Here is a 60948-nt window from a genome sequence, read left to right on the forward strand (position 1 = left end):
TGCTTTGTCACTGGGGGGAAAAAAATAGAAGAGGAAGAGGAAGAGGAGGAGGAAGAGGAGGAGGAAGAAAAGGGGAGAAAGGGATACTCATCTTTCTGCTTTTAGCTGGCTGGGCTTGCATTATTAGAGAAAACATCTGACTGTCGAAAAGTGGGTAATGCTGACAGCAATGGACTTTTAATATGTTCAGCTAACGCACTTTAGTACTAAATTTGTATTTCATAAAATTAGCAATTTCCTGTCTATTAAGCATTCTGAAGTCACCAGTCTGAAAAATATGAATCTGTCAGGATGACACTGAAATTTCTGGCCTTTGGCTGCACGATGTTCAAGCAGCCATGAGTGACTGAAATGCCCTGACAAAGTCAGGGCACAAATATGCACAGTTCAGTAAGCTGCTGGTTTCTTTCTCTGCTCCCATTTTTTTTTAAACGTTTCTGGGGTTGTGTGTGTGCTAAGATGCTAGGGAACTATAAGAAAGTTCTAGATCAGATGTGGATTTAGATTCCTAACCATATTTATTTTTTTAGAGCTTCTAGTCCCTTATGATTATGCTACAGTTGAAAAATGGTTAACAACTGAATCAGAATTCCAAGAGTCAGAGGACAGTAAAAAAAGAAAAAAGATAAAGGCTCCCTCGAGCCACGTTCAGGTGACTGCATACATGCAGTATATTCCATTTAATTTTCTTAGCAACAATAGGGAAATGATTTCCTATTGCCTTCCCAGTCTGGTTTACAGCCTGGAATTTTCTGGGGGCTCTCCCATAAATACTAATCCAGGCTAATCCACAGCTTTTTTTCATATCAGCAGAGGTCAGCTAAGCACTGCTGCCTGCTGGGAGTAAGTAAGAGAAGCAGAATAAATTATGCTAAATAAAGAAGATTGCAGAACAAATGATGCAGAAGCAGGTGAACTAGCAGAAATATGTTTGATTTGCATAATGATACAGAGGCTGAAAAATGCAGTTCTTGGCCCAGAATTTGTCTCCTGTGTCCTCTCAAGCCGCCCCATACACCCTGCCTCTATTTTTAAGCTTCTTACAACTGTGAACAGCCATTCAGAATATGCCTGGAAATAACCATAACCCATAAATTTGGGGAGACAGATCCCTGTAGCCATATGAATGGATCTCTATGGGACCAAAGGGTTCAGTTTCCAGGGGTGTGTCTGCAGATGCATTTTTTTTTCTTGCAGGGTTTGGGAGAGAAGGGTTTATCATTCTTGAGACCCCATTTTCTTATAGCTGCATCTCCATGCATACAAATTACACCTCTTTCAAGAAGTATTCAATCAGTTATTTAGATCCAGATTGGCCTTCCTTCCTTAGGAGCATTACAGAATTGCCCTAAGTCTCAAACACTGGCGACAGGGGACAGAGGGCTGTGTGCTACCAATGCTTTAGGTGGCTATATTAGAGCTGAACAGATACATCTCAACAATTTTCAAGGAAGGCAATAAAACCAGTAAAATCCCAAGCATTATTTCAGTTTTTTTGAGTTTCCCTGTTTAGTGAACAAACAAACAAAACACAGAAACTATGCAGTAACTTGGTAATGAATTAACCTATTTTCAGGATTTGCTCAAACTAACATTTACACCAAATTAACCCAAAGAGTTCCTTTTGTCCAGCAGGCTAAGCCACAAAAACTTAGCAAAGTTAAAACTAACCAAGGTTGGTCTGATTTGATGTGGAAATGCACTGTAAAGTTTTGAACTGACCCAGTGAAGCATGCTGTGTGAATGCAGCTGGGGTTTTTAAAAGGGTTGATCTAGGCCAGTATTTCTCAACCTCAGCAACTTGAAGATGTGTGGACTTCCAACTCCCAGAATTTCCCAGCCAGAATACTGGGAAAACACTGATCTAGGCCATTTTTAATGACAGTCTAGTCTGCCATAAATATAAATGGGGAAACTTACTAGCCCATCCTGCTGTTGAACAAGCAAGTTGGCAGTATGGGCAAGGTGGCTTACCCATGTTAGTTAGTTCCACCAAAACTGGCTTTCATTATATTTAATAAGTCTAGACATTCATTTCACCCAAACCCCAAATGAACCCAAGGTTTTCAGGAGACTCATTTCTTTCATATTTCTACAAGACCATTAACATTTTTATAATTAGAGAAAAAGGACTGAAAGGTGCTCACACTGGGCTCAGCTGCAAGGGCTCCCTCTCCTATTATAATTGGGATCTAGCAAAAGCTCATCAGTTACCAAAGACTTCTGCTTGGCTCCTCCTACGCGTATCTGACCTCCTGCTCTGTGATTTCTCTCATTCCTAACATCCTGATGAAGCAAAAACATGTAATTAATTTTTTCCTTGCCGAGATTATTTTAAGCTGGAAGGAGGGAAATGAAGGACCTGTTATCTTTGTCAGCATGTGCTGCAAAGAGACAACTGCATTCAGGGCTATCTCTGGGCATCTAGTAGAAGCCACAAGGTTGCAGATGGCATGATGTTATCATGCAAATTATATCATTTGCATCCTTTGAGCAATGGCATCATGCTATGCTTGATGCCAGTCACACACCCCTTCCCTCCTCCACCCAGACATCTCTGATGGTTTCTGATTCTGTTTGTTTAGTCTTTTTAACAAGGCTGCATCTCTACTAACCCAAGAATAAGCCTCATTCAATACACATCTGAATGTAAGTTTATTCAGTACACGGTACAAACAAAAATCCAACTAAATGTTCAGTAGAGAGCCAGTTTGGTGTCATGGTTAAGGCATCACAGGAAGACCATGAGTTCTAGTCCTGCCTCAGGCACAAAGCCAGCTGGGTTACCTTGGGCCAGTCATGCTCTCTCAGCCCCAGGAAGGAGGCAATGGCAAACCCCTTCTGAAAAACCTTGCCAAGAAAACTGCAGGGACTTGTCCAGGCAGTCTCCGAGAATCGGACACGATTGAATGGGAAAAAAAAAGTTAATTGAGGAAGAAGTACTTTTTGCTGCATTTCATGTGAATATATAGCCCACGTGGTCCTATTGCCGCTCTCCCTTAAAAGCAAAGATGTCCTCCAGTTAAATGCTCAACCAATCACGCAGTTACTTTGTCCTCTTCTGGGATAGATGTTTTCAGTTTCTCGGTCTTGACCCTGTCAGCACTGGAATGTACCCCTTGAAAACTTTCTCAGAACTGGGCAGTGAAAAGTTCTCTACCTTTTGCGTAAATCTAGAAAAGTAAAGATAAAGAAATCCTTAATCAGATGCTTTCGTTGGTTGGGTCTCTGTGGAGACGATCCCTTTAGGGCTTGAAATACAGGATATGTGCCTCTCCAATGTTGTTGGAAAGCTGATGATCTCCACATCTGCTGCCACTGATCTTGTGGCACAAATAAATCGGCATCACTTTACCTGTATTGTCTGCAACGCTGCCGCAAACATATCACTATAGAGATGGTGCCACGAGCTGAATGGCAATTTAAAGCATGACCAAGGATCTGCAGTGTTGGGGATGATTTTTAGGAAGAAGAAGAAGAACCCTCTCCTTCCCCCATTCAAGTAACAAGTCCCTGGTTGCCATGCGACATCTGAATCTGGGAAAGATGCTGAAGGGACACAAATCTAAAGGCAGACTAGAAAATGTTCTTAGTAGCGCCAGTCCTAATGGGGACTGCCTACTCGGGTCATATAATGTTAAGATGGGCAGCCCCTAGACAGTCTGTGGCCTCTGAGCTCCATTTTCTGGCAACGAACCACCCACCAATGGTAGTGCGATTTCCTAAAATAAGTATGCAAATAATTGCATTACAACTTTAAGCCTTGCTATAACCTCAAAGCAAAACTGCCCTAAGGCCAAAATCGCTACTTCCCCTTTGGTAGCATCGTTAGCATTGAGATCCTGCCTGCTGCAGCCCTTGAGTGCAATAAATGAGAGAAAGGAGGAGAGAGGTGCAGGTCCGGGTCCAAAAAAGATTGCTCACTTGCCGATTAGGAGCAACCCTCTCCTGCAACTTTTGACCAACTTTTCACCAAAACTGTATAGGGAACAACCACTTCCTTGGCTCATGTTTGCAGAGGCAGATACCTTTGGGTTTCGCTGCACCTTGGGTGACCAAGGATTCATTTTTGGCAGGTACAAACTATTTCACTTTGAGTGCTTGGGGAAGCATCAGTATCCTGTTCCACATATATAAATCAATTTAATAAATAGATTGATAAGGATTTCTAGATCTGAATTGTGCATTCAAATAATAGCTACAGCAATAGCTGCCTTACTAACTTAGCTGGCTTGTGAGCTTTTGTACATTTTTTTCTAGAGTTAGCCTCTAAGGGGGAAGGAATATGGCTGGGCTTACATACCGTATCTACAGTAAGATGACTTGCTGGCCTGCAAATAAATGATTTGCCCTTCACTGATGATTGCAAATCCAAGCCTTGTGATTTTGCATCTTTACTCAGAAATAGGTTCTATTGGCTTTAATGGAAATGACCACTGAGTAGCTGGGCTTCAGGTGGCAGTGTCCCTGCCCATGCTTATGGTGGATTGCAAAGGTCTTCTTGAACCACAGTGATGGTGGTGAGTGAGACCTTTCAACTTTATTTCGGGAGGTCTTCAATATTCCACTCGTTAATAGGATTCTGGGGCCATCTGGTGGCTCTCCGAAAAATCACTGTCTCGCAAATTGCTACAAGACAATTTCCTTGGTGTGGGGGGAGACTTCCAAATAGGAAATCACAAACACCCAACCTTTTTAAAGTTTGCCCAGTAGGTTGAACGGGCTTTGCCAAAATGGGCCAAGTTTGAGGAAATGTTATATCACAAAACAAAGAAGCAAACGCTTAAATCAAGTTTAAAACTAGCCAAGCTTAGGGTACCGTGTGAATGCAGGTGTTCTGAGTCTGATCTGGTTAAGTGTGTTGCAAAAACCCAGTTAGGTCAGTTACAACTGTTTATTTGTTTAAGCATTTATTTATTCCTAGAGATTTTGTGCCGCTTCGGTTATGAAGCTTTAAATGGTGTACAGCAACATCACCAGACAACATACATATTTCAGCAAGAACAGTACAGGAATGTTGTAAAGAACATCAAATCAAGATACTAAAACATATCCTAAACATAGAAGGAAACGCTTGCATAGTAAGTTAGATTTGTGTGGGTGTGATGGGGTGAGTGTACATGAGGGGTTCAATGCAGTCCATTTGGTCAGTTGATGGTTCAGTGCACTGTGCAACACCCCCCTCCCCCAAATGGGTCAATTCAGTAATGAAATCAAGCATGCTAAATCACAGGGTGGTGAAGCCTACAGTATTCAATCCATCTTTATGCTAATTTAGTCTTTGGGCAAGTCTAGCATTTGTGGGAATGCAACCATGGAGTATTTGCACAATGCCAAAACCCAGACCACAGTTTAAACTACAGAATGCCTAACTGCAATCTGAATCTACAGTTACCTTTACCTTCACTTACTGGAACCATGGCTTGATCTGCCATTCTGGCTCCTGCCCGGAACACACAGCTTGGAAGTAGGAGTGACTTGAAAAATGGAGATGCTGCAGCCACAACATCTCCACTCCACAGCTCGTTACGTTTTCATGCACAGCCTCTGGGTGCGCAAGGGTGAAATGGGGACACAAATGGCTGAGGGGAGGCTCAACCTTCCCCAGCCTCAAAGGGTGATGTGGAACTGCCCCAGATAATTTGGAGTTCTGCTTGTTATATTTTTGAATTATCCTTCGACAAGGAGGCTACTTGAATCCGTTGTTAGCTTTATACATCACAGAAAATAGAAACAGAGGGGATTTCTGCCAAAGATAAATCAGCTTCTCCAATAGGGGAAGGGATAAACTAAGGAAAGAAAGTTATTTTGAGGTTTCCCTCTTAACTTTAGATAAGGTAAGACTATTAATATAATTAATAGGGTGGGTGGATGGATGGATGGACGGATGGAATTCTAGTAATTTAGCAGACTGGTGGGGGGAAGGAGTGTCTGTTAAAGCAGAATGTGTATTAAATCTAAATGGGATTTCACACATACATATTCTATGTATTTTATGAATTTTACACATGCATAGAATGGAATGGAGTATCACACGAGTGTTTTATGTATTTTGTGCAGATGCAGAATGGCAGGTGCGATTTTGCCCATGCACAGAAGCATAAAGCATACAGATTTTGTCCATGCATCCGAAGTCTGCTAAACCAGGGTTCTTTAAACCAATAATTTACTGTACTTTCTAACCCCTAGAGTAATTGCTGTTCGACTCAATTATTGAGATACATTATGAATGGCCTGAAAAATGATCATGTTCCAAGTGGAGAGCACACTAGTGTGTCACCAAAAAAATGCTACTATGTCATGAGGAACAACTACACATTCAAGTGCGAAGCTGTAGCCCATGGTGGAACCTGCCTGTTCTATCTCCACACGATTTATTGCAGAGCCACTCAGTTGCAGGTAGCACTTTCTCAGTTAAGAATCACAGGGTGTCAGGGTTTGAGGCAAAGAAGCAGCGCTGAGCCAGGAGTGAGGCTCTAGTTCTTTATTGTTTCTACCATACACAGAACCTTGCCAAGCTAGGCAAGGCCAAAAGGGGCTAGGGAGAAATACTCCGGGGAATCTAAGGCGGGCCCTGTCTCAGCTTCTTGGCCGGCTGCCCAAGGTCCTCCAAACTGTAAAATCGTTTCTCCCCCTGGAATGCACCCCCTCCTTCTTCTCCTGCTACCTCCATAGCATCACCTCCCTCCTCAGAGACACATTCCGTCACACATGGCCTTGGACTGAGTTGGCTCATCCAAACTGGTTACTGGATCTTTCTGGATGGGAAGGAACATAAAGATGTAAGCTTTACTCTGATATCTTCCTATACTCATGATCCTGCCTTCTGACTGAGCTTCTTTTTCTGATGTCATTTAGTACTTTCCCACAGCTTTCAGCTCAGTTTAAATTTCCACGTCTGGCTAAGTCAGTGACTTAGAAGATGTGGCCAGAGGTGATCTAATATTAGCTCAGAGACCAGATCGGGCGGGTGAGAGTTGGAAGGCTCAAAGTAGAAGGCTTGGCCAAAGTTGAACTGATGGTTGGAGGTGAAGTAAACACTAGATTAGGACTAATTTATCAAAATGACTCAGTTGAAAATTATCCGTACACACACATTTACCCTCTAAGTCATATTCATTTCCAAATATCAAAGGGACATTGCTGCCAAATTGCTGCCACTTTGGTTTCAGATGTCAAAACAATTTAATTCTTCAATCTGTGTGAATCCAAAAGGAGGGAGAATGTTCTAATCTAAGACGCAGGAAGCATTGCTGTCAGACCATCTTTCAGGCCCATCTTGAAAAGGACAGCTGTATGGGGACTGCTGACGCCTCCCCATCTTCCCTTTGAAATGATTTATTAATAGATGTTTATGAAGAATGACAATCTGTCAAAGGGAAGAGTCACGCACGGGTTGCAAATCACATAGAATCGTTTGATTGTTGGCGCAGGATTCAAAGTGAAAAAAAATCTATCTTTGTTAGTGGTTTAAATGACAGAATGAGGAGCCTGCTTATCAGGCTTGCAGATGAAAAAAATGGGCTGCTACAAAACACTGAAAGATAGGGTTGGATTCAAAGCTATTTTGCTTGGTGGAAGAGCTGGACAGATGAAAAGAGTAGAAAGGATGAACATGAAGACTGCTTTTCTCTTTGGGAAACCGGCTGAAAACCAACTTCTGTGTGTTGTTATGGCCAATGATCTCATTTTTTAAGCCGTAGGAATTTTAAACCATGTATTCGTTTTGATTGATCGGATTACGTGCCATCAAGTCATTGCTGACTCTTAGTGACCGCATAGATAAGATTTTCTTCACGATATTCATTTCAGTTTTTGAGATTTAAGGTGGTTTTGAAGAGACAGGGCAAATTCATCGAAGACAGTGGTACAGTCTTGAAAGCTACTGTATATGTGACCTCCTGAATCGCAAGCTGCATTAGCCGCTGGGGAGCCACCGGGGAAGAACACTATTGCCTTCCATCAATACTTCTAAACCACCTGAATGTATTGGTTCTAATGCTGATATAAAGATTCACTGAGCAGTACCCTATATTCCAAGTCCAAATGAGACCTAGGAAGAGGAGGAGAATTTGCTAGCAAATGTTGAACTTGAAGCTACTGTATTTGATGACCAAAATTCCTGGTGCCCTTGAGATTTTCCATGGAAAACCAGATTGGCCAAACATTCACTAAGGCCCATTTTTAGCTTTGCGCCTTCTTGTAGCTGATCCTGGTTCCGCAGAGGATCCCCTTGATGTGCTTGTTTTCTGTGCTTGTAGGTCCGTTCCTCTGGAGTTCAGTTATGGGAGCAGAGTGGCTTTGGAGAGTAGTGTGGCCCAGGCAGCAATTTGCCTAAGAAGGGAGAACCGAGCTACCGCTCCTAGACGCTTGCACTCAGCTACGTGCTTTTGCTACCTAAAACCAATCTTTGTGTCGGTGTTCGAATTTTAGATTTAAAAATAAGGCATTTATGTGTAACAAGGAAAGGGCAATGTCCCTCTCTTCCATCCAAGTAAAATGCATGAGGTGGCTCATACACCATCACTATAATTTTTTTTTAAAAAAATCATACAGATATCTACAAGAAGACAAATAGGTTTCATTTTCCTGGATAAACTAGAAGGTTTTCCTTGGATTTGTAAGAGATGACTAGTCTGGTCCAGCCTCCAAAGTAGAAATAAAACAGAGATGGTGGTGTAATCAATCAGTCAACCAACCAACCAACCAGTCAATCCCAAGTACCTCAATAAAGTACTAGAGAACCATGATCCTTCTCTCGCTCTTAGTCTCACTTCTCTACAAGAGCTAGTCACACTGGAGGTTCTTGGACCATTAGACCAGCTTTATTTACAGTCAGGAACCACCATGCAATCAGCAACCAGGACGCACACAAAGACACTAGACCAGGCTGACAGAGATGATATGCGAAACAGTAAGGACCATAACGCCACAATGGATAGAATTTGGAGCCCTTGTAAAATCGTAGTTAATGTTTGACTGATTCAACTCCCCCCAGGCTGTCCCTTGCCTACTACCTATGGTGAGGAATCTTAAGCCATGTTGTCTAATGTGTAAAGACTCAGGGATAACTTGAAAAAGCACTTGAGGAAGTAGAGGTAGTGGAGAAAAGAGGGTGATACTCCTGGATAGTTTTGGTTGGAAATTATATTTTGGGATGGGAGGAAACAGGTTAAAATAGGTCAGTCTCTATCTTCAGGGCAGGCCTCCATGTTTTCCAAAGGGAGAACCCCAGAGACAGAGCCTTTGTGGTAATGGCTGAGGATCACTCCCCCTAGATCAGTGTTTCTCAACCTTGGGAACTTGAAGATGTGTGGACTTCAACTCCCAGAATTCCTTAACCGGCAAGGCTCCAGCAAGGCCCCAGCAAGGCTGGCTGGGGAATTCTGGGAGTTGAAGTCCACACATCTTCACGTTCCCAAGGTAGAGGAACAATGATCTAGATTATGCCCCACTCCTCCCGGCAATTTCCTTACCATGTTTCAGGCAGCGATGTTCTTAAATTGGTTATTTAGACAGAGCGGGGCTTTTATTCATTAATGTCTTCTAAATAAAATGAAATTAAAAATCTGAAGGAAAGATCCAGAACTCCCTTACTTTGCTTACTATCTCAACATTTTTGAGGGGCTTCTGCTTGTGTATTTAGGCCATACACCAAGGCAGACAGTTGGGCTCGAAATAAATGTGGTGCTGAAGAAACCAGGGTCTGAAGGGAGTCACCTGCATCCCGCACAAGATCCCTGGAGAAAAAGAACCCCTTTGGAACCCCTCTGTGAACTGACCGTATGGAACAAGACGAGAGTTTGTTCAGCCATGGGTTGCTTCCCACTGATGGAGCACTGCGGCTTTGATTTCTCCAGCTGTTCCCAGAATCTCAGCTTCATTGTTTTCTCTTTAACTTGCTTTTCTTGCTGGTTTTCTACAGCCCTGCAAAATAGAGGAGGGAGAAGAGACTTGAATCTTTTAAAAACAAACCACTTTACAGGTAGTCTTCACTGAACAACTATTCATTTAACAACAGTCCGAAGTTACGACAGCCTCGGAAAAAGTGCTTTACGACCTGTACTCACACTTACAACTGTCACAAAATGTTGCACCACCCCCACAGTCACATGATTGCAATTCAGGCACTTGGCAGCTGGCTCACATTTACGACCAGCTGCAGCATCCTGCAGTCACGTGATCACAATTTGCGACCTTTTTTGCCAGTTTCCGGCAAAAAAGTCCATTGGGGAAGCTGGATTTGTTTAATGTGATTCACTTAATGGCCACAGTGATTCACTTAAAAGCCATAAAATGGTTGTAAAATTGGGTCCAATCACGTGGTGACTCACTTACTGACTGCACCACTTAACAACCAGTTTTCCGGTCCCTATTGTGGTCATTAAGTGAGGACTCCCTGTATGTGTGAAAGCAATGTGTAAACTTAAACTTAAAATGTATAGGACCTTTTCATTTCATTATTTATTTATTCATTCAAATTGAATAGCCACCCCAGTCCAATGGACTTCTATTACAAATTCAAATAAATATGGTATTGATTACTGCCAAGAGCCAGCACCCTGTAATGATTGGAGCCTTGGGTTCAAACTGATGAAGAGGCCCAGACTCAAATTCCTACTGGCCATGAAGCTTTCAAGACTGCTGACTGGGTTCAGAAATCATGCTAAAGCCATGATTTGTCTAACAAAGACTTAATGATTAAACCATAACTGGCCATACTGGGGCCCGAAACATGACTTTCGAACAACAACGACTGGATTTGTGTTACGTGCAAAGGAAAATCAAACCGCAGCACAGTTCAGCACAATGAGAGACCCCAATTAGTGACAGAATTAAGGGGCTTATTCCACTTCCTTGAGTTTCTTGGAGGAAAGGAAGTACATAGCAAATCAATTATATTTCCAGCTTCTTCATGCAATACCTTGAGCGTCTGGCGTCTTTCTTTGAAGAAGAACCTGGAGGCAATTCCGAACATGCCTCTTCCTTGGTTTCTTTCTGGACTTCTCCAGAAGGCTTAGCGGCACCCTTAGTGCAGTCAGTGAGAAGGGAATTCCTTGCGTTAGACTCCAAATTTCCTGCCATCACCAAGGACTGACCCCTGCGTTTCAGACTCCGCCTTTTTCTGACATTCAGCAGATCAGTTTGGTCAGATTTCTGGAGATCTCGGCTCCTTTTGTCTGGTGCAATAGCTGGCAACTGAGACATCTTTTTTCGAAAGTTTCGGAGCTGTTGCAGCAGAAAACATTTCCCAGTGCAATTTTTGCTAGAAAAGAGAGAGAGAATGAAAGCTTTGGTTGACAGAGCATGTTGGATTGATACATCATGTAAACAACACTCCCCCCCCCAACAATGTGGTTTAGTTCACACATCATGCAGAGCTATGATATAATGGTGGCTTGCTGCATAATCTGCAACTTAGAGCAGCCCTTTAAAAGGATGGGTAAAGGATTTAATTAAGCCAGCTGCAAATGTTTCTGCTAGTTCTCCAACTGCACTCAGCTCCGTGTACTTCATCATGCTTTGTTGAACAGGCCATCTTGACCTAATTCACAAAACATACTAAGCCATAAACTATTACTACAGACCAAGGTGGCTGATTTCATACATCACACTAAGCCAAAAGCATTCTAAGCCATATTATTGGTTAGGGGAAAGTTTTGATTCAGCCAGAGTTGTTAAAAGGGTCTCTGCTGGAGGAGCTTGACTCTGTAGCTTTTCTTAAGGAGCTGTGTTGACTCTGAATGATGGGAACAACAGTCCCGTCTGTCTAGGGCCGTGTTTTTCAAACTTGGCCCCTTTGAGATGTGTAGACTTCAACTCCCAGAATTCCCCAGCCAGCATGTTGGGGAATGTGTGTGAAAAACACTGATCTAGAGCATGTTGAACAATGGGAAAGTTAGTTTGACTGGACAACTAATGCACCATAGCAGACAAAGCTGACATATATCCACATTACTTAACAGGAAATGTTAAGATGCCACCACGCTTTCTTCCGGCATTTCATAAAATATACTGGGGGCAAGCAGAACATGGCACTGGCTTTCTCCATTTCCCAGTCTTCCATTTTTCTTTTCCAACATTTCATGGCCAATGGACCAACTCAGTTTTCATTAGCCTGTCTTTATGCACGCACGTATGTTTTGATTCTCCCTCCCACTGACCATTAACACTTGCATTTGGGATTAGAGGCAGTGGCCCTGGATTGATGAGAAAATGACAACACCCCAGAAGGTCACCTTGAATGAAACTCTTAGGGACAGGAGACACATTTTACGTGAGTTCATGCTCCTAAAAAGGTAACACGGAAATGAGATAAATGGGTATACGGAGAGACAGTTCATACAGGGACCCACCAAACAGAGCTATGGTTACCCATAGCATTCAATCAAGGGTACATTTAGTAGCGAGTTGGCAGCCAGGAAAAATGTAGCAATAACTGCAGGAGGTGGGTGGGTGGTTAAATCAAGGTATTTGTCAGGTGCTGGATCAACTAGTTTCCCATATGATTGCAGAATGGATTTGTTGCTGTGAAGATAGCTCATTTGTGCCACGAGCTTGTGGACCATTGTTCATTTGTACCGTGATGGCTGGGAAAACTCATTCATCCTCCCTTCTTCGTTTTGGGCTGTCACTTCTATATCTTCCTCGTCATCAGAGGAGCTGTCACTCAAGCTGAAAGACAAGAGGGAAATCTCATTGCTCTGTTTTATTACCAACAGCTACCCACCAGAACTACAGACCTGATAAGAGCATTCATGGAAAAGCAATGCTTGACATCAAGTGCAATAAGCACTGGGAGTTTTTTAAAAAAAAAAATCTTTCCTGGAACAAATATTCAGAATGCACTATGAGTAAGCCAGTTTGCCCATAATTTACAACAGACTTTTCTTAATTCTTGATTCCTATTGTTTTACTAGAGCCTATTTTAGTTGTCTTTTGTAGGCTGATACTCAGGAGCTTCCACTCTCAAGTAGAAAACAAACAATCCATTTCTTAAGAGCTTTCATCAGAATCCAGCTCTGTGAAAAGCAGTTCTCAGAATTCAGAGGAGCGTTGTTTAGCTTTATCTCAAAGAATCTACCCCATAGTTCAGATTTTTTTTTTGATATGTTGGAGATTGCCTTACAGGGAGCCTCTGGAAGATGGGCAGAGTAGGCAAATCTGAATTTCTTTCATGTTGCTCCTTTAAGTCCCCCAAAAAGAAAACAGAAGGAAATTGTAGCCCTTACTGATCCATTAAAAAAAACACCAAATTCCACGGCTGGGATAGTATCTTTATTAGAATCAACCAAACGGACCCAAAAATGTAACTTTCAGTTAGATGGGATATTACAAAAAGCAGGGGCGGGGAAGAAGGAAAACAATTCCCAATTAGGCCAGATGTTACAGCCAAACCTTGTGCTGCTCAGACTTAAGTCGGGGTCTGTAGACTGAATACATGTTTCAGTGGTAGGCACAACCAGCTCAGTTTTCCCCAACTTTCAGGGACAAAGCAAATGTTGAATTTGATGTTCTATCTCCTTCAGTCACTAGTTGTACTACACAACTTGGTCTAAATCTCTCAACTTGTAGCCTTGATCTTGGGATATTATCTAACCTAGCACGCATGCATTCTGTATTCCTGGCCTGTGTATCTCATACTTTTAAATAGTAAGCAACTGTGGTATCCTGAACCCATGAATGTTGTCTTCTACTTTTAGGCTATTGTTTACATCTGGGGTTGGTGAAAACCACATAATGTACACTGAGCAGGGGTTTAAACTAGCTGATTTCTGAGATCCCCTCCAACCCTAAGATCCAATTATTTAATGATATGAGCAAAACAGTGGAATTCACATTTCTTTTAATCAGTTTAATTTTCACATCTTAGAAATGGGTTCATTTCCTGTGGCCTTCCCTTCTAAATCTTAACTGTATTCGCTATACAAAAACATAACTTCATATATTTTTCCTTTTAATCAAGTTTCAATTTAAAGGTAAAGGAATCAAATTTAGGTTTTTGTCCTGGCCAACTTCTTTTGGAAGCATGCGTCCTCTCTGCCCCATGCCACTCATAGCCAAATGCATCTCCGGCAACTCCTGTCTTAGATGATACAAAAACATCTTCTGGTCCCACAATTGCTGCCATGCAACACGCTGCTAATTACCTTTGTGCTTCATCAGCCAAAGGTTCAAGCTTTTGCTTTATGGTGTCCCTTAAATCAATATACACAGTTGGAGGCTCTGGAACACATAACAGTGCTGCTGGAATCTGACTCAGATCATTTCTTACGAGTGCTGGGAGAGAATCATCTCTGAAAGCATAAATGACATTCACTTTTGCAATATCTGTTCCCCTCAAAAACTGATTAGAAATATTTTACAATGATCATTCCATTGCATTCATTTAACACACAAGCCAAGACAGCATCATTTGTTCAAAACAGACACAGTATAATCTATGGTCAAACCTGGATTAACATCATAATTTCCAACCAAGAAATAGCAAAACAACAACAACAACAACAACAATCTTGAGCTGGTCAAGAAATTATAATAAGAATTTTGAGTAATATTGCAAATCCGCTTTTTTTTAATAAGAGGATACAATGGTAATTAAAGCAGTTTTACTGTACTGTATGGTTCTATTCTATTTACTTAAAAATAAACATAACTCAGATACCTGAGCATTAAGTCCAGCTAAATGTCAAAATACCACCTTTCCTTGCTAAGATAAAGTCTACAGAGATGAAGCTGGGCTGGGCTGGCCTCACTTGGAGGAGACCTGTAGAACTTAGGAGAAACCATTTCAAGACCCCTTCTTATGTTCCTGTCATCCATGTCCCCAATGGAAAGACTGAGTAAAGGACCTGTCCTGAAGGCATTAGAAACAGAGAGACCAGTATGGTTTCCCAAATCATCCCTTTCCAATTCACGTAGGCCTTTGCATTTTAAATTGTGCCCGGAAATAATCCAATTACCAATGAAGCTATTGTAAATAGAGAGGGATGTGTGTCCACCTCCAGCATTTAACAGGCTTAGGAGGAATGACTGGTCCAAGGTCACTCCCTGAGTTACAGAGCTAATAAGGGATTTGATGGGAGTGAGAGCTATTCAGTCCAACAGGATTTACTGAGGAATACTCGTCCACAGATCAGTGGTTGCTGTAACCAGATTCCTACAGTCTCCTTCTGCGAACGTGATGAACTTGTATGCATCTATGAGGCAAGAGTTTGTGTGTGAAGAAATGCTTTGTGTGTGCACAGGCAGGAAAGATCAATTAATTTACCTTATTTTACAGGTAATTTGTAATCGGTTACAATGAATTCAATGAGTCAATAATTACTTGTTTTGTCCTAGTCGTGCCAGGCTTTGGGTTTTGTTTTTTGTTTTTTGTTTTTTTTGGAGTTGGCTTCCAAAAATGTATTTTGTGACAAAAAAAGAAATATGTCCAGATTGGTGGGTGTTAACAATCCCAGAAAGAAAGTAGGGATTTTTGTGTGTTTTCGGTTTAAGATGAGATAAATCATCTTAAACGTAGGGATGTCACCCACTGAGGTGGATATGATGGCGCTGAATTTTAATTAAACTGCAATCAAATCAAATTCAATTTTTTGTCCCGGCCCTGTCTATTCCTTTGTCTTGACTTTCACCCACTACTCCAAAGCATCACTTAAGTTATGGCTCACAGCCTGGCAAAAAATATGTGCATCCCCACAGTATTGGATAACACTTCCTTTTTCGGTAGCAAGAAACTTTGGGCAGATCTAATGATGCTCCCAGCCAAGGCAGCAAAATGGGCCTACCTCGCATCCCCCCGGCATTGGTCAAGGTAGAGAAGTTTGGGAGGGCGCCTCTGGCAGTGAGGGAAAAATGTCTTCGACTGCTTACGAGACAATTCTTCTAGTTTTCCCATCAGCCTTGATTGGGACACAGCCCTGAAAGTCTCTGAAGGTGGGAAAGAAGAACTACTTAATCTTGCTGGGAAAAGGAAGGTCAATATCTTTATTTCTTAGTCTAGCTCATCAGGAAAGGAGCATGGATTACTCACGCACTTACAGGGCATTTTTATATCCTTATTTACAGGAAAGCATTATGATAATCATTTCTCATTCAAATGGAAAAAAGGTGTTTTGGAAGAAAGTCACATCCTCTATACGAGCTGAGAACCTGGGGGAAAAATCATGCAAGTGCTAATGGTTTTCAGCCAACGATTTGGCTTGTTGTATAGCCATAGATAAAATTATATTGTAGAAGCCAGGTTTCCAGAATCTTTATACCTCTGAAAGGTACATAATGCTGGGGATAACCTCCACTAAACAGTTGTATTAAAAGTGGACTTCAGCTCCCATAATCCCTACCTAGTAAAAATCAAGTTAGCTGGGATTATGGGAGCTGAAGCTAAATTTCATCTGGAGGGCAACAGATTGGGGAAGATAAAATAATCAAGAAGAATCTGAATGCATTACAGTAGGAATAACTATAAAGTACTACACAAACATCTGAACGTTGTGGATATGCAACTCCATTTCAATCAATTGTTACAGATTTAGTGTGTTCTAATGTGCTGTGAACTCACCGTGGCTCACAGAAGGAGATCCAGCTTCCCCCGGCCAGTTTGTAGTCTTACTTTGCTTCTCTAGCTTCTGGAGAACTTTGTCTAGATCCCATTTCTCAATATCCTGGAAGGAAAGTAGTTCATGAATGAATAAAAAATAAGGTTCACCAGCACTTTGGATTCAATCTCCAAAAGCTGCTTTGGAGTGCAAATTGGTACTTTTTTTGTGACATTATAGCAAATGTGCTTTTCCCAGGATCATGCTCCTATACTTTCTGAACTATCTTTTGGAAGTAAAATCCAAAGTGCTATGCAGCCATGGTAAGTAGAGGTAAAGGTTTCCCTTGACATTAAGTCCAGTCGTGCCCGACTCTAGGGGGCGGTGCTCATCTCCGTTTCAAAGCCGAAGAGCCGTCATTTGTCCGTAGACACTTCTGTGGTCATGTGGCCGGCATGACTACACAGAATGCCGTCACCTACCCGCCGAAGCGGTGCCTATTAATCGACTCACATTGGCATGTTTTTGAACTGCTAGGTTGGCAGGAGCTGGGACTGGCGATGGGACCTCACCCCGTCACGCGGATTCGAACCGCCGACCTTCCGATCGGCAAGCTCAGCAGCTCAGCAGCCATGGTAAGGACTACTTAAAACTTAAGTTTAAAAAGTTGGTGTTAAGTAGACTTCTGTGATGCAGAAGTATACTGCTTTAACACAAGATGCACAATCAGTGCTAAAAGATTTAACTTGCACAATCTCTACGTCATGTCTATCTGTAAAACATTATAACTCTTACTCATTTTTATTAAGCTTTATGACAGCTTTCCTTTGGGCCATTGCAAACTATCCTCACTGTCATGTTCACTGATTCAATGTAGTGTATACATCATAACGTTTCCCATGTCATGGTGCTGACGCGCGTTTCTGTTTGGGAGGGAGCTGCTGTGAGACCTTGTACCAAGCTCTGTGTGTGAAATCAGTACAATGGAATGTGTTTGGGTTATGTTCTCTGCTCAAGGCCTTTTCCCGCAGACCATCAGAAACCGTTAGGAGCACCTGGGATTGTGAACTTGAGGAGATTCTAATGGGGGGAGGGATCTAATTTGCACCGAGGGTTTTTAGCTTGAATTTGGCGCACTTTCATCATTCTCAGCTTTCTCTGTGATCCTGCATACTATTCTTTAATAAATCAGATATCTTTGAATTCCTGCTCGTGAGTCTGACGGTGTTTTAGAATAGGCAACCATTACACTCACATCTTAACAATCCATCCAACACTCAATTTTTTTTTCAGTACTTACAGCATTAAACTTTTGCTGTTTTTGTCATCTACTGTATCTGACACATTTTATACTAGGAACATGTCCAAAAAAACACCCCACTTTTGATTGCACTATACTGTAGAATGCACATGGCTCCATGCAAGTTACCTCGCTATTCAGTAGGGTTCTGTCTGTATTCCCAAACATTTGCTCCCAAAGTATATATTGAAAAAGATACTATAAATGCCAAGTTTCAAAATATGAACAGTTAGAAATGTGTGTTGCTGTCTCTTTCATTTTAGAGCTCCAAGCTTTGTGTTATAAACTGACAGCTTGAGGACCACAATAGCAATTGTACATCATTCTGAAGACGTAAACTGCCAATTACAGCTGAATAGCATCACAGTTGCAACAAATATGTAAATTCAAGCCTTTCATTCTGATTCAGACACTGTTGGTGATCAAAGCTAATGCTGTTTTCACTGTAAATGCTCATCTATTTGTTGCCTCTTACAAAAACAAAAACGGGTCATCATGTTGTTCTTGGCTGCTAAGCTCCTAAGAAGTGGAAGACCACCCCCCACCCACCCCAAATTAGCCCAGCTCTAAAATAGCAAAAATTTGCTCTGGGCCTTGATCAGATGCTCCAGCTTAATTTGTCACATCAGGCTGGAGCTAACTGTGACTTGGCAAGGACCCCAGAGTTCCACTGATTACAGAGTGGGGAAGAGATGAAGATGGCAAATAAATAGAAATTACATTTAAAGCATTTTTCCAAAGAAGCGTGAGAGGTATACCTAAATCCACTTCAGCTACAGGAAAATAAGGGTGATGATACACTGGAACCCTTCAACAAATTTCTTATGAAGCCCAAGAAATATTCAGTGAACGGGCTAAGTTCACGGGCTCTGAAACAGGACTATCTACAGTTCAAATCAGACACGGCTTTGCTAGAGCAAGGTCAAAGGAAAGTCCAGCTTTGGGGAATGTCTGGAACTTTGGGAGCCTGGCTTAGCCACTCACGTTTATACTCCAGTACACATGAGCACACCAACATTTTCATGTCTTGTAATTAATCTGTGGCTAGGTCATTGTGCCATCAATATCCTGACTCAAACTGCCGGAGAGCCATAACCTATACCAGTGTTTCTCAACCTCAGCGACTTTAAGACATGTGGACTCCAACTCCCAGAATTCCCCAGCCGGCATGTCTTAAAGTTGCTGAGATTAAGAAACACCGCACGAGACCATCTAGCTTGGTGCTGTTGTTCCTGATTAACGGCACTCCCCAGTGTTTCCAAGAGGACTTTTTCCAGTCCTACCTAGAGATGCTGAGGACTGGACTAGGGCCTCTTACATGCACGGAGAACAGAGGAGGCAACTTAAATAGCCAACGTGATGGGGCTGTTGTTTCCTGACATACACTCTTTACTCATTTCTTATCGTCTTCTGCTAGTATACCCGATGAAACAGAATCACTTGCAAAAGATCAAAAAAACATAAAGAAGCCACAGCAGGATAAGCTACATGGTCACCACCAGGCAAAAGACCTCTGCTATACCACCTTCATAGGGACGCGGTGGCGCTGCGGGTTAAACCGCTGAGCTGTCGATCGGAAGGTCGGCGGTTCGAAACCGCGCGGCGGGGTGAGCTCCCGTTGCTCGTCCCAGCTTCTGCACACCAAGCAGTTCGAAAACATGCAAATGTGAGTAGATTAATTGGTACCGCTTCGGCGGGAAGGTAACGGCGTTCCGTGAGTCGTGCTGGCCACATGACCCGGAAGTGTCCTATGGACAACGCTGGCTCCAAGGCTTTGAAACGGAGATGAGCACCGCCCCCTAGAGTCGGACACGACTGGACTTTACGTCAAGGGAAACCTTTACCTTTACTATACCACCTTCAACCATCTTAACCAGCAGCATTCAGCAAACAAGCTTGGTTCACCTAAGAGTGGAGAAACATAAGTTCTAGCACCGCCTCAGCCACGGAAGTTCACTACTTGTATTTGGGCCGGGCACTCCTCTCTGCCCAACCTATCTCACAGGGCTGTGATGAAGGAAAAGTAAGTCTTGCACTGCACTTAGATATAAACACACACCAAATAAACATATTGCTATACGGCAGGTCCCCGGTTTAAGAACGTCCCGTTTTACAGACGATTCCTAGTTAAGAACAGACTGCCATAAAGACTATTATATTAAAAATGTGAGTTAAGCACAATGTTTTGGGTTAAATACACAACACTACTTTGCGTATTATTATGCTTAAGACGTTTTAGCGTATTTGGAAGTGTTTCTTAAGTGTTTTATATGCATAGAAAGGTAAAATATATACTAAGACAAACTTTTGACTAACTGATGCTAAATAACCATTCCAACTTACGTACAAATTTGACTTAAGGACAGACTTAGGAATGGAACTCGTTCTTAAACCGGGGAGCTGCTGTATTAGCATCTACAAGCTTCCCACCTTTATTCATGGTAATATAATCCTCCTAATCAGCTATTATCAAATACAAAGAAAGGGAAATTCAGAAGCTTGGATGAGCAGATGATTACAGAGACAGAAAAGATCCTATTCCCATCCGTACCTTGAAGCGAAATAGCGTCAGTTCCTGGGGATGTTCAGCTAAAACAACAGTCTCCTTTTTTACCTCTGCCATTCTTTCTAAATGGTTTTTATTTTGGGGTTGTGGATGACCTAAGTCAGAAGGGAGTCTTAACGGTGCTTTGGAAAGGATTGTCGTTTCTATTAGCTTCCTTCGCTCTTTCTCACCAGTGTCTAACATCAACAAAGGTGATATGTCCATGGTTGGTAACGTATCAGATGATGAATTTGGAGCGTTCTTCTCTTTCTTCAGATCCCACACTTTTTCTGTGATGACTCGTGAGATACCCTCACCAAATTGCTGCTCATTCATAAAGAACTCTGAAGAACTAATGGCATGTTGGCTTGGCTCTTCTTCAGTTTGACATCTGGAGAGGCCTGTGTCAAGCAAGAGGTTCCCCCTAGATTCAGACAGAGGGACTCTCTCATTCTGCAAAGCTGAACTTCCCAGATATTCATTCCAGATCTCCTGAGGATGACTCATGAGGGAAAATGTTTCCTAAAATTTAGAAGAAACACCAGTTACATTGCCATAAACAGTAATACACATTTGAAAAACTTAACATGTTGAGGCAGAAGCTTTGTGCCCAGCTGTTGTGTGTGTCTATGCCACACATTGAGGCTATGTTTATACAACACACTTAATCAGGTAAGTTGAAGATCTAGCAGCTGCACTTGCTCAACATGTAATGCTTGGGTACTGTTACCCTTGGTTACTTTTGCTGTTGTTAACACATTGTGCAAAACCAGCCCCTTTGTTAGTTTAGGCCTCAAGGCACTGGGTTTATCTAGAAAACGGTTGAACACAGTAACTCAGGTAAATTGTAAAACTGCAGTCAAAGAATTTTGTTCAGAGCTTTAACAACCTTCTGGTTGGCCCAACTAAGCTTTATTAATTCTAGGTTAAATAGAACCAGATAGAATAACTAGATAAATTAATTAGATAGAATCAATGACCTGCAAGTGTGATCCTTCCAGTGAGAAATCTTCCAGTTCTTCTGTCAGGTCAGGAATCAAGTTGGACTGATCCCGTTGGTACAGGAAAAGCTCCTCATCTTCCTCCCCATCAGCCTGTCATGCAGGAGATAGAAACTGGATGACATTTGTTAAAAGGCAACCACAGAAGATGGCACTGACATCTGCTTACTGCTTCTTTGGGGGATGTCATTAATCCCAGCATAAAACTGTAAACTAAGCTCACTTACCTGGAAGAAGCGATGTCCGCATCTGTGGCATTTCACTAGAAATGATCTTTAAAAATAAAACAGGACTGAACAAATCACAGTAAGCAGTGCAGTGCTATTTAACAGCGTTAGGTTTTCTTATCTGTTTATGGCTGCCCGTGGGGAAAGGAAATTAAACCCAACCTTTACAATGCAGGGCCTCAGCTTGAATTTCTGTTGCTATCCTAGCCTGCCTTGCAGAGAAAAGCAGCTTCTTCATCCAGTCCCCCTCAATTCTGTCTCTGAACAGGCACCACAGTTTTGAAGGATGCCTCCCTAAGTATTCTGCAAATCTCCACCTCTTGGATAAATGAATGAAAGAGTAACTTTATTGATTAGTCAAACGACCATATCAAGAAGTTGGGCAACAGCTATTATAAGATATAAAATATAAAATATGGTACCATAAAACTGCTAAAATACAGTAAAATTAGCTAAAATATACTATGGTGAGATAAAATACAGTAGGGTAAAATAGAGATAAAATTGTAAGATAAAAATGCAAGATATAATAAAATGAGTAATAAAATACAGAACAATGTGAATTTAAATAAATTCATCACCTTTACATGCCACCCCAATGTGTTCTATGAATTGCGTTCTCAGTTGGACAGCCCTAACTAGAAACTTAACAGTTCTATTGACCACATATATATTTGTCCCCTGGAGGAAGTAACATAGTCTTTTGTTGCAGTCCCAGTGTGTGGTTCTATCAATTAATGTCTGGAGGTACTGAGCCCCCGGTGGGGCATACAGTTGGCCGTTAAATAGGACGTGTGCAATGACTTCTACTTCGGATGCTCCACAAACACATGTCCTCTCAAGGTAAGGCACTTGGTGGAATCGTCCGTATTTGACCATGGAATCTAGCTGCTCAAATCTGTTGGATAAATAAATTCCTCTTACTTGATACAAACACATGTCCTCTTAAGGTAAGGATCTCCGTGTAAACTGAGTGTAGGAACTGAGTGTACTCAGTGTAGGAACTTCTGTTTCCTTCAAATCACCCACCCCACCAGAACTGCTACTACTGGTTGTCAAGTTTGGTAGAAAAAGAAGGATGGAAGGTTGTTCTGATGATTGTTCTGATGAGGGTTGTAGGGGTGACAGTTAAGCCTGTCTACAATTAGTAAGTAATATAACTTTATTGATTAGTCAATTGACCATATCAAAAAGTTTGGCATCAGCCACGATAAAATATAGTACCGTAAGACAGATAAAATGCAGTAAGGTAACATAAAATATACTAAGGTGGGAGAAAATACAGTAGGGTAAAATAGAGATAGAAGAGTAAGATAAAAGTATAAGATATAATAAGACGAGTAATAAAATACAAAAACAATATGTGTTTAGGTGAATTCGTCACCTTTACAAGCCACCCCAATGCGTTCTATAAATTGTGTTCTCAATTGGACAGCCCTAACTACAAACTTAACAGTTCTCTTGACTACATATATATTTGTGAGTTCAGGTCACAAATCCATATGTGGTCAACAGAAGTCCCAATGTATGGTTCTGTCAAGTAGTGTCTGGAGGTACTGAGCCCTTGCTGGGGCATAGAGTTGGCAGTTAAATGGGACATGTGCAATGTCTTCTACTTCGGGCGCTCCACAAACACATGTCCACTCAAGGTAGACCATGTCACTTGGTGGACTCCTCCGTATTTGACCATAGAATCTAACTGCTCAAATCTGTTGGATAAATAAATTCCTCTTACTTGATACAAATAGCTGAAACTTAACAGAAAACTGAACTTGGATTACCAAGGATACATCAGAGTCCATCGAAGGAATCTGATCTCTTATTGCAGACAGGAGGGCTCCCCACCGGAAGGCAGAGCCACGAAGGTCAGGGGGACCCCCTGCTTCCTTGTTTCGGTCCCCCGATGCCATCTGAAGGGGTCCCGGGCTACTGTTGGGCTAGGAGTCAGTGCGTGGCCCTAAAGACACGGAACAAAGGCAGCAAAAAACCAGCGATATCCGTCCAAGTGGAGAAATGCTATTTTTGATGCGGGAGCCTCTACAGGGCGGGTTCTCCAGGGATCTCCCTGAGGGTCTTTGGGCAGACTTGGCCCTTGACCCTCAAGACCACACTAGCAGCAGACCAGCAATTATCAATATTTGTTTCAGTTACGTCAATTAAAACGGGGGGAAGGGGCTCGGGGGCGATGAACCAAGAGTAAGATACAGGGAGGGAGGAAAGGGAGCCTCGTAACTCTGGCAACTGTCCATCAATTAGCCCCGCCTCCTAGCAACGGGGACAGCCTTCGGCGCTTCCATAGCAACCAGAGGCGACAGCCACTCTCCGGTTGAATCCCGCTTCGTTCTTACGCCACCGGCGTAGCCCAGCCACTCACACGACCCCTTCCTCGTCGCAACGGAGCAACCACCTCCACTCCACACCACTCAACCGCCGTTACCACGAGCCGCATTTCAAACGGCGTGCGTTTCCCGACTTTGGCTCCACCCACCCCGGAGGTCCTGGTAGGATATCAACGTCAATATAGTGTGGGCAAGCCTACCGTGCTTGGAAACGACTAGCCAAGAAAAAGTAAAACGTTTGAAAGAGGTCGTGTCAACGCGAGGAAGAAAACCCCGCTATCCTCTCTTCCCTCCCCTTTTTTTTTTAAACAGCTGCTTCTCGTGTTATCTGTTAGGACCCGGCGAGACCCAGACGGAGGTTGTTCCCCCCCCCACGCTTTACTTTGCAGGGCTTTGATTGGCTGCCTGGTTCGGGAGGCGGGGAGGTAGCGCGAGCCTAGCTTTTCATTGGTGGGTTGAGCCAAGGCGATGTATGACGGACGTAATGGAAGGCGAGTGGGCGGAGGAGGCGGGAGCAGAGTGAGGTCACGTGGGCGGAGCGCGAGCGGGGCCTGCAGGCCGGGCTGACAGCCTCTGGTCGCGGTTTCTTCGCCGCTCGTTCGCTGGAGAGCCGGGTAGGTAAGGCGGGTACGGTGGCCGCGAGGGGCAAAGCCTCCTTGTCTGCGCTAGAGCCAGCCGCGTTCTCTAGAGGGTGCGGAAGACGTCGTGGCCCGGGAGCCCACGGCGCCTGGCCGGCTCTTGGCGGGGCCGCTCGAGGAACGAATGGGCGTTTGCGGCGGGTGTTATAGTGTTGGACTACAACTCCCATCGGCCCCAGCCTATGGGGGGCGGGGTTGATGAGCACCGGTGACTTTTTGTTTCCTTTATCCCAGTGTTTCTCAACCCTGGCAACTTTAAGATGTGTGGACTTCAACTCCCAGAATTCCCCAGCATGGCTGGCTAGGGAATTCTGGGAGTTGCAGTCCACACATCTTAAAGTTGCCAGGGTTGAGAAACACTGGTCCATTAGAACAACTTATAAGCACCTAGAAGAACATCAAAAAGTAATAAAAATAAGGACAATCTGGGGTCTAAAATGAATTCCGATTTGCCAGCAAGGAAGAACCTGTTTTATGATGGTTTTTATATGCCTTTGCCTTGTTTATATTGTTTTTGAATTGTTGTTTTATATTGTTTTACCTGTTGGTAAGCTGCCCAGTGTCATATATATGAGCTGGGCGGCTTTATGTGACTGGGTGGCGTACAATAAAACAATCAGGTAAGACAATTATAATGCAATAGTATAATACAACTTTAAAAAATGTAGAACAACTTATAAAAACTGTTTAAACACAGATATAACTAGGACCACAGGAGCTTGGACCAGCATCTTACACAAAGTGTAACCGTCTCACGGGCTCCCTATTTTGCTGGGATCCTGAAGCCTGTTGAAAGAACCAGGTTTTGAGGGATTTCCTAAATGCCAAAAGGGTCAGCATTTAAATATTAGTTTGTTTGTTTTGTTTTGTTTGTTTTATTGATACAGCTGTTCATCTCACATATCTGACTCTGGGTAGCTTTCTAGGTTAAAACACAAATAGTACCAAATACAACCAGGCAAGCATTAAAGTATTAAACCAAACCGTGCCATACAATCCACGGGAGAGCACAATCAATATCACGAATAATATAAACGTTTTATAGGCTCCGCACGCACCACTACCTGCTCCCAAGGCCAGATGGTAAAGATGACAAATAAAATATAAATAAAATATCAATTGGAATAATAAATAAACATGTGAGGGTCGCTTAGCCTCCTGGCCCTGACAGGCTGCAGTGCCTTGGCTAAGGCCAACAGGGTTGGGACCATCTGAGCTTGAGATCCACCCCTTGGCCAGGTAGTTTCCTATTCATGCAAGTGCATGAAACCCCCCTGGGTTGGGAATAATTTTGATTGTGCCTTTGCTTTATTTTAATGACTTCAAATTGTTTATGGCATCTTTATCCTACTCTTTCTCAGGAAATAAAGGGGGATTTCATAGGACTCTCCGTTTTACTGCTGCAGCAAAGGTAAGTTGTCTTGTTATTCCATTCCGATAGACACATAGAGATAAACCACATTTACACCCCATCTCATATCATAGCTGGCCATCTCAAACCAGTGACTCCGGGTGGCTAACCATCGTAAAAACAGTTAAACAATTAAAACAGTACCAAACAAATTAAATACAAATAACAGCCAAGAGATATTAAAATCCGTTGGTGTCAGCACCACCGGAAAACGGGGCCCTTCACATACTCGGGACCCCAGGCCCAGGCACATAGCCAGCTCTTAAAGGCAAACAGATAAACACAATGAGAGTTTTAGTAATATAGAGATAAATTATATGTTGATAACAGCGCCCCCGTCTTGTCTGGATTAATCTCAGCCCTGAGATCCTTGGTGCCCTGCTATCTCACTTCTAGTAGACCGGCGAAATTGAAGAGCTCAAGGAACTTGTTTCTTTTGGCTTCTGAGAACAGAATGTCGGAACTGAGCGATGAAGCCAGCGAGTCGGAGCTTTTGAATCGCAGCCTAACCATGTGGCACGGGGAGGGTCAGGCAGCCAGCCGCCAAGAGTTAGACGTACCTTTGGACCTTCACACAGCAGCCTCTATAGGCCAGTATGAGGTGGTGAAGGACAGCATTGAACGGTAAGAGAATATCCAATGGGAGCCTCTCACTGGAGATTCCCATTTCTCATCTTGTCTGTAATTCATCAGCAAGCAAGGCCTGATCTACAGTGCAGTAGTAGGATGGAGCAGGGTTTCTCAGCCTTGGCAACTTTGAGACGGGTGGACTTCAACTCCCAGCGTATGCTGGCTGGGGAATTCTGCGAGCTGAAGTCTACCTGTCTTAAAATTGCCAAGGCTGAGAAACAGTGGTCTGGAGATGGCGGAAGGGTGAGTCCTCATTTGAACTGCAGCTGATGGGGATGACATTTCTGAACATAAATGTATGAATTTTATGAATGCTACTTATAAAAAGTAGCACTCCCAGTAGAAAGCTATCACAGTACAGACTATCTGAGTATACATTTCTCCTGATGGTGATGATGAACATATTCCAATCAGTAATAGGGATTTTTTTTTTTACATTCCTGAGTGGTGTCTTTCATATTCAGCCTAAAGTGGGAGACTCCGTGCTGCCACCTCATTCAGCTGCATTATCTCATACTGGTAATTCAGAATGCTGTAGTTCTGTGATAATGGGTAGTTAGTAACAGCCTCAGAATGCCTTCAAGCAAACCAGAGGACATGTGAGAGCAGCATACTATTCAAACATAAGCATTTCTAGGACCATCTTGCCCAGTATTTTGTTTCCATGGCAACTGATCCAGTGTCAAAATTAAGCAGATGAGCATGGTTGGCTCCCTCTCTCATCTTCTGCAGCAAACCATGTTGAGAAGTTTGCTCCTAAAGGGCAAAATGAACACAGTGAGGTTAAAAGGATCTTGAAAACACTCATTTTAGGTCAGAGAAACAGCACCAGTGAGGAAGCGCCCTTTCTGATTTGTGAATGGCAATATCTTGTGCTGTTCCACCTCTGGGAAATCTCACATAATTTTGTGTACCTTCCAGAGGGGAGAAGGACTTGAATCAGCAGAACCGCGGTGGCTGGACTCCACTGATGTATGCCTCCTACATTGGTCACAACACCATTGTGCACATGCTGCTCGAAGCTGGAGCAAACGTGAATATGTCAACCCCAGAAGGACAGACTCCACTTATGTTGGCAGCCAGCTGTGGAAATGAATGTGTTGCTGCCTTTCTGCTTCAGGTGTGTGAGCTTATAACGGCTGTCAAAACCATTAAAGTCATGCAGTCTAAATAGGAGAAGTGCCACTTCTGGTCAGGTTTTCTTTTTGATTCAGCTAGCACAATTAAGAAACAAGGCCAAATCTGTTGTTCCATAGTGAAAAGTATGAATCAAAATAACTAACCAAATAGGATGGAATGTCTAACAAACCCTGAAAACATAGAAGAGAGAGCTGGAATATTACAGGAGGACACAGGGCCAGTACAGAAAAGATTCCTGAGTCCAGGGGATAGGGGGGAAGTATGAGAAAGAGATTCAGAGTTACACCACCTTAACTACGCTAGGTATAAGTTGACCTGGAGAATTGTTTAGGTAGACTTTCAGGATTCTGTTACGTTATTAGCAATAAAGAACTTTTCAGAAATCCAAATGGTTCTTGTTTCCTGAGTTTGCCTGCCTTGAAGAGCTTAACACCCAGTGTTGACATCAGTTGCAGTCTGAAAGGCACCTTGAATGGGCCTACTTTTCAGTGACGTAATCCTGGGGATATGTTGCCATAACAGACGTTCTGTTTCTTTGAAGCAAGGTGCTGAGTTGGAGATGAAGGACATCCATGGTTGGACTGCCCTTTTTCATTGCACCAGTGCTGGCCATCAGCAAATGGTCAAGTTCTTACTGGACAGTGGAGCCAATGCCAACCGCAGGTAGGAGAAAATGGTCAGATGCAATAGTTTTAAGGAGTGCAAGTCTGGTTATCACAGCATAATGCTGCAGTGTCTAGAAAGTATCAAGTTTGACCCCTTGATTTATAAATGACTAATCTAGAGCCTAAATGGCCATGGTGGCTGGCCTTACAGAACTCCAGCAGACCTAATCAATAAGGACTAAGTCCTACTGCAGCTTCCAAGATTTTGTGCTTCCCTCCTATTTTTATATTAAAACACTTGTGTAATCCTTGCTTCCTGGATTATGCCATGCTATGAGTGGCTGACACTTATAGGTTCTGTGGTGTGCTCTCTAAGCCTGGTTGTTTTCTTGCAGATGTTTCGTTGCCCGGCTAGGCAACATTTTAGTGCTAGAAGGGAGTGGGGTTTGCTTGCAGCTACTGTATATAAACAGAACAAACCCCACTCCCTTCTAGCGCTGAGGATGTCGCCCAGTCAGGCAATGAAACATCTGCAAGAAAACAACCAGGCTCAGAGGGCACCAAGGACTCCACAGTTCAACCCTGGGCTCCAGATATTCTCTTCTGTCAGTACCTATAGGTGCTGCTTGGATATTCTCTTCTGTCAGTACCTATAGGTGCTGCTTGGATATTCTCTTCTGTCAGTACCTATAGGTGCTGCTTGGATATTCTCTTCTGTCAGTACCTATAGGTGCTGCTTGGATATTCTCTTCTGTCAGTACCTATAGGTGCTGCTTGGATATTCTCTTCTGTCAGTACCTATAGGTGCTGCTTGCCTTCTCTGCTGTAGCTCCTGCCCTTTGGGACATCCTTCTCCCAGAGGTGAGACAAGCCCCCTCGCTCCTGGACTTCTGCAAAAGATTAAAGACCTGGTTTTGTCTGCAGGCTTGGAATGGGAGGGGGAATAATTACACCTGGGGATGGCTAGTGCCGAAGAGGGATTCTGAGGGGCCTGTTACACTCAAGGACTGATTAAGATCTTTTCGCCATGTAGATTTTATTATATTTGTATTTTTGCTGTGTTTTGTATTGTAACGGTTTTGAATTTTAATCCTGTTTTATTGTAAGCCGCCCAGAGTCCCCCTGTAGGGGAGAGATGGGCGGTGAATAAATGTATAAAAGAAATAAAGAAATAAATTACACCAAACGGGTTTACAAACTACAGAAGTGAAACCAGAAGCAAACAAACTACATGGTTTCTTTAGTATGTTGGTGAACTTGGCTGTTGCATCAAGTTATGATGCGGCGTCTTCATTTTGACGTAGCATATTGTGTGAATGCAGCTGCTTTCATTTGTTAACTGAAAGTTATGGTTAAGCGTGTTCTGCAAGTACAGCAGTGGCTGAGTTCATACAATATATGAACTGTCGTTTGTTTGGAGCAGCATCTTGAATGAGCCCTGCCATTATAGTATATTAACAATCTGTAGTTAAATAAACCTTGATTTTCAGCACCGTGATCCCCATCACAGTTTAAAACATTTGGAGTGCCGGAATAACACACCAGTAGGGGAGGATTGTGACTTCTCCATGAGGCACTTAGAGCCAGTCTGGGGTAGCGGTTAAGGAGCTGGACTGGAAATTGGGAGACCGTGAGTTCTGGGCTTCCCTTAGCCATGAAAACCATCTGGGTGACTTTGGACCAGTCATACCCTCTCACCTCAATGCACATTACAAGGAAGTTGAGGGAGAAATAGGGGGTGGGAGCATTGTTGTTGTATAAAATAGATACAAATATAATAAATAAATAAATAAATAGATTCAGTCCCTTAGCTAGCAGCCCAGAAAGACTTCATAAGCTGGGGCCGTGCCTCCTCTTTCTCACAGAGGCCGTGTGAGAATGCTCTGAGAAAGAGCCAATTGCCATGATTGCCGGCTCCCTAGCCAAGTCACTGTTCCAAAGCCATACGGTCACGCTGTCTGACTTTATGGAAGCTACTTTGGGAACTGCGTGAAATCAAGAGCAGAATGCAGATCCTTAAATAAACAGGGTGCACCTTGGAATGCAAGCTCACGTGAAATTAATCTGGATTTGTGTTAGGAGTTTTTGGATAGTTCCCTGTTCTCTCAATTCTGTGGGTCTGCAGCCAGTGTGGGGGCACTGCAGCCAGCGTGACTCTGCCTCGTTGATAATCGTACCAATTTTGACTTTAGTCTTCCATGAGTTTTATCTTTCTCTTATGCCAGGGAACCCCTTTGTGGATACTCCCCTCTGATGGAAGCAGCGGCTTCTGGTCACGAGATTATCGTCCAGTATCTTCTCAGTCATGTAAGTGACCATTGATTTCTAGGAGAGTCCAAAGCACCACTCCTGCCATCCAGCGTTTATTCAACAGTGGTAGTGCAATCTCAGCTGTAATATGCTTTTTGTTTTTGGCTGAGCACCGTGTGTGAATAAAGCTGTTACAGTTTAGGATAATTTATGTGCAAACCAGATTATTATGGTTGTTTTCAAGAACCATAAAAGGTTTTGCTTGGTGGTATGTGTTATTGAAGTCCAGGTATCTTTTCAGCATACAAAGTCTGTTATATAGCCTATGTAGACTCTAGGACTTACCTTTCTCATAGAATCATAGATTTGGAAGGACTCTTGAGACTTCAGGTAGTCCTCGACTTATGACCACAGTTGGGACCGGAACTCTCATTGCTCAGCAGTGTGTGTGTTAAGTGAGTTGTGCCCGATTTTACAACCTTTTTTTGCTATGGTCATTAAGTGAATCACCGCAGTTGTTAAGTGAATCACAGTTTCCCCATTGATTTTGCTTGTCGGGAGCCGGCTGGGAAGGTCACAGATGGCAATCACATGGCTCTGGGATGCTGCAACTGTCCTAAATACATGCCAGTTGCTGAGCACCCAAATTTTGATCACATGACTGTGGGGACACTGCAATGGTCGTAAGTGCGAGGATCTGTGGTAAGTCACTTTTTCCAGCACTGGTGTAACTTCGAGCGGTTGTTAAATGACTGATCGTAAGTCAAGGACTGCCTGTATTCATTCCACCCCGCTGTTCCAGGTAGTAATCTGAATTAAAGTATCCCCAACAGGTGGTGCCGAGCCTCTGGTTGAACATGTCCAACAAAGATAAGCCCCTACCTGTCTGAGTTGTTGGTTCTGCAATCAAACTGCCCTTGCTATCAGAAAGTCTTCCTATTTTCTAACATTCAAATTAGAATTTGCCTTTCTGTAAACTGCATCCATTATTCTGTTCTGCACTCTGGAATGAATAGAGGACATCCCTTTAGGTACTTGAGAAGTATTATAACCCTTCTCAGTTTTTTCCCCCCTTTAAGCTTCATTTTTCCTGTTCTTTCCATCTTTTCTGAACCTCAGTGATCTTTCCTGAATTTCCAAAGAGCCCACCCATTTTTAAGTTAAAGTTAGAATTTAATCCTATGAGCCTCTTGACTTAGGCTGGTTTAGTTGGTTGTTATAATTGCATTTTTCACTGTGGACTAAGGACATAATTCATGCATTGACCATTTCCAGTGGGGTATTTATAATCCACAAAGCATTGTAAAAGTTTTTTATCAAGCTTAGAAAGCTTTTCACAATAAATGCTTAATCCTCTGGTGGCTGCAATAGGAGCATGGGGACTTAAAAGCTTCACATTAGGAGCCCTCAGTTCTGGCAATTGTTTCGGTTTCTAAATGCTGCAGGTTAACTCCTACTTGTCAGATTGAATGAAGGGTGCTGTCTTCCCGCAGGGTGTGAAAGTGGACATACGGGACAGCACAGGGGCCACAGCACGGACCTTGGCCATGAAGTATGGACACATGAAGATCGTAGGGCTGATAGACTTGCACACAGCCCCTGTGCCCAAAGTCTTCCGCAGGGGCACAGGTGAGTGAAAGGCTGTAATGTAACCTGTCTTTGAAAAGAATCTTGATTCAGATGGAAGCCCAGTTTGATACAGTCGATTGATGTCTGCCCTTTGAGCCAGGCCAGGTCAGGAAACAGACTCCAGAATGACTGGAACTCTTTCTTTATTGATATAAGCTAACAGATTAACAGGATAACAAAATCTTGAAAGCCTGATTGTGTTTATTGTTTCCTCCCTCTCGCAACCCAGTCAGGCCCACGAGGTAGACAGGCCAGAACACCAACTCCACAGGACAAGTAGAACGATACTTTACCAAGATAGGCTACAATAACAGAACCTTGCAATTCTGATTGGGCTTTTTCTCCCCTCCCTCTTGTACCCTATAAGTTGTTCAGGGGGTGGGGGGGCAACCTGAGTCTCTTCTTAATACTGTCTTTGTTCCCGGGACATAGGGAATGCTTCTGTCCTTTTTGCTGACTGTTTCTGAACATTTGCTTCAAGGCCACCTCCCTGGCTCTCTACACCCAGGGAATTAAGGTGGAGCCAGTCTGAGTTGCTTTCTCAAGTTGTCTTCATTTCCCAAGCTTAAAGCATGTTTCCATAACTGACATTGCATGGTGTCTCCAAGATCATCTCTGTGGCTCTCCACACGTCTTTAGAGTATTGTGTAATTAACAGCAAACTTTAATCATGGAAAAGATCAAGAAGAGACTCCATGATGGGAATAGAGAGAGGCTGGGTGGTTCTTCTGGATCCTTTCCTCATGACAAAAATGCTTGCATATATATGTTTCGAGTCTTAAGTTCCCTGCTTGTACATTTGGACCCTCAGGAAAGTACGAAGATCTGAGCTCATCAGATGAGTCCTACTGCGCTCCCCAAAGACAAAGGCCTGTCCGTAAATCCAAAGGCCCCAGTATCCATGAAGGGCCTCACGCTCTGGCCAAGATAACGGCAGTCAGAATTGGAGGGAAGAGTCGGTTGCATTGTGGTGAGTTCAGGTTTCACCTCTGCTTCAGAACCTGCCTAGATGGGTGCTACCACTATGTTGCTTAACATCGTAAGTTAATATTGAGGGAGAAATGGAAGGAGGGAGGGCTATTATGCTGTCTTGAGTTCCTAGGGAAATAAAAAATAAAATTCTGCATAATCATTTCCCAGAGAACTTCAGAGATACCCATTTTTACTATTCTAGAGAATTTGATAACTACACCTTCTGTAAGATACTAAACCCACCAGTTGTTGTCTTGATAGTAAGTTGGGTGAAGCCAACATGCCCTAAATTTGCTCATTCTGAAAGTCTTTATTGTGAGACGTGTGAGTTATTTCAAAGGGCTAGAGGACTTGCTTGATTATCTAGGTTACCACAATTGCCCTTTTCTTCGTGTGTGCGTGTGTGTGTGGCCTTTCTTAAAAAAAAAAAAGCTTGTACGATGTTGCATGCTGCCTTTTGTTAGCTGTTTGGAGTCTTTCCAGCACAAAAGTAGAATAAAAATGATTCAGTAAATAAGGTCTCTGCTCTTTTCGCCCCCTCCCACCTACATCCATTTTCCTTCCACTGAACTCCCCAGGGAACATTTACACCGTGCAGATTGCTAAATGAAGGCTTCCCATTCATTTGTTCACCTCCCTTCCTTTCACCGTTCCTTCCTTTTACACACAGAGCAGGTCCCTCCAGAAGGCTATGTCACCTTTAAAGATGATGGAAGTGGCTTTGAGGGAGGTGACCTTCGATACCGAGATGTCATCTCTCCCATCAATGACCACGACGTGGAAAGCAGTAGCAGCCGAGGTACCCTTTGTTTTCTTTGTCTGGATAGACTGATCTCGCAGACAATCTGAGATTCCTTTCAAGGCCTTCCAGGCAGGCAGACAGACATCTTTTTAAATAAAGACTGTTTTATTGCAGTGACATTTATTTTGCTCCAGAATAAATAATCTAAAATTGACAGATTTTCCCATTGTTTTGTCAGTCAGTATCAAAGCATATAAAGGTTGCTGCTAGTAGGCCTCCACTGGGTTTGCAACTGACTCTTCTGTCACTTCTCACCATTTCAGAAGAGAATTCCTTCTTCACAAATGACTTGGGCAGTGTCCGGACCAGCAGTAGCAGTGAGGGCCTGGCCAGGACTGTGGGGATCAGCAGCGAGGGCTCTTTAGAGAGCAATGAGGTAGATACAAGAAGGGAAAACTCATGGTGGCTTGAATCTCAAGAACTGGCAACACTTTGTGGGCTCAGAAGCTAAGCAGGATTGGGCCTGTTCAGTACTTGGGTGAGGGACCACCAGAAAATACCAGGACTATAGACTAGATTGAGAAGACCACTTCTGTCTTAGTTGCCAAGGAAATGGCCTGGGTGTGTCTGTGTAGTTACCAGGAATTGAGCTTGACTTAAAGGTCTCTTAAGTGGAGGTTCCTGTTTTTAGAGCAAGCAAATACATATTCTTGGTGTGGAAGAGAAAGATGAGCTAGACCAGTTCTGGTGCTTTAAGGCAAGCTGAGGCTGAGGCTGCTCAAGAAAAAGCATGATTCTTTTTCTCCTCGGTAAGTGGGTGATTATGTAGGGCTCCTGGAGTTGTTAGGCCAATTGACCTTGTTAATGGAGGTGGTCCTCTCAATGCAGTCTAACACACCGGGGAGTTGAGGAAGACTGCTTTTCCTGGCCTTATCCCCTGTCCTTCTCTCTCAACGTGCGCAGGATTCTGACCACGCACCAAAGTCCTCCAGTCGAAAACAGGCCAAGAGTTCCATGAAGGCAAAGAATCGCTATGGCAACAGTGACACCCACTGGCCTTGGAAGTCCAGGGCATCTGCTCAGCACTGTGGCCCTGCTAACGAAGAGACCTCCTCCTGTGCTGGTCCCCAGGTAACTCCCAAGCCGTGCGAGGCTCGCAAACCCAGGAAATCCAAGAACCATCTGGATTCTGGAATGGTCTTTATTGGTAGTTGGGTATTGCAACAGAATCTTGAGAACCTGCCAGAACCATTCTCCAGGTCAAGTTATATTAAGGGGAAGTTACTCAGAGTCTTTTTCTCATGTTCCTCCCTCCCCTGGACTGACGAATCTTTTCTGTAGCAGTCCTCCTTCCTCCCCCATGTCTGTTAGACATTCCATCACAGGACACTGGTGAGGCTGTCAAGAAACTAAAAAAGTTCAGTCTCCAAGGGCCAGGCCGAGACAAAGGCAGTCCATCCCAGGGAATGGCTGCAAATGCCTTACTGCTGGCCAGCTCTCTCTGTTTGGGGTTGCTGCTCTCATGTGTTTATAACTAGATCCAGGTGCAGACTTGGCTGCCAAATCCAGTTTTTGCTAGCCAACCTCCAGTTTCCTAGAAGGAACTGTCTCTTTTCTTCTCCCTACAGCCCTGTAGAGTGAGAGACTCTGAGCAAGTGTACGATCCAAAGCCTGCTCAGGGAAGATTATATCCGAGTAGGGGGTTGCCAACATCCTGACTTCCTCAACTTTAGGACGGTTCTGCTTTAGGTGTTGCTGACTTTGTGCGGAAGCTGATAGGAATGGTGGTTTTTTTGTCAGCAGAACTGGAATAGGAAATAGCTCAGGTCCTTTTCCCCTGAGCCTCCTGAAGGTCTGTTCTGTTTGCTTCGCCTGGGCTGTAGGATCTTGCCACCTTCCTAGATCAGATTGGCTGCCTGAAGTACTTGCAAGTATTTGAGGAGCAAGATGTCGACCTCCGCATCTTCCTGACTTTAACGGAGAGTGACCTAAAAGAGATCGGCATCACGTAAGTCCCTGGGTTTCTATACTGGGGACTAGACCCAGAGCCATGCAGCTTTCCTGCTAAACAGCCTATCATTCAATGCTTCACGTGTTGCTCTTTTGGCCTTGAATGTTCATTAATGATAGTCTGGTTGCATTTGTGTCACAGCTTCTATTGCTCCGTTTGCATCTGCACAGCCAGATGGAGCGGAAGCGTTGTGCAGGACATGCAGGTAGTCCTTGCTTAACAACCACAGTTGGGCATGTCCATCCAAACAAGAGGCAGCTTTGTTCTGCCAACAGACTCCTCTCTCGGGAGCTTTCTTTCTGAATCCTGATTACCTTCCCCTGTAGGCTCTTTGGACCAAAGAGGAAGATGACCTCTGCCATTGCCCGATGGCACAGCAGTGCCCGGCCACCGAGCGATGCCCTAGAGCTGGCCTATGCTGATCGACTGGAAGCAGAAATGCAAGAACTGGCCATTCAGCTTCACAAGGTAAAGGACCCAGTCTCTCTAGCACATTGGGAAGCCTCTGCCTGGCAAAGCCCAGTTGCGATGGACAGGGATGCTCTGTTGCATCCCAGTTGAGATACGTACATGTTGATTGGGTGCCTAATTGGTTTAAGTTCCTGAAATGCTGAGAGGGTGAGGTTAAAATACTGGCACCCTTGTTCTTTTCCTCTTCAAGTCAGAGGAAGTCCAGCAGCTGTTCTTTGTTGCAGAAAAGATTGTGGGAGCGGGTTAAGTGTTCGGCGTTGAAGCTCTGCTTGCACCCAAAACACTGAACTCTGGTCCCTTTCTCCTTTCTCTCTCTTTCCTTGCAGAGGTGTGAAGAGGCAGAAGTGCTGAAAGGACAGGTGAGCCAAGAGCAGGAGCTGCGGGCTGTGGTCGAGAGCTGCCTGATGGAGCAGGACGTGGCCTGGAGCAACGCCCAGGCCAGACTCCAAGAAGCCCAGGCCGTCACCAGAAATGCTGGAAGCCTCTTGGGGCAGATGCAGTGAGTGTCTTCAGGAGGACTCAGATTTACTCCCTGTGAGATCCCTTCCTTGCACTCCCTGTTCCAAGCACTGGTGCCCACTGAGTGATCACAAGAATCAGAAAAGCAGAACGCCAGGGTGGTTTTTTTTAGGTTACTCTTCTGTTCTGGTGCTCCACATGGGCTGTTGCCTTACAAGCAAGCAAGGCTGTATATACTGTACATTAAAAAAGGGAGTGGGGAGACAAATAAGGTACAGGTATTCGGGTTAAACCGCTGAGCTGCCGATCGGAAGGTCGGCGGTTCGAATCCGCGTGACGGGGTGAGCTCCCGTTGCTAGTCCCAGCTCCTGCTCACCTAGCAGTTCGAAAACATGCCAATGTGAGTAGATCAATAGGTACCGCTTCGGCGGGAAGGTAACGGCGTTCCGTGTCGTCATGCTGGCCACATGACCCGGAAGTGTCTATGACAACGCCGGCTCCAAGGCTTAGAAACGGAGATGAGCACTGCCCCCTAGAGTCGGACACGACTGGACTTTATGTCAAGGGAAACCTTTACCTTTACTATTCCTCAACTTAAGACCACAATTGGGACCAGAACTTCTATCGCTAAGTGAGGTGGTCATTAAGTAAGTCACTCCCGATTTTATGAACTTTTTTGCCATGGTCATTAAGCAAAACATGTTGTTAAGTGAATCCAGCTTCCCCATTGACTTTGCTTGTCAGAAACCAGCTGGGAAGGTCACAAATGGTGATCACATGACCCTGTCATAAATACATGCCGGTTGCCAAGTGGCTGAATTTTGATCACGTGACCATAGGGATGCGGCAATGGTCATGAGTGTGAGGACTGGTCATAAGTCACTTTTTTCAGCACCGTTGTAACTTTGAACAGTTGCTAAATGAATGGTCGTAAGTCAAGAACTGCCTATACTAGACATACTTTCTTGAAAAGTGGTGTGTTTTTTTTTAATCTTCAAACCATTCATCCTGTCCCTCTAAATTTCTAAATTGTGATGGTACAATTGAAGCACAGTCTGGAAGCCAGAGTTGACTGAAAAAGATTTCTAGTAGTTGAAGGTGGAGACTATCTTTACCTCTATGCCACAAATATAACAGTATCAGAATAACCATGGGGCAAAATAACACATGTGACAGAATTGTGCCAAAAGTCCTACCACTTTGAATCTGGGAAGGAGGTGCTTCGGTCAGCCAAATTTCCCTTTGTTTTTAGGTCTAGCTTTACCTTCTCTGACTAGGAAAGAGCTCAGATACCACCTGCCTTTTAAGGGCTGTTTTACTAAGCCTTAGTTCTGTGCTGAATAATCCTTCCATGAGAATATTCTGGTTTCTTGTGCTCTGCTCTGCTCTCTCTCTCTCTCTCTGTTATTTCCTTCCCTAGAATCCTCCTGATGTTCTTTTGGTTTCTCTTCAGGGCCTGCCAGACAGAGCTGGCTTCCCGGATAAACCAGGAAGAGGCACCTGGCCAGAGATTGGAGATCAGAGCACAGTTAGGAGCCAGTAAGTGGGAGGCTCAATTAACGACCAAAAGCCAGATGCGTTCCCTGACATAACGCCTCTGCAGGCCGAAATAAAACAATGGGGCATGTCATGAGTACGGATGGTGAGCAGGAGGGGGCCCCTATCTAGGGGGGAAAATGCATGCGTAGTTTAGAGGCTTCGAGCTGTCATTCAAAGAAACTCAGAGCAGACCCGCCTTGAGATTTGGGGTTTATCTGTCTGGGTTTTCCCACGCTCCTTCAGTTTGGTAGGATTTTCTGTCTACTATAGCAGTTAAATAAACACTAGTGACTTTCTCCTTGTCTCGGCGTGGCCTTTGCTTAAGCCAGGACAGGGCGTGTCGTGTCTGAATGGCTATTGGAAACTCCCATTAGATATGATTTTAAACGGATGACTGGGACCAGTGATGATTTTTCCAATTAATTAATTAGAAATGGAGGGATTGGCCAGACCACTTGACCTGCCTTCTGGAGATTTGAACAAAGCCACTAATTCAGCCATGTAAATTTAGCTGGTAAGTTGCCAGCCTACAAAGATATTTTACTAGCCTGCTAGTGGCTGGTAGAGGAGGGTGGGGGTGCTCTGGCCCCCCTCCTTGCTCATTTTCTGCAGTGCCATGTCAGTTGTAGGTACCAAGCTAGTGATTAAATGCAGGGCTCCGTTCGTCTCTTCCATGAGGGCATCATTTTTGTGTGTGTGTGTAGTTTTCTTGGCAAGATTTGGTTGTTGCCTTCTTCCTAGGGCTGAGAGAGAGAGAAAGTGGCCAATCTAATCCCACTTTAGGCACAAAGCCAGCTGGGTGACCTTGGGCCAGTCCCTCTCAGCCCTGGGAAGGAGGAGGCAAGGGCCAACCACTTCTGAAAATTTTGCCAAGAAAAGTGTAGGGACCAGTCCAGGCGGGCACCAGAAGTCAAGGCTGATGAACGCTTGAAGGCACCCGCCAAAAAAGTCATGTTAGTGTTTCAGTCATTTAAGGCACCTAGAGTCAGATGAGCATGCAAATTCCTCATAAAAGATCCTTCAAGCACCAAGGGGTAGGGATGGGGAATATGCTATTATATTTGAAAGCTTGTATGAGAATTGACCTGAGCAGTGACAGTCATTTTAGAACCAGCTCTCCACCTTTCCTCTTCACCCTAATATTTTTCACAGGTGCCTACTTTTCTTACGCCGAAGCAGCCAAATTGCTTTTTTTTTCTCTTAAAAATAAAGACTACTGTGCATGGCTCTGCTTGGACTGAGATTGGGGAAGGGGCTTTTTCCACGTCCATCTCATCCTTAGAACAATGCTGGCTTGAATGAATCCTGCTGACTTCTTTCTCGGTCTTAGGCCCCGAAGGTTGGTCATCTGCCTTGAAGGCCCTTAGCCTGCCTGAGCTGTCAACTCTTCTGGAGGAGTGTGTGGGAGAAATGGGTATGGTTAACACAGGCTGTTGAGCGCTTGTCTTCTCCTCAATCTGACCAAAATGATGGCAGCAGCATGACACACCCCGGGGGTCCAAAAGGCTGCTTTCCAAGGGAAATAATGGAATGAAGGACAGCCTCCCCTAGCTTGCTTGCCATTGTGGAGGTTTTTGCCATTTCCCAACACTTGTGGTAACTGAGCCAATCTGTCTCTCTAGGGACAGCCCTTTGCTCTGTCAACCATAATCTTGAGAGGCTACAGTGTCCTGAGAAGGGCAAGGTGCTCCGCAAGCAGCCCTAGCAGTAGAGGAAGGTAAGCGAGCAAACAGCCCCCAAGACTGAGGGGTGACGTTGGTGTGTAAGATGGTGGTCTTCAAGCCCAAGGTGACTTGTGAATGCTTTGGGGGCATTTGGTTGACCATTCTGGGAAACAAGATGCTAGACCAGCGGTCCCCAACCTTTTTGGCACCAGGGACCGGTTTTGTGGAAGACAATTTTTCCACGGACCGGGGTTGGGGATGGTTTCAGGATGATTCAAGTGGCGGAGCTCAGGCAGTAATGCGAGCAATGGGGAGCAGCTATAAATACAGATGAAGCTTTGCTTGCTTGCCCACCACTCACCCACTGCTGTGTGGCCCGGTACCAGTCCGTGGCCCGGGGGTTGGGGACCCCTGTGCTAGACCACTCCATAGATTGCTTGCATCATCCAGAAGGTGTTTTACATTAGTAGACTGAAGTCGGGCTCCTGCATTACACCAAGCCATCTGTGGCTTGTTTGTGGTTCAGCCCAATATGTGAATCCAAGTTAATGCATTGGAAAACTTTTGTCTTGATGTGATGTGAGAACCCAGCTCCAAAGTCTGCTCAGCCTTGTAAAGCATCTGCCCCAAGTAGCAGTGCCCAGTTGCTCCTGTCCCCTTTGAAAAGCCGGCTGAAGTCCATGCTGTGTGTTGCAGAGATGCTGACGTTGGGTGATCATTCCACCCTGAAACTGTGTTTGCTGAGAGAATGAACAAGTGCAAGTGATGGATCAACTGCACAGGCCATCTCCAGCAAGAGCCGCAGAAAGCGCGCCTGCTGTTGGTTACGAGTGAGGGCAGATCTGCTGAGTGGCACACCTGCTGTGCTGAAGGAGGAACATGGGTCTGAATCTGCAAAGCCAGAAGAATGGTGAGCACAGGAGCTCTCTAAAGCTTGGAAGTTCCAAGCAGGCAAGTTAACGTGTGCCTTGTGGAAGACTTGCTTGCTATTTCTTAGTGCTCAAGCAAGCATTGTTGATACCAATATCCTGGTTTCTTCTTCGTCTATCCCTGGGTCCACAACAGGAAACATAATGGCAATAAAACCCTCAGCCTAGGGACTTCATCTTCTTTTGACCTAGAGACCAAAAGAGTTTGCAGTTCTCCCCTCCCACCATTTTACGGCTACCCTTTCTTTTGTCCTCCAGTCAAATGTGATATTTTAATGTGGGAATGCTTATTTTTAGCAGGAACAAAATGCACCTTTTTGGCATCCTTTATTTTAGCACACAATTTGAGATTATAGTCTCACACTTGACAATAAGAGATGCCCCTATTAGCAGAAATGGGGTTGTAAAATCTGCTGGTAGTCAGAACAAGGTACTCTGGATTTGGCTAAGGTTCTAGTTCTGAAGGGCCAGAGATGACACCCGGTCTTGTCCTTATAAGAGTGGTAATCCTAGGGTGTGTAAGGCCTCTGACATAGAGCGCATGCTCTTTCATTGAAGTGATCTCATGGATAGCTATTCCAGGGTAACTGATGTTGCAAGATGGTCCTGAGATTCAAAGCAGAAGGTTGTCCAGGTTCTCCAGCTAGCAGTCAAAGGTAATGGTCCTGGAAGTTCTGAAGAAGTTGTATCTGCCGGAGCCCATCCTGATCGTTGAAGAGCTGGTGGGAAGGAGTTGAATGCCTTTTCATTCTATTTTCTTACTGATACGCCTATCTCCCAAGTGCCTTGGCTCACTGTACACTTCTATTTGGCAGAGATTCCCAAAAGGTAGAACACAGAACTCAGTGAACCTGCTTCTTCTGTAAAATGAGTCACCCAGAACCTGGCTTGGCTGCCATCAGCAGCAAATGTTTATGTGCTAGGCAGTGGACGAAGGGTAGCATGGCTTTAGAAAGATCCACTGTTTGAGAAGACGACTGATGCTGCCAGGGGGAGCCTCTATGCAGTGGTTGGACTTCCTTCTCTATTTCACCCCATGATCGTGTGGGCATTTTTAAAGCCTGAGTGAGCACTCCAGGGTTCACGGCTGCTAATACTGTTAGTTAAAGGGAGTTGGGTGTGAAATGTATTTTTTCTGATGCGCACCATAAGAGTCCTCCTCTCGGAAGCGGTACAATATTTTAAAGAATGTCCTTCAACTTTTAATATTGTTATAGTCTGGTTTCTCTTCAGATAGTATACATCGTTTGCCTTTTACTAAAGATTGTGATTTTTTTTTAGCTGTCTTAAATTATTTCTGGCAAGGTGCGATAGAACTTCATGAAGTACAAATCAATTTAAACCTTGGGCATGGCTGTACTACTCCCAACCACAAGAGGAACTCAAAGGATCACAGGGTTTTACGTGCTGGCTCATCCTTCTCCATCTGGTGTCTTCTGGATGTTTTAAAAAGGCTCCAGAGCCAACATAGCCAGGGATCAGAGATGATGGGCATTATGATCTGAAACTAGTGGAGGGCACCAGGTTGGAGAAAGATGGAGGCAGGGTTTCTAGCAAGAGTATTTTATGCTCTTATGCCAGCTGCTCTCATGTGTGCCGGGACCATTTTGTAGAGACGGTAGTTCAGTCATAAAATGCTCAATTGTAGACTGAAATGGTACAGCTCAGGTATGTCTTCATCGCTTTGTTTTTTTGCATGTGAAAACCAGACATTTGGCTATTTATAGCAACATAGCATAAAAATTGCGACCTATTTTTGATATACTGAAGTGGATGCTTTTCAAATAAAACAATGTTTTAAAATGCATGATTTAGAACAACCTTTTCCTATCTCGTGGCCTCCAGCTGTGTTAACTGTGCTAAGTGGGAATCTACCTTTTCTTCTGAAACATCTGGAAGGGGCTATATACAGAAACTTTGCTGGCCTGTATTGTAGCGAAACTGAAGCTCGCGGGAGCCTATTTATCAGAACTAATGACCCAGCTGAAATAATGGGAGTTGTAATCTAATAAATCTAGAGGACGCCAAATGTGGAGAGCGTACCATAGAGTATGTTTCACAGGGAGGTTTTGGAAGAGAGGTTTTAAACTGCTGGAAGTCTCTGTGTCAAGCATGGGTTGTGGGGAAGAATTTTTTTTGCAAATCCAACCCTCATCATCTTTGTGAATAAATCACAACAGTGCTTAAACGGTTCAAGATGCTGCTTGGTTGTGGATTTTACGTATGTACGTGATTCATTTTTTTATAGGGTCTTCCCCTACCTGTCTTCGGTGTAACACAACTGCAACTCAGAGCCACACGTTGTCAAGTGCCTCCACTTTCAGTCCCCTGTATTATTAATGTGGCATCTTTGTGGGAGGTGGAACTTTCTGCAGACATAACTCAGCAGGCTAGGAGAGGCTATGCTGCCACTTTCTTTTTGGTGACATAGCTTTCTCCAGACCTGTGCTAGGAATGAACAAGGAAAGTGGAGTCTTTATGGTGCTTCTGCTATTGATATTCACAAGATCTTTCCATTTAGAAGAGAGCCCTTCATGGTTTGCTTTGCAATGAAGAGCATTAATAGCTACCAGTGTTCTACTTCTACTGTTTTAGTCCAGCTGATATGCTGGAATCTTCTAAAAAGACGTCTGCCATCCCAGCTGCATTCCAGAACTGTTCTGCTTGGCAATGCTCTGCCTCCCAATGCCTCCCTGCTTCCAAATCAACGGCTCTTTAAATTACATCCAAGCACCGAGGAAGGGACTTCACACCTTGATTGACCAACCTGATTGCTCCTTCACAGCCTCTGTGATGCATTCCTTCTGCTGAAAAAATATTTACTTACCCTGTTTTTAATACATGTACAAATGTATATGAGCACCAACATCTTTCAGTGTTAAATCCAAAAGAACGTATCAGGCTGGGCTAAGCTCAGGTGAAGTACTGTTTTCCTAACCTTTATCAGGGTTCAATATCAGAACAGTCTGGTTGCTTTTTTGAAACTTCAAAATAGTTTCGTTCATATTTGCCACCCGTTTTCCTCAAGCCTAGACTGAGACTGTTTTCTGGGCAGTAATGCATTGCAAATAGAGAAGTGGTTAGGGTTGCCTTTCTTGTTGAGTGAGTATGGTACTTTCTTACTATGCTGGGCTTAAAATAGTACAATTTCATTCCCTTTGGGACACCATGATGGTCCAAGACAGACCAATATCCTTTTTAAATAGGAGATTGGAATTTGTAACGCTAAACCCTTGGGCACACCATTCCTTCCTAAAACACCCTTTTCTTCAGTTAATCCAAGGTTAACTGCACGTCTTTCAGCAATTGTGATTCCAGTTATATATGCAAAAGAAATTTTAAAAAAATCAGAGACAGATGTTGAGCCTGTAAATCACACAAAGTCCTTAACTTTTTTCAAACTGTGTCTCAGTTATAGGATATCTGCACTGAACTTTGGTATGGATATTAGGGAAGGTCCCAGCATAGAGCTAGATGAGTAGTCAGTTGGCCATTGCTTGAGGGGGGAGCCCTACATCAGTTGATGAACAGCCTTTCTAATTCCTCCCCTTTTCTCCCAGATGTTCAGAAGTGAAAATGAAGAGCTTCCCTTTCACCTGTTTGGGCCTCCCCATCTTGCTTTCTGAAGGGCCTAAGAGCGCTATTCAACAGTGTACTCAGACCCTGAAGAGCATTAAGGCCTTTACCTGTCATTAATGTCAGTCCTACTTTGAGCTATAAAAGTTGAGTCCCGAGCTGGTTAGGGTCCATGATTTATGCATGCAACACGGTTTGAGAAGCTTCAAGATTTCTTTTGCAGTTTGTTCCAGACAGTTCTCCATCACATTCTTCAGAACTTCCTCACCATCCTGCCAATACTGGGTTCAGCATTTGCAGAGTCACAATAAGCATCTTTCCCCATTGTTTGGCCTCAGGTCAGCGAAGATAGCAAACCACCAAGGGGTGTCATTCCAGACCAGGTCACAGCTGGATTAAATGGCAGCAACAATCCATTCTGAGCAGCTCCAAGGCCCATCTGGGCAGCAGCTGCACGTTCTTGCAGTGGCCTACAAGATTCCATCTTATCTCCTTCACTGAGTGCAGCAGAGCGCGGGATGGTCCAGTTTCCACAGTTGCCATTTCTTCTTCATTTCAGATTTTACCTGGAACAAGAATGTTTGATACTTAATGTTTCTGCCTGGATCCCACAGCAGTTATACCTCTGCCAATACAGGAATATGGGAGTTCTTGGAGATCAAAACACACAGAGGATTAACTGGTGATTCTGGAATCCGAGATTGGCTGACCAGATGGATGTATTTATTTTAATTACTACATTTGTATCCTGACTTTCCTCTGAGCCCAGTGTTATGCATGTGATGTCTCCATTTTATTGCACAGGAACCACTTTGAGGGAGGATGGGCTGTGAGAATGACTGGCCCGAGGCTGTCCCCTGCCTGTTGGAGTGGGTCTTTCCAATCCCAGTCCACCACCTGAACCACAACGTTCTTTGGAAACTGTAAATCTGAATTTCGTCAAGTTTTCATTAATATCTAGGCTTCATCTTGTAAGCTTACAGTAACTTTGTAAGCTCAGTTCTAGACTGTAGATTCCTTCCTCCCACTGTTTTGTTTTGTTTTGTTTTTTAACAGCCAGTTAAGGTGATTAGTGCTCTCAGTCTAGACCATCTTTGGTAGTGCCTTTTCTATCTAAAGGTGGGGGGAATACTTACTTCTTTATTGGCAAAGCAGTAGAGTACAGCAACCAGGAATCCCTATAGTAGATAAAACAGCGTGAGCTCACAATAACTTTTAGAGATCTATTGAGACACAACAGTCACGAAACCCAAAATTGTGGTGGCTGGGCACTGGATCTGGACTAGGATAAATATAATCAGTAGTGTGTATGATCTGGAATCAGGTTACGTAACCCAAATCCTGCATTATGGAAATTAAGTTTTTGGTGTTAGTTATGGAGATTGTGGTCCCTTCCAACTCTACAGCTATGATCTTTATCCTTAAGTGTATCTGAACAGCTTTACAGAAAACACCCACAATTTACCTCTTAGCAGATTTGATTCTAAAATATTTCATGTATTTCAGAGCCAAACTGGTTCAGATGGACTCTTCCTTTATTTCTCCATTCTTCCCCAGTTCAGCTTTCCCCACCTGCTACTTTCCATGTGGGAGGGTTTCAGTCTCCAGCAAGCACAGCTATCATGATCAGGATATGGGATTGGAAGACTAGCACATCAGGAGAACACCAAGTTGGAGAAAGCAAGCTTAGGCACTAGATTTATAGTCTTATCAGTTACAAGAGCCAGTTTGGTGTGGTGGTTAAAAACACTGTTAGAACCTGGGAGACTTGAGTCCTAGTCCTGCCTTAGGCACAAAGCCAGCTGAGTGACCTTGGACCAGTTCCTCTCTCTGCGCCCTAGGAAGAAACCAATGGCAAACCACTTCCAAAAATGCTGTCAAGAAAACTGCAGTTGCCAGGAATCAAGTATGACTTGAAGGCCCAAACCCACAAAATGGTCAGTTACTGATATTCCAACAGTGCAATCTTCCAGAATGCCTTGGTACAAAGCTCTGTGTGAGCCACAGTGTGAAAGAGGAACTCTTCAGCTGTTCAAAATGAAAAGAGCTACCAGATAACCCTTTTGGAGAGGCTACTGGAGAAGAGGTTGGATATAAAGCCAACCTTGATAGATCATTCGACTATCAAGGAACACAGAAAGGTTCCTATTGCAAAGTTGGTACAATAATATTTTCCATGTCTGGATATAAGAACGTAAAAGCAGTAGCTAGGATCCAACCATAAATACCTGAAAGAAGAATCAGAATGGCATTGAAGTGAAAGTTACCTGGAAGGAGTTGAGGAAAAGAGTGAAAAAAACTTTGATGTAGCGTAAGATTCCTGAGGTTTGCTCATCTGTGGCAAAGATGAAGACCACTTCATGAATCCCAAACAGAGGGATGAGGGTGAGGGTGGCTTTGGCTAACCTGGGAGAGACCGTAGAGATACCAGAATGAGTAGGGCAGAATCAGGCTTAGGTACAAACCTTCTGTTAGGAATCCAGAATCAGCCACCATTGTTGGCTTGGAGCTCTCAACTCACCGCAGCTTGTAATCCGCATAGTCCTTCTGACTAGCCCGTAACTTAGCCAAGATCACTTTGAGAATTTGCATGAAAATCAACAGATTAATCTGGGAAGAAAAAGGAGGCATTTATTGGATGATGACTGAGATTTCCAAATAAATATTTTCATTACAGAGTAAGGTTAAAAAGATAAACCTCAAATTTAAGAAGGGAAATTCTGCCCTTCCTTCATCCATTTAAGTTTTAAGTTAATAATTATTAACGTGGGTGACTTTCAATGCTGGGCCAAACAGTCCTGTTCATCCTAGATGTTAGCACTATTGGCCTGAATAATTCCTCTTGAGATACAATCTCAGTTGTGCTTCATCCTATGATAGGGAGTTGGGAGAGAGATTATCCAGTGCTAGGCAGGCCAATGCTCTAATAAACGGTGTGACCTTGGAATTGCCATTTCCTTACTCTGCGGTGCCCTGAAGCACCTATAACAAGGTGTTGCTCTAGGTCATGATGGGAAATTTAAATTTAAAATGGCAGCCCTTCCTTGCTTCGCATCTGAAATGGAATTCAAGATCTTGAAAGTACATCATGTTTCATGAGAAGGACTAGAACCTAACTGTTGTTGCTTTGCTCACAAGGACCACGTTCTTCATTGACCGGTTTTAGAATCGAGAATAGGAGTTCGTCTACTAAAAGGGGAGACATTCTGCAACACTTAGTTGAACGTGTGTCCTGAACTACACATTACCCTGCTGTACTAATGCGGCATAGCCCGCTTAAAAATATATTATCAAACCGTTCAGTTGGCCTGTGTTACTCTTTTTCTGATGTAAGATTCAGCCAAACAGCAGGCTGAGATAGAAAATTCTCAGTTTCTGAGAAAACTCAAGTTTTGGGGTAAGAATTTAAATCTGTCTTTTCTCTTCCCATCAGATCTTCATAAAATAAATGAACTCAGTAACGATTTCACACTCATGATGTGCTGAAAACTTGAGGACGCGCTTTTCAGGACGTATTCCAGGCACTGAAGAAGTGCCTTAACTCCATTGATAATACTCAAATTTCAATAAAGGTAGAGCCATGCAATTGAAACTGGAAAAAGAAGGGTCTTTCTGTAATGATACACGCACGCACGCAAACACACAGAGTATAGATATACAGATACATAAAAAACTCTACATGCTGCTATTTAGAACAAGTTGAACAATTAGAACAAGAGTACCATGGTTTTTGTGGTGTCAGATCAATTCAATGTTACAAAATAAAGTAATGGAGATTGCAAACAGATACCTATCTCTTTCCAAAGATTAATGTCAGTTTTCTTCACAGAGCCTAAAGTAGAATTTCAAAAAGTATAAAATTGTATTTGAGATAGATTATGGCAAATCTGCCACGGAGATAAAAGAGGCTCCGGACTTAAATTTAGAGAAACAATTAGGAGTACAATATTTGGCAAACTCCATTGCAGTGTGATGGATTCTTACCAGCATCTGTATCCTCTAGGAAAGACCTCTTAAACTTTTATATTGGCAGCGTCACATTCCACTAGAAATGTCCCGTAAATCTTGTTGCTGTACATTGAAGGGAACATTCTTTCACCTCTGGTGGGAATGTGAGCAAGTTTAGATTTGTGGAAGAAAGTGTTTCATGAAATGTCATATATAACTAAACGGAAAATTGAATTCTCTCCACTTAGGCTTCCTACACATATTTGATGGTCAGAACACAAAACTGCAAAGTAAAAAATCTCACTAAGTTTCTATTTCTAATAGGCAAAGTAGTTACTGCTGAACAATGGAAATAGCTGCTGAGCTTGCCGATCGGAAGGTCGGCGGTTCGAATCCGCGTGACGGGGTGAGCTCCCGTTGCTAGTCCCAGCTCCTGCCAACCTAGCAGTTCAAAAACATGCCAATGTGAGTAGATTAATAGGTACCACTTCGGCGGGAAGGTAACGGCGTTCCGTGTAGTCATGCCAGCCACATGACCATGGAAGTGTCTTCGGGCAAACGCCGGCTCTTCGGCTTTGAAACAGAGATGAGCACCGCCCCCTAGAGTTGGACACGACTGGACTTAATGTCAAGGGAAACCTTTACCTTTACCTACCTCAGTGGATAGACGGCATGATAAGGGCTGGTCTCTAGTTTTCCTTGGGGAAATCTGATAAAATCCATTGTATGACAGCATAGCCAGCCATCGTTCTACAAGGAATGTGTCTCTGTGTGTGGGGGTGGGATGTCATTGCTTAAATAATAAATAAGCATCTTGGCAACTGGTTGTATCAAAAATTGCAGGCAAGTTATAATGTACCAGCACTACATAATTATTTAAAATAAAAGAATTAAATGAAAATTATTATGGAAAAACATCAATGTATGTGCTTCCAGTTTGCCTATTCTTGCTCCTGTGGAATGTGACAGACTTTCAGCCCAAAAGATTTTCCAGACCTGCTTAAAGCATCTAGATAAGCTTGAGCACAGATGTGCCTCCTAAGTCCTGTATTGGCATTCCCAATTCTCCAGCCAGTACCCTGGGAGCTGCAGACTCAACATTTCTGGAGAGCATCAGGTTGGAGAAGGATGGACTTTGACCTCATGAGACTTCTTCAGGTGGAACACACATTTCTGCTGAGCTTTAAAGGCTAATTAAGGTTACATACTTAGATGCAATCTGGGTTTCTGAAATAAATATAGGCCAATGAATCTAACCAGCCGTAGCCTAGCTGGGATGGCAGCCTCTATGCACCTTGCTCCAACAAGACATGCTAGCTCTCCAAGTGCAAGTCATTTTTGACCTAAGGCATCGTTCGTACCCCTGGAGTACTGAAGACATTCTGAAAGAGATGATCCCAGCAAGATTATGCTGTATCTTTTTTCCTTGTTGAACGTTTGAGAGAGGAGTTGCATAGAGCCACGTATTTTGCTTACAAAGAAGTGATGGATAGTAGGAAATGCAATCACTCTGAGGAACATACAAAGCTCCTTTACACCAATGAGACTGCTGGGTCACCTAGTTGAACCTTCACCTAGTCCTACATGGTTCACCTACTCTAGGGCTTCAGACTGGAATGTCTCCATCATTACCTGAATCTGGGACCTTTAGAATACAAAGCAGGGTCTCCATCACTGAACTATGGCCCATCCATAGCTGGGTTTTCATGGAGCTCTGATCCTACCACCGTCGGAGGGGCCCTGTCATCTCCCTCCCATTCCAACTGGAGAGAGGCTTACCACAGATGCTAGCAGAATAGGGATACGAATAATCCACCAGTAAGCCATGTTCTCGTTAACCCCCCAGCACCTGCTGTATGCAAAATAAGACAACCATTAGACACAAATAAGACCATATTCTGATCATCCGTAGCACAGATACAGTAAATGTTCTAGCAGATTGTTGATGGATCTTACTGGCATTTAAGTGCGTTGGGGCTGCCTTATAGTTAGCACTCCAAAATTAGGTCAAAAGGGGCACTAGAAGATAATGTTTTTCAAAGGAATTGGTTGCCATGATTGGAGTTTCTTGACTAGCTTGCCCTGTGGCAGGTGTGCATGAACGCAAAAGCCTGTTTGCTCACCACCAAGTCCTGTCGGATGCCGGCAGTGCAAACCTCTCTCCCTTGCCCCAGTGGCCCTCAGTCAGCAACCTGGATTTCACAATGCTTGTTCCTTATTCAGAGTCTGTGATTTTTGCTGAACAGATAATGCATCCAGCACGCTGTGCCAGCTTGGGGTTCTACAAGGTGCAGAAATAAGGTCTCTTTGGCCCAACCTTTTCCCTGCAGCGCTTGCTTCAAGTGGCTCCAGCAGCACATGGCATATCCAGTCCCTAGTGTGAGGTTATCCTTAGGATAACCTCAACCTTCCCTCCTCCATCTAGGATCGGAATCTTACGAAATCCTTGGACACATTTTCAGAACTCTTTGTAACCGTTCAGATTGGGGTGAAAGTACGTTTTCCTCCAGAGAGATTGTAGAAAAAGACAGCAAAGGTCTGACGTCTTCTACTTTCATTAGGCCTGCCATCCATGTGGGCCTCTGCCAAAGAAAACTTGCTTGAAAGGGGTTCCCACCCAGCATCTCCAGACTCACTCTGCATTTTCCTTCAAGTATTTGGCAGCCATCCATGGTACCACAAAGGCCACAGGGGTCCCTGTAAAAAAAAAAAAAAAAAGGCCAAATGATCACGGGAATCAACAAGCAAGCTGGTTCCTTCCTCCTGCTTTCTTGCTGTAGTTTTCCTTAGCTACTGAAAAGATTGCAGCTGAGAAGTATGGCTTGGAGCCCATAAGCTGTTGAACTGATCCAATTTAAGAGGGGACATTGCCCAGGGAATGCAAATTTGGTCACCGGAATCTGAAGGTTTTAAAATGTAAATTTCTGTCTCAGCTGGTGGGTGGGGTTCCATGTTACAATGTTCCAGTTTATTTTATTGGTGGATTGGTGGTTTGCATTATTTTGACTCCCCAAGTTTCAAGGAAGGGAGGAGGAGGTTATATTTTGGGAAGAGATGGGGAAAGAAGGGAAGATGGGCGTGGAGCACTATGGATTCTATGTAGCCCATAACATTCAGTACTTGCTCTGCCCTGCACCTTTACCCGACACCACCCAGCCTTTCCTTCAAGATGGACCTATTGGGAGAGGAGGTTTTGGTGCCATTAGCCAAAAGACTATGGGTCCAGTGCCCCTACTTAGGTAGGGGTGGGATTATCTTGTAATAATTATACCTTGTAAAGGTAAAGGTTTCCTTTGACATTAAGTCCAACCGTGTCCGACTCTAGGGGGCGGTGCTCATCTCTGTTTCAAAGCTGAAGAGCCGGCATTTGTCCAAAGACACCTCCTCCGTGGTCATGTGGCTGGCATGACTACACAGAATGCCGTCACCTACCCGCAGAAGCGGTACCTATTAATCGACTCACATTGGCATGTTTTCGAACTGCTTGGTTGGCAGGAGCTGGGACTAGCAACGGGAGCTCACCCCGTCACACGGATTTGAACCACCGACCTTCTGATCGGCAAGCTCAGCAGCTCAGCGGTTTAACCTGCAGCGCCACCACATCCCCTTGAATTATACCTTGAAGTTGCTGTAAATAAATGCACTCTTAAATAAACCATAAATGGTTGGCAAGATGAGGTGAACAGGCAGCGCTGTAGTGGATAACTGCTGAAATGGGTCTGTTTCTTGGCTGTGTAGAGAGATTTGCCGGTTCAGCTCAAGTTAGGTGTAAACAATTCTAAGTGCAGAAAGATTTGGCGGGTACCTCTCATCTAGGGACAGCTAAGCTTTATTGATTTATTATAAAGATTTCTGTGCTGCTCCATTCCAGGTTGGCTTTGAGCAGCTTGTCAGGTGGAACCTCACCCACCAGCTGAGACAGAAATTTACATATATAGTTGAGCCGTTAGCCACAAACAGCTCATTCCTCTGCTTGAAGACAAAGCAGATTTGGCAAGGAATGGCACAGCAAGGAAAGAGCTATATTTGCTTTGCTAAGGTGACCTCATCTCCATCTCCCTCCCCAAGGCTATCCTGAACATCATGAAGGCTTCCCCACCTTGAGGTCCTCCAAATACGTTGTGCGTGATGGGGAAGGCTGAAATCATTTGAAGCTTGGCCCCCACATTAAAGGAACAAACCATCCTCTTCCCCAATTGCATCTCACCCCAGCCAAGGTAGAGGTACAGCGTGTAGTAATTCTTCTCTGAAAACACGGCTCCAATCAGAAGTTTGTACAGGTAGACAGCCTCTACCAGAAACCAATAGTGATTGGCTAGAATGCAGTACTGCATCGTGACCTGAGCCACCCGGCAACCAATTGCAGCCTAGGAGACGGGAAGCAGAGAAAAAAGTCATCGAAAGAGAAGAATAGCCAATTACTTCTCCAAAACAAGGACATTTTAGGGACAACCTGATTCATACTTGGATGGGAAACCACTAGAACAGCGTACTCAACCGTGGCAACTTTAAGGTGTGTGGACTTCAACTCCCAGAATTCCCCAGCCAGCATGGCTGGCTGGGGAATTCTGGGAGTTGAAGTCCACACATCTTAAAGTAGCCAAAGTTGAGAAACACTGCAGTAGAATATCCTGGGCTGTAGACTTCACTAGGAGGCAGAAAATCATCCTGGGGGAAGACAATAGCCAACTTCTTCTGCTTTCTCAAAAATGACCCAATGTATATGTAGTGAACAGGAGTCAAGCTTTACTTGAGGGAGACATTGCCTTTTCAATTCAGTTCAAAGCATTTCACACCTGGAGATTCTTCAGACTAAGAAGGACTCACCACGATCTCAAACACAGAAAATATATGATGAAAGGAGTTAAGGTGACTAGTTCCCCCACCCATGAAGATGGAGATACCAGTCACATTCCCTGCTGAACGTTCATATGGTGTGAAATGGCCAACACAGGATTTCCATCTGAGCAAAGTTTGTCCACTTGCACACAACTCCTTCGTATTGTGTGCATACATTACCAAGGATGGAGCAACTTCAAATCATATGTTTCCAATGCATGACAGAATTCATCTGAACCCCCTTCCTCCCCAGCATGGGAGAAGAACCAGAAAGGGGCAAACAGGATTGCAGGTTTGAATGCTCTCACCATGCTCAGGACAGAGTGCATGGTTTTCTCACTGGTTAGGCAAACTTGTCAGGTGCACCTTGATGAGAAGCTGAGATTATCCTATGGACAGCTAGTAAATGTCATGGTCAAGTTTCCTAGATCTCCTAAGCCCTAGGAATTGTAGTTTGCATAACCCAAAGGGTGCCCAGGAAGGTTGTTCTAATCACTACATGAAGATGGACAGGTGCAGACAACAAGGGCAGAACTTGGTCTACCAAAAGCAACACTAGAGATGTAGAGTGAGAAAGCATCCATCCAGGCTAGGGAGCAGAGGCTTGTTCATCCATCCGTCCATCCATCCATCCATCTTTGCCTTCCGGAAGATCTGACATTGTAAAATAGCCAAGTGGTTGGGATGGCAATAGGATCAGCTCACTCTATCTTTGTAGAAACATTTTAAAACTGGAAAAGGCATTAAAAATGTTAGAGCAGAGCAGTTGTCTTGGGCAGCAGAAGCTGGAGGCGGCAGCAATTATGCCAGCGGTCCAGGCAATGCCTTTTTAGGAGGTTAAGCTACATTGTGCCATACAAACACCGGAAGCTGCCTTATACCAAAGTCACCTAACCACAGTGGTTCTCTGGGATTGCAGAAAGGAATCTTTCTGAGCTCTACCAGGAGATGAAGACTTTGGCATTCCCAACAAGTCCTCTGCTGCTGTCCTGAAGGGAAAACGTTACCCCATTTCAAGTCTTAAACTAAAAAAACCTTCCGCCAGTCTAGACGATTTCTGTACGCATGATATCAACTGATCATGGGCTTTCACCCCAGGTAGCAAAATGTGTCAGGCTAGCCCTAGTGCAGATCCAGTCCAAACCATTCTCACATCCATCTAGTCCACCCCTCACCCTAAACCATAACATGACTGGTTTTGGCTTAGTTTGTTGGGTGAACCCAACTTATGTGACTTGTAAATGAGGGTTCATGTCTCAGCCAATTGTGGTTTATTCAGCTAATTATGGCAAAGCCAGCTACATCCAAGGAGATGTTTGAAGTAGGCTACAAGCCTAAGCAGGACAGGCACGACCGTCATCTCTCTGTAACTACCCCCCAGGCAGACAGTACTTACTTCATGACTCAATAAGGCTTCCCAGTCAGACATCTGGAAGATCTCCCTTCCCCACATCTTCTCCAGCAATGCATCCTTCACAATCACCGAGATAGCCCGTAGTCCAAAGGAGGCAAAAAGATTAGCATGAATATAATTCCGAGTACAGCGAAGTCTCCTGAAGGACCAAAGGAACATGACCTTTAACAGGCAAAGCTGTCGTAATAAATCAGCCAATATAAAATCTTTTCATTGTGAGAACCTTTATTATATGGCAGAACCAACTGGAGGAAGGGTTTCCTCTTACTGGAGACTTTCAAGGAGAATTGAACAGCCATGCATTTGGAATGGTCTAGGAGAACTTTATGGTTCTATGAAACAGCCCCAACAAGAACACAAAGGATCATCTCTGAAAAGATCCAACTTGAGGATGATTCTGTCAACATCTAAATCATGTAGAAGTGACTGTTAACGTTTTATTCTGGGTTAGCCTCCGCCTTGACTTGGCTTGACGACCATAATTGGGACTGGTCAGCTTCTAAGCCAAGTGGTCATTAAGCGAATCTGACCCAATTTTACGACCTCCTCTGCAGTGGTCGTTAAGAAAATCACTGTGGGCATTAAGTGAACCATGTGGTTGTTAAGTGAATCACCTGGTTCCCCACTGAGTTTGCTTGCCAGAAGCTGGCAAGGAAGGTCAAGAATGGCAATCGTGTGATGCTCCAACGGTCGTAAATGCAAACTGGTTGGCAAGCACCCAAATCGTGATCACGTGAGCGTGGGGGACATGGCAATGGTTGTAAATGTGAGGACCTGTCATAAGTCAGTTTTTTCAGCACTGTCGTAAGTCTGAACCGTCACTAAATGGATGGTAGTTAAGCGAGGACTACCTGTACAATATTCAGTCCTGGTGCCATATTTTAAGGATTCAGAGAAACTGGAGCAGGTTCAGAGAACAGCAACAAAGGTGATTAGAAGGTTAGAAAGTAAATGCTACGAAGAACGAGGGAAGGAGATAGTTATATTTAGCCTTGAGAAAAATGGCTGAAAGAAGATACGCTAGATCTCTTTAAGGACTTGAAAAGAAAGTCGAGGTGGTCAAGATTTGCTGTTCATTATTTCAGAGTGCGGGAGACCGAATAATGGATTTAAGATACAGAAAGGCAAACTCCAGTTTAATTTTAGGAAAAACTTCCTGATAGTAAGTGCAATGTGAGAATGGAATCAGTTACCCAGAAGTGGGGTGGTGCTCAGTGGCTTAATCTTTCCCTTCCAAGTGTATAATGATATTACTTCCATCTTTTTCCTCCTGCTGTGTTTTCTCTGAGAGCTCAAAGTGGCTTATGTGAGGATCTTCTTCTAATTCTACCCTACAATAGCCTGTGTGGGCTGAAAGACAATGACCCAAAGTCACTCAATAAGTGCCACATTGAGGGCTGGAGCTGAACCTGAATCTCCTCAATCCAGGTCCTACACCTTCATCACTATCCCATCATGGCTCTCGGTCTCCTCCAACTTCAGTGCCTGCAAGCCCCATCGTTCCTCAGCTATCGTGGGGAGCATTACCTGAAGACAGTCAAGATGAGTAGAGCCAAGGTCAGTGCCAGCAGCGACAGGGAGTAGCCCACTGTGTAGAGGACTTTGAAACTGACCATAAGGCGGTGAGCTGCTTCCTACAGAAGAAAGGAGGATGTCTGTCAAGCAGGCAAAAAAGGGGCCTTAGCCACAGGCTGTGTTCTGGGGTGGAGGAGAGGATAGAACTGGGTGCCTAGGAGCCTGGCGTGTGGAAGAGTAAGAGGGTAATTTTTAGTATAGGTCAAACCAACTTACTGTTTTCACCATGAAGTGTAACAAGCCAGAGCACTCATTTTAGGGGAAGAAATCCATGTCATATGCAAGCTTTTACAAATGTAAAGTTGAACCTGTTAACCTGAAATCAAGCCCCAGTTATACATTATGCTAGCTATCTAAAGCAGCCTTCCTTCCTTTCCTGTCAGCCTGCTTTCCTCCCTCCCTCCCTCCCTCCCTCCCTTCCTTCCCTGTCAGCCTGCTTTCCTCCCTCCCTCCCTCCCTCCCTCCCTCCCTTCCCTGTCAGCCTGCTTTCCTCCCTCCCTCCCTGTCTGCTTTCCTTCCTTCCTTCCTTCCTTCCTTCCTTCCTTCCCTCCCTCCCCCCCTCCCCTATCAGCCTGCTTTCCTCCCTCCCTTCCCTTCCCTTCCCTTCCCTTCCCAGCAGCTAGAGAAACAAATCCCACCCCAGCCTATGTGGTTCTCCTCATGGTGACTTCATGAATCCATCCATTTAGTTTTCTCAGCAAGAATATAAAAGTGCTTTGCCACTGCCTTCTTTGAGGATGTTTTTAGTCTGACTAATCTCTAGCCCTGGTATTCCCCTGAAGTCTCCCCTTCAAATATTCAGCAGGCCTAACCTGGCTGGAAGCCAGCAAAAATAATCTTTATGCAGATCAGACCATCCTGCAGAGCAGGATATAAAAACTATACGCAAGCCATGCTCGAAAGAAAAGAAAGTCTTCTTTGAGAAAAATGCATTTTAATAATTTAGTTTAAGGATTTTTTAAAAAAAAAAGATTGTACAGCATGGAAACTTACTTGCAATAGAAATTCGAGTTGAATAGTAAATGCTAAAAAACTGCATCATGTCTTCCGTGTGCTTTCGGCACTCATTGACTAAACAATATAAAAATGAACTTTTCACTGAAGAGGAGAACACTCTTTTAAGTTCAGAAATACTAGAACACAGGAAAGCCGATCATTTAGCCACCCCAAAAAGTTCACAAGAAATCCAGCAAAACCCATAACAGAATAGTAACATTAAGGTAAGGATTCCCCACCTTAGGTCAGCCAAGACTGGACTACGATTCCCACCATTCCCACAGGTCAAGCGGGTTGATGGGATTGTAATCTATGGGTATCTGTGGAGCAACCCTTGGAAATCACCATCATGGCATGGCACTCAATTCTAGCTGGCTTCCTTCCTCACCTCTTTGGTGGTGGCTTCCATCTCCTCGACACATTGGGCATGGTCCCGCCAGAACGCCGTCCCATTCAGCAGCACCCAATTCCCATCAAGCCCACATTTGCGGCTCACGAACCCATGTTTAACTGCAAGCACAAACATCCAGCATAAGCAAGTACCCTACATCTTTCTACTTTATTTTCACCCCTTGCCACATGGCCGGGAGAGGGGGAGTCAAAGACAGAGATGGGATTCCTCAGGAAGCCCTTTTTCATAGGGCTTCATCTCTCACAAATCCATTTAGTAGGTCAATTACATGACATGGCCGATTGGGAGAGGGGAGTTGTCTGAATCAGCTGACTGGGTTAGAGTGTTTATGCAACCGATTAATCTGCAATCCAACAAACCAGTTAAATGTGTTCTGTAAACAGGGTCTTTGTGTCACTAAAAGGGAGATTAGCATTAATCATCATCTCCCCATATGAGGCAAGCACTTAAGAAGCCAGAGCGGGAAGCAAGGCAAAGGGGGACAGATTGCACATGGGAGCACGCACCTCATGTGACCAGAATTCTCAGCAATGTCCATGCTGGTTAGGAAATCTTGGGCAGTGAAGTCCCCAGATCTGAAGGGCACCACAGGTTGGAGGAAGGCTGCTCTAAAGAGTCCCACCAAGTGGGTCAAACATCTCAAGAACATTAGAACCTTGGGAGGCTCAGAAATAGGTGGTACAGAAGATTTTTTTTTTATTTATGAGGATCAATATGGGACCAACAAAGGACGTTGTTAGAGTCTTTAATAGATCCAAGCTGCTCCATTTTGTGGCCTGGCTGACAGATTACCCTGATCACATAAGAGGGTTTTCACACAAGAACCTGGCATAGACACTCCATTCTATAACAGTGTACAATAAACTGCTTTTTTTCTTATGGACACCAGATAGAGCATCTACCAAATAATGCCCTACCGAGTAGCACAGATAAGGTGGACGAATACTCATAATTCTCACATATTGTCTGGGGGATTATAGGAATTGATATCCAGAACATTTTACTTTTATTATTTATTTGGTTTGATTTGGATGCTGCCCAACTCCAACCGACTCAATATATCAATAGACAGATACCAGGTGATGAAGCAAAACAGAGTTGGGCAGAAGGCAGGTTAGCATGATTTGGTAGGCCATTCCTGGCTGAAGTTTAGCATAGTTTTTTTTTAAACACACACAAGAACAATAACATGGTTTTCTTAAATTAGGATGTTGAAAATTTGGAGTAACCAGAAGCAGCTTTGTGAATAGAACTGCTTGCTTCTGACCCTCAGCATGTATCTGTTGTTGGTAGATATGAGGATGGATTCTTGTAAAAAAAACAAAGCAGAGGGAAAGCCTCAAGTCTGCCCAAGTAAATGCATTCTCCAGGGAGTGCTCATGTGCATTTCTATACCACCTATCAGTGGCAGTTATTTGCAGGAATGGACAAAATATATGCAGGAAGTATATAAGCCAAATTAGTCACTGCGGAGAAGAGAAGAAAAAATAGCCAGGGCCAGTTCCAGAGCAATCTTGTGCCCAGAAGGGTTTGGACCCACCATTTCAGTACCAAGGACAGCACTGACCTGACCTTCTACCCATCTAGTCCATGCAAGTCGAGAGTGGGAGATTTACAGCATCCAGGAGTTGCAGAATTAAAACTCCCAGCATCCCACACCATTGTTCATTTTGATCAGGGTTGCTGGAAACTAGCTCAGCAAAATCCTCATTCTTGACTTTTTGGGTTGGATTTTCATGGAGCAAAGCAACCCAGAGCAGCTATAGAAAAACTAGATTGGATGAACATTTTATAATATAGACAGTTCGGATTAATGGAGAAGTTCTTCCATGCTAATTTCCACTTTTTTGTTTCTTGGTGGAAAGAAAAAAACTAACTTCAGTGTATCTAGGAAGCAATCTCCTTGGGATGTTTTGCTGATCCCGTTCCAAGCCCCGGAGACCCAGCCTTACCTTTCTCATACCAGGGTAGATAAAAAGGACAAGATACATTGACAATAGCTCCTGGGCTCCCATCTGGCCAGCACGCATACATATCAAATGTCCGGTTGCAAAAGAGCCCTGCAACGCACAGAAGCAAGACTGGTTGGGTAGGACGGCTGGTTGAGTAGCATAAACAGTCCTTTAAATCAATGAATAAACAAATATGAACCCATCAGGGATCCTATCAATAAAGAACACAAGCAGAAGTAGTGATGTGGCTTGTGATCTTGGGTTAACTGCAAACAAGTGACAGTTTGGGCACACCAGAATCACAAGTTTTGATGCTGGAAATTCAGATGGGAAGAAGCAACATTGGCTCTTCTGTTCATGGTTGGGAGTTTTCCTGGTATCTGTTGGGTTGCTGTGAGAAACTGAAATGAAGGAAAAGACAACTTTTGGCCAACCCATCAAGACTTCTTCTTACATTATTAAGCTTACTTTGCAGAAGGTCTGTTGGTCATTTTCACAGCATAGCCACTAAGTTTGCTTCCTGCTCTGCTCACAACACAAAAAGCACATAAGAAAAAAAAATTGCCCCCACCCCACTGAGATACCATTGTTCCTATGATTCACGGTTCACCAAAGACACAGATTCTCACCTGAAGGATAAGGATCATTTGCCAACTTCTTCAAACACTCATCTTTATATCTCAACCACTGGTCAAATGTCTTCTCTAGAATCTTTGCACTGCAGTCCTGCATAAAATTACACCTATATTAGACTTGTCAGGGGCACCCTATTAAGAGCATACTATCACTAGCTGGATCTTCCCTGCTTCCATTCTGCAACCATTCTATGTGGTTCTGCTATTCTGGAACAGCATTGTAAGGGCTAGAAACTTGCTCCTCTGCTCTAAAGGAACTAAAAGGGAGACTTGTGGGAAACAAGAATCTACATATAACATTGTATGCTGTTCTTTTTCTGCTAGCAGGATGAGGACAGGCATCCAAAACCCATTCAACAGCTGGCTTCCTCTTGGTGGTGGGGAAAGGTCATGTCACATAATACACTGTGTTCATTTTATTCATGTCCACTGCATGGCTCCATCCTGGTTTCTGCACTAATAGATAAGACTGTCTTTCAAGGACAAAGGGAAGGAGGTGCCCACTCAACACCCAGATTTGACCATGTTTGAATGGAGACCAACTTTTTTCTTCTTTTAGGT

The 60948-nt window shown here is 43.8% G+C and overlaps 3 protein-coding genes across 5 annotated transcripts; 1 reads left to right on the forward strand and 2 right to left on the reverse strand.

Annotated features, from left to right (window-relative positions):
- Window positions 1–10687: 10687 nt before the first annotated feature.
- Window positions 10688–23994, reverse strand: DNAAF8 (dynein axonemal assembly factor 8). The gene is made up of 8 exons (XM_063314723.1): window positions 23393–23994; window positions 21364–21477; window positions 20390–20905; window positions 16562–16664; window positions 15789–15930; window positions 14151–14297; window positions 12583–12675; window positions 10688–11266 (listed from the first exon to the last, which is right to left on the reverse strand). Exons 1-8 carry the CDS (start codon window positions 23519–23521, stop codon window positions 10897–10899), a joined length of 1614 nt encoding a protein of 537 aa, XP_063170793.1. The 5' UTR covers window positions 23522–23994; the 3' UTR covers window positions 10688–10896.
- A 456-nt stretch (window positions 23995–24450) lies between these two features.
- Window positions 24451–42847, forward strand: ANKS3 (ankyrin repeat and sterile alpha motif domain containing 3). 3 transcript variants are annotated; one of them, XM_063314581.1, is made up of 18 exons: window positions 24451–24564; window positions 25950–25999; window positions 26359–26623; window positions 27551–27749; window positions 28311–28432; window positions 30600–30681; window positions 32118–32253; window positions 33065–33223; window positions 33896–34024; window positions 34291–34403; window positions 34931–35098; window positions 35851–35975; window positions 36305–36446; window positions 36776–36948; window positions 38362–38447; window positions 39778–39861; window positions 40070–40164; window positions 40808–42847. In XM_063314581.1, exons 3-17 carry the CDS (start codon window positions 26454–26456, stop codon window positions 40150–40152), a joined length of 1971 nt encoding a protein of 656 aa, XP_063170651.1. In that variant the 5' UTR covers window positions 24451–24564; window positions 25950–25999; window positions 26359–26453; the 3' UTR covers window positions 40153–40164; window positions 40808–42847. The 3 variants fall into 3 exon arrangements, with proteins under 3 accessions (XP_063170651.1, XP_063170653.1, XP_063170654.1); XM_063314583.1 differs by having other exon boundaries at window positions 24457–24564; window positions 26453–26623; XM_063314584.1 differs by lacking the exons at window positions 24451–24564; window positions 25950–25999; window positions 26359–26623 and having other exon boundaries at window positions 27640–27749; window positions 28315–28432.
- A 2263-nt stretch (window positions 42848–45110) lies between these two features.
- Window positions 45111–60484, reverse strand: LOC134505064 (glucagon receptor-like). Its single transcript, XM_063314585.1, has 12 exons — window positions 60382–60484; window positions 59753–59860; window positions 57777–57898; window positions 56345–56451; window positions 54800–54956; window positions 52772–52931; window positions 51201–51261; window positions 50344–50413; window positions 47138–47226; window positions 46884–47022; window positions 45753–45794; window positions 45111–45182 (listed from the first exon to the last, which is right to left on the reverse strand). The coding sequence occupies exons 1-12, from the start codon at window positions 60482–60484 to the stop codon at window positions 45111–45113; spliced, it is 1230 nt and encodes a 409-aa protein (XP_063170655.1).
- Window positions 60485–60948: the final 464 nt, after the last annotated feature.

Source organism: Candoia aspera, chromosome 14 (assembly GCF_035149785.1).
Source record: "Candoia aspera isolate rCanAsp1 chromosome 14, rCanAsp1.hap2, whole genome shotgun sequence".
Classification (NCBI taxonomy): Eukaryota; Metazoa; Chordata; class Lepidosauria; order Squamata; family Boidae; genus Candoia; species Candoia aspera.

What these genes read in the sequence shown, in the direction of transcription:
- LOC134505064 (XM_063314585.1), bottom strand. Translation starts at nt 60,484, where the DNA reads ATGCAGGACTGCAGTGCAAAGATTCTAGAGAAGACATTTGACCAGTGG. An exon ending in AAGCCTTATTGAGTCATGAA is followed by an intron (nt 52,932 to 54,799) that starts GTAAGTACTGTC and finishes CCCGTCTCCTAG; the next exon opens with GCTGCAATTGGTTGCCGGGT. An exon ending in TACTTGAAGGAAAATGCAGA is followed by an intron (nt 50,414 to 51,200) that starts GTGAGTCTGGAG and finishes TGCATACAGCAG; the next exon opens with GTGCTGGGGGGTTAACGAGA.
- ANKS3 (XM_063314581.1), top strand. Translation starts at nt 26,454, where the DNA reads ATGTCGGAACTGAGCGATGAAGCCAGCGAGTCGGAGCTTTTGAATCGC. An exon ending in GTGAAGGACAGCATTGAACG is followed by an intron (nt 26,624 to 27,550) that starts GTAAGAGAATAT and finishes TGTACCTTCCAG; the next exon opens with AGGGGAGAAGGACTTGAATC. An exon ending in TTGCTGCCTTTCTGCTTCAG is followed by an intron (nt 27,750 to 28,310) that starts GTGTGTGAGCTT and finishes GTTTCTTTGAAG; the next exon opens with CAAGGTGCTGAGTTGGAGAT.
- DNAAF8 (XM_063314723.1), bottom strand. Translation starts at nt 23,521, where the DNA reads ATGGCATCGGGGGACCGAAACAAGGAAGCAGGGGGTCCCCCTGACCTT. An exon ending in ATCTCCTTCTGTGAGCCACG is followed by an intron (nt 15,931 to 16,561) that starts GTGAGTTCACAG and finishes TCCCACCTTCAG; the next exon opens with AGACTTTCAGGGCTGTGTCC. An exon ending in GAGTTTTCCCAGCCATCACG is followed by an intron (nt 11,267 to 12,582) that starts GTACAAATGAAC and finishes TCTCTTTTCTAG; the next exon opens with CAAAAATTGCACTGGGAAAT.